This window comes from Chiloscyllium plagiosum, unplaced genomic scaffold (genome assembly GCF_037043375.1).
Source record: "Chiloscyllium plagiosum isolate Xiang-an unplaced genomic scaffold, Cpla_swu_hap1 HiC_scaffold_2, whole genome shotgun sequence".
NCBI lineage: Eukaryota > Metazoa > Chordata > Chondrichthyes > Orectolobiformes > Hemiscylliidae > Chiloscyllium > Chiloscyllium plagiosum.
This window is the reverse complement of record NW_028270140.1, coordinates 159,148,937-159,221,025: the sequence shown is the minus strand read 5'-3', so window position 1 is coordinate 159,221,025 and position 72,089 is coordinate 159,148,937. Positions and strand designations below refer to the sequence as shown.

The following is a 72,089-nucleotide window of genomic DNA, read 5'->3' as shown; positions in this document are numbered from 1 at the left end:
AAACACCGTATGCCTTCTTAACAACCCTATAAATCTGGATAGCAACTTTCAGGGATTGATGGACATGGACACCAAGATCCCTCTGCTCATCTACAATACCAAGAATCTTATCATTCGCCCAGTGCTCTGAATTCCTCATGCTCCTTCCAAAGTGAATCACCTCACACTTTTCCACATTAAACTCCATTTTCCACCCGTCAGCCCAGTTCTGCAGCTTATCTATGTCCCTCTGTAACCTACAACATCCTTGTGCACTATTCACAACTCCACCAGCCTTAGTGTCATCCCGACATTTACTAACCCATTCTTCTATGCTCTCATCCAGGTCATTTATAAAAATGACAAACAGCAGTGGACCCAAAACGAATCCTTGTGTTACACCACTAGTAACTGAATTCCAGGATGAATATTTCCCATCAACCACCACCCTCTGTCTTGTTTCAGTGGGCAAATTTCTGATCCAAACCACTAAATCACTCTCAATCCCATGCCTCCGTATTTTATGCAATAGCCTATATTCAAAGTTTGTGCGAAGATTTGTAGCTCGGGTGCTCGTTGTTGTGGTTCTGTTCGCCGAGCTGGAAGTTTTTGTTGCAAACGTTTCGTCCCCTGGCTAGGCGACATCATCAGTGCCTGGGAGCCTCCTGCGAAGCGCTTCTTTGATGTTTCCTCCGGTGTTTATAGTGGTGACCACTATAAACACCGGAGGAAACATCAAAGAAGCGCTTCGCAGGAGGCTCCCAAGCACTGATGATGTCGCCTAGCCAGGGGATGAAACGTTTGCAACAAAAACTTCCAGCTCGGCGAACAGAACCACAACATAGCCTATATGTGGGGAACCTTATCAAAAGGTAAGGCACTGCTTTCTGAATTGGCAGACAAATGAAATTGCCTGTGCTAGTGAGGAAAGGAGAGAAATTGCAGCAATGGCTCAGCATTTATAATTGTCAGAAATTCAAGTGGAATAACTGGAAATGGATAAAATTCAATTGCAAATGAAGCAGCTTAAATTTGAGGCAAAAGCAAAAGAGAAAGAGATAATTGGAGCAGAACAAGCAGCAAAATAATTAAAACAGCTTGAATATGAGAAAGGAATGAAACAGTTTGAGTTACAATCGAAAGCAGTAGCAAAAAGAAAAAGAAAGAATAGCCCAAGGAGAAGAAAGGGATAAAGAGAGAAGAAAGGGAGAAAGAGAGAACATTTGAACTTCAGAAGTTGAGACTGAAAAGTAAATGCCGACTTAAAATGGAGGAAATAAAGGTAAAAGGTGGGGGTGGTGAAGAGGACAGTGATGAAGACCAAACCCATTGTAGCCAAAGGCCTGGTGAAGATCTGGTATGATCCATAACACTAGTAAAGGATTCTCTCGGGGTTAACATGAAGGACCAGTAGGAAGGCCAAGGGCAATGTTAGCATTTATTTAAACTCAGCTGAAATCCAAGAGATAATGAAGCTGCATTAGGCTCTGGTCAGACTGCATTTGGAATACTGTCAGCAGTTTTTGGCCCCATATCTAAGGAAGTATGTGCTAGCATTGGAGAGGACGTTTCCAAGAATGATCCCAGGGAAGAAAGGCTTGTTATATGAGGTGCAGTTGAGGACTCTAACCTTACAGTTATCGAGTTGTACACCATGGAAACAAACGCTTCAGTTCAAATCGTCTATGCCGACCAGGTATCTTAAAGTAATCTACTCTAATTTGCGAGCATTTGGTTCATCTCCCTCTTAATCCTTCCTATTCACGTACCAATCCAGATGCCTTTTAAATGATGTAATTGTATCGAACTCCATGACTTCCTCTGGCATCTTATTCCATATACGCACCACCCTCTGTTTGAAAACGTTGTCCCTTAGGTCCCTTTTATATCTTCTCCACTCACCTTAAACTTATGCCTGCTAGTTTTCGACTCCCCTACCCTGGGAAAAAGACCCTAACTGTTCATTTATAATCATCTACAATGGAATAAGTTGATTAGTGATAGTCAATATGGTTTTGTGAAGGGTAGGTGAGATTAAGTTCTTTGAGAAAGTAACCATACAGGTGGATGAGGGTAAAGCAGTAACTTGGGATAGTTTAATTGAACATAGAACATTTCAGTAAGGTATTTGTTAAGGTTCCCCATGATAGACTATTGCACTAAATACCGAGACATGGGATTGAGGGTGATTTTGTGGTTTGGATCAGAAATTGGCTAGCTGAACGAAAACAGAGGATGGTGATTGATGGGAGATATTCATCCTGGAATTCAGGTATTCGTGGTGTGCCACAAGGATCTGTTTTGGGGCCATTGCTGTTGTCATTTTTAGAAATGACCTGGATGAGGGTGTATAAGTTTGGGTTAGTAAATTTGGGGATAACACTAAGGTCACTACAGCTGTGGATAGTGCCAAAGAATGTTGCAGGTAACAGAGGGACACAGATAAACTGCAGTGCTAGCCTGAGAAGTGGAAAATGAAGTTTAGTGTAGAAAAGTGTGAGGTGATTCACTTTTAAAGAGGAATAAAGAGTACTGGGCTAATGGTAAAATTCTTGGATGTGCAGATGAGCAGAGAGATCTTGGTGTCCATGTGCATCGATCCCTGAAAGTTGCAACCCAGGTTGATAGGATTGTTAAGAAGGCAGACATTGTGATAGCTTTTATTGGTAGAGAGATTGACTTTCGGAATCATGAGGTCATGCTGCAGTTGTACAAAACTGGTGTGGCCACACTTTGGAATATTGCATACAGTTCGGGTCACCACATTACAGGAAGGATGTGGAAGCATTGGAAAGGGTTCAGAGGAGATTTACTAGGATGTTGCCTAGTATGGAGAAAAGGTCTTGTGAGGAAAGGCTGAGGGAACTGAGTCTGTTTTCGTTAGAGAAAGTTGAGAGGTGACTTACTTGAGACATATAAGATAATCAGAGGGTTAGATAGATTGTACAGTGAGAGCCTCTTTCCTCAGATGGTGATGACTAGCATGAGGAGACATAGCTTTAAAATGAGGGGTGATAGATATAGGACAGATGTCAGAGGTAGTTTCCTTACTCAGAGAGTAGTAGGTACATGGAACATCCTGCCTACAACAATAGTAGACTCGCAAACTTTAAGGGCATTTGAATGGTCATTGGATAAACATATGGATGAAAATGGTATAGTGTAGGTTACATGGGCTTCAAATTACTTCCACATGTCAGCGCAACATTGAGGACCAAAGAGACTGTACTGCGCTATAATGTTCTATGTTTTATCCTATCTATATCATTATTTTTTAAACCTCAATAAGGTCATGAGTCAGCTAACTCCGCTCCTGGGAAAATAGTCCCAGCCTATTCAGCCTCTCCATATAGCTCAAACTCTCCAAACCCAGTAACATTCCTGTAAATCTTTTCTGATTCCTTTCAAGATATCAACATCTTTCCTATAGCAGGGAGACCAGAATTGAACACAGACTTCCAAAACCACATAACCAATGTCTTGTACAGCTGCAACATGACATTACAGCTCCTATACTCAATGAACTGACCAATAAAGGCTAGCCTTCTCCACTATCCCATCTATCTATGACTCCACTTTCAAGTAACAATGAGCCTGCACTCCAAGGTATCTTTGTTCCCTACCATGAGGTGTATAAGTCCTGTCATGATTTACCTTACCAAGATGCAAAACCTACAATTATCTAAATTAAACTTCATCTGTCATTCCTCGGCCCATGTGCCCATCTGATCAAGGCCCTATTGTACTCTGAGACAACCTTCTTCACTGTCCACTACAACACTGATTTTAGTATCATCTGTTCACCTACTAACCATACCTGGTATATTCACATCCGAATCATTGACATGAATGACTCAGCACCAATCGTTGCATCACACCACAGGTCACAGGCCTCCAGTCCAAAAAACAACCCTTCACCACTACCGTCTGCCTGCTACCTTCAAGCCAATTTTGTATACAATTGGCTAGCTCACCCTGGATTCCATATGATCTAACCTTGTTAACCAGTCTACCATGCAGGACACTGTCACATGTCTTGTTGAAATCCATAAGGACAACGTCCACCACTCTGTTTTCATCAATCTTCTTTGTCATTTCATATAAGACACGATTTCCCATGCAAAAAGCCACGTTCATTATTCTTAATCAGTCATTGCTTTTCAAAATACATGTAAATCCTGTTCCTTAGAAACCCCTCCAACAAATTACCCACTATTGCTGTACACGATAGAGTTTAGAAGGATGTGGAGAATCTCACTGAAACTTACAGAATACTGAGAGGATGGGACAGAGTGAACATGGAGATCATGTTTTTCCTACTAGGAAAGACCAGAACCTGAGGCACAGCCTCAGAGTGAAGGAATGACTTTTTAAAACTGAGATGAAGGGAATTTCCTCAGCCAAAGGGTGATGGATCTGAAAAACTCAGAAGGCTGTGGTGGCCAAGTCATTGAGTGCATTTGAGGCAGGGATGGATATGTTCCGTTTTAATAAGGGGATCAAAGTTGCAGGGAGAAGTGGGAGAAAGTGAGGACTGCAAATGCTGGAGATCAGAATTGAAAAATGTGTTGCTGGAAAAGTGCAGCAAGTCAGGCAGCATCCAAGGAGTAGGAGAATTGACGTTCCGGGCATAAGCCCTTCTTCAGGAATCAGCAGGAGAACCGACGTTTTGGGTATAAGCCCTTCTTCAGGAATGTGAAGGGCCTATGCCCGAAACGTCGATTCTCCTGCGGATTCCTGAAGAAGGGCTTATGCCCGAAACGTCGATTCTCCTGCTCCTGGGAGAAGGTGGGAGAATGGGGTTGAGAAACAAAGCAGGTTTGATTGAATGGCAGAGCATACCCAATGGGCCAAGTGGCCTAATTCTACTTCTATATGGTCTTACATTCTTAGTTTCTCATTCTCAAACTGAATGTTAAATTCTATCATGTTATAATCACTACTTCCTAAGGATTCATTTATTTTCAGGTAATTTGTTAAATCTATCTGATTATCTGCTACCAGATCCAAGATAGCCTGTTTTGCGATTTGTTCCATGAACATTACCATCTTTTCCAACTTGATTGGGGGTGGCTAAGTGGTTAGCACTTGTTCCTCACAGTTCCAGTGACACATGTTCAAATCCACCCCCAGGTGACTGTCAATGTGGAGTTTGCAAATTTTCCCTGTGTTTGTGTGGGTTTCCTCCAAGTGCTCTTGTTTCCTCCCACAGTCCAAAGATGTTCAGGTTAGATGGAACGGCCATACTGAATTGCTCATCCTGTCCAAGGATGTGTAGGTTAGATAGATTAGCCATAGGAAATACAGATATTGGGTGGGATGCTCAGAGGGTTGATGGGCCAAATCCTGTTCCTTAGAATCCCCTCCTGCTTCCACATTGTCGGGATTCTATGATTAATCCAACTAAAATTATCCATAATTATTCCTCTAATCATTCTACATGCTCCAATTATTTGTTGTAATTTCATCTTTTATTAACAGTACAAGCCTACTACCTTTTCCTTCCCTTCTGTCTTTCTGAAAGGGCAAATATTCCTGAATAAGTTCCCAGTTCCGATCTCCTTGCAACATACATCTTCATCCATAAATCACCAAAGGCTATCAATTTGAGCAGATCATCGAGGGGGAACCAGAATATTGGCCTTTATTTCAAAGAGAACGGGCTATACAAATATGAAGTGAAGGTGCCAGCTTTAGACTAGGATGGACAAGGTCAGAAGGCACATGACACCAGGTTATAGTCCAACAGGTTTATTTGAAATTACAAGTGTTATGAAATCGAAAGAATGTATGCTGCTAGAACAGAACAGCTAAGAAACGGACTATCCAAAATAGATACAGATAGCAAATGGCTGTTAAATGGATAACTGAGTTTTAGTTGCCGCTTGCAGGAAAAACAAAAGACCCAGTGAGAAGACAGCAGAATCAGAAGACCAGCATGAAGACAACATACAGACTATGTGGACATGAGATTAAGTTAATGCAATGTTTAATAACTGTGTTATTGGAATTATCACAGCATTGGGGTCAGATAATTAGTTAAGTGTTGTGAAGATGTGGGTGTACTGTCCCCTTAAGAGAGTTAGAAGCCTGCAGAACTATCGGACACAGCACCAAGTGTTCTCAATAAGGTGAAAATGTAACACTTGGTCGACCAACTCGATTAGCCGGTTGCCTGGAGACAAAAACAAATTCAAATTCGGCCAATCAGTTTAAAGTAGACCCCAAAATACCAACCTCCAATCTAGTTTGAATTGAGTATATTGACAATCTTAAAAGCCAATGACACAACCAATGCTTTGGGGGTATAAGACCAGGGAAAATTGAACAGCTAGGAGGAGAACTGCCAAGGCAGCATCTGCAAACTGCCCAGAGAATAGCTCTCTTAAAGGCACCTTCATCCATCAGTAACCATTAAAGCAGAATCCCCAAGAAGAAGACAGGAATACAGAGAAGAACCGAAAGCTGTCTGGTTTTGAGATAAGAAGTTTTGTTTTGTATATGTTAATTGGGAGTTTTATCAGACTATTATTATAGAAGGGAAGGTAAAAGATAGGTTTGAGAAAGGAGTTGTAAATAGTTGTAAGTTAATTATTCTCTGTTATACTTTAAGAAATAAAGTTGTTAATTTTTACTTTTAATAATTCTTAATTTTCACAGAATACGGCACTGAATAAATCTTTTCTGTGTTGCGGGTTTTAAGTTAGCAGAGGGGTTTACCCCATATCGTAACAGTTTGGGGGCTCATCCGTAACATAAGAAACTTGTTAACAGTTTTTGCTTAGTGTTCACTATTAGAGTTCGGAAAATAAATTGTTATTTTTCTTTAAATAATGGAAATTAAGAGTTGTCTTTCACTTTGAAGGGTGTTTCGTTTTAATTAGCAGAGGGGTTCAACCTACACGTCCTAACACAAGCTTTTGCAGCACTGGTCAGGTGATGAAGGAGCAGTGCTACGAAATTGTGACTTCAAATAAACCTGTTAGACTATAACCTGGTGCCATGTGACTTCTGAGCTTTTGAAAATATGGATGACTTGCTAAAACTATATAAGGGACTAGTTAGACCACATCTGGAACTGTGAACAATTCTAACCCCTTATATAAGGAGAGATATATACGATTGAGATGTATGGAATTATGATTTGCATAGATAGGGTAGACAGGATGAAACTTTTCCTCTTGATGGAGGGATCAATGACCAGGCAGCTTATATTTAAGGTAAGGACAGAAGTTTTAGAGAAGATGTGAGAAAAAACATTTTCACCCAGAGGGTGGTGGGAATCTTGAACTCATCGCACATAAAGGCGAAAGAGGCATAAACCCTCATAACAATTAATAAGTATTTAGTCATGCATTTGCAATGCCATGTGATTAGCAATGGCATGGTGGCCCAGTGGTTAGCAATGCTGCCTCACAGCACCAGGGACCTGGGTTCAATTTCAACCTAAGATGACTATCTGCGTGGAATTTGCACATTCTCCCTGTGTCTGCGTGGATTTCCTCCAGATGCTCCAGGTTCCTCCCACAGTCCAGAAACAAGTTTCTGGTAGTAATTCAGGAGTCACAGCAGAGATTTATTCTGAGGAAAAAGAAGCATGGTACAGGGATAATGACCAGGGAAGTCAGGGATAGCATAAAGGTAAAAGAGAAAGCGTACAAAGCAGTGAAGGACAGTGGGAAATCAGAGGATTGGGAAGCTTACAAAGACCAATCGAGGGCAACAAAAAAAAGGAGGAAGATTAAATATGAGATTAAGTTAGCCAGTAACAAAAAGGAAGGCTGTGAGAGTACCTCGGGAAATACAAAGGGCAAAAGTGGACATTGAGCCGCTGGAAAATGACACAGATGAGATAGTAGTGGGAAACAAAGAAATGGCTGAGGAACTGAATAATTACTTTGCATGTCTTCACAGTGGAAGACATGAGTAATATCCCAAAATTTAAGGGAGAGGGGGACAGAACTGAGTATGGTGGCCATCACCAAGGAGAAGGTGCTAGAAAAACTGAATGAGATATAGATGCTTCAGGTGAGATAGAGAGGGAGGTAAAAGAGGTCGAGGAGATGTATTAGTGGTCAGAGAGGACATCACAACTGCACTGAAGGAGGGCACAATAGAGGACTCGAGCAGTGAGGCAATATGGGCAGAGCTCAGAAAGAGGAACAATGTCGGTGCTGTCCTACAGGCCTCCCAAAAGTGAGCGTGAGATAGAGGTATAAATATGTAAACAGATTATGTAAAGGTGTAGGAGCAACAGGGTGGTGCTAATAGGAGATTTAATTTTCCAAACATTGATTGGGATTCACTTAGTGTTAGAGGTTGAGATGGAGCAGAATTTTTAAGGAGCATCCAGGAAGGTTTTAGAGAGCAATATGTAAATACTCGGGGAGGGGTTATACTGGACCTGGTATTGGGGAATGAGACCGGCCAGGTGGTTGAAGTTTCAATAGGGGACTACTTGGGAATAGTGATCACAATTCCGTAAGTTTTAGAATACTCATGGACAAAGATAAGAGTGTCCTAAAGGAAGAATGCTACACTGGGGGAAAGGCCAACCATACCAAAATTCAGCAGGGGAGCTGGGGAATGTAGATTGGGAGAAACAGTTTGAAGGTAAATCCACATTTGAAATGTGGGAGGCTTTTAAGGAAAGATTGATTAGGGTGCAGGACAGACATGTTCCTATGAAAATGAGGGATAGAAATGGCAAGATTAGGGAACCATGGATGACAGGTGAAATTGTACGACTCGCTAAGAGGAAAAAGGAAGCGTACTTAAGGTCTAGGCCACTGAAAACAGATGAATCTTGAAAAGAATGTACAACCTCTGGAGAACAAGATGAATGAACTCAGATCATGGCTCAGCTTCCAGCATGAACTGCAGGACTGCTGTGCACTCTGCTTCACGAAAACCTGGCTCAACCTATCCATCCCCAACTGCGCACTTTAGGCTGATCATTGTTCTATCCATTGTATGGACCCTGCACAGCATCCTCGGCTAAGACAAAGGGTGGAGGGGTTTGCTTTTTAATCAACAACTTGTGGTGCATGACATTGTAATCATGTTCAGTTACTGCTCCCCAAAGCTTGAATTCCTCACCATCAAATGCCACCCCTTCTATCTACCACAGGAATTTACTGCTGCTAAACTAACTGCTGTATACAGACTGCCACACGCACCAACTGGTTTTGATACAGTTTCTACCCTACTGTTGTTAGAATACTGAATGGACTCAAAGCTCTTAGCATTCGCCTGTACCTATGTTTTTTTGTTTTTGCCGCTGTTTACCTATTATTTAGTATCTATGCTACTTAACAATGTGATCTGCCTGTATTGCTTGCATGACAAAGCTTTTCACTGTGCCTCGGTACATATGACAATAAATTCAATTCAATTCAATTCAAGAATATCAGGAAAGTAGGACCAATCTGAAGTAAGGAGTGAAGAGGGCTAAAAGGGGTTATGAAATAACTTTAACAAACAGGATAAAGAAAAATCCCAAAGCCTTTTATTCGTATATAAGGAGCAAGAGGGTAGACAAAGGGTTGGCCCACTCAAGGGCAAAGGAGGAAAGTTATGTATGGCCTCAGAGAAAATGGGTGAGATTCTTCATGAGTACTTTTGCATTGGTATTCACCAAGGAGAGGGACATGACAGATGTTGAGGTTAGGGATAGATATTTGATTATGCAAAAGTGAAGACTGCAGATGCTGGAAACCAGAGTCTAGATTAGAGTGGTGCTGGAAAAGACAGCAGGTCAGGCAGCATCTGAGGAGCAGGAAAAATGTTTGATTACTCTAGGTCAAGTCATCATAAGGAGGGAGAAAGTGTTGGGTATTCTAAAAGGCATTAAGGTGGACAAATACCCACGTTTGGATGGATCTATTACTGAGGGAAGCAAGAGTGGAATAGCTGGGCCCTTAACAGATATCTTTGCAGCATCCTTGAACATGGGTGAGGTCCCAGAGGACTGGAGAATTGCTAACGCTGTCCCCTTGGGTAACAGGAATAATCCATAATTATAGACTAGTGAGCCTGACGTCAGTGGTAGGGAAGCTGCTGGAGAGGATACTGAGGGATAGGATCTATTCCCATTTGGAACAAAATGAGCTTATTAGTGATAGGCAACATGATTTTGTGCAGACAAGGTCATGTCTTACAAACTTAATAGAATTCTTTGAGGAAGTGACAAAGTTGATTTAAGGGAATTGCTGTAGATGTTGTATACATGGACTTCAGTGTAAGGCATTTGATAAGCTTCTCCATGGTGTCAGAAGGAGAAAGTGAAGTTGCATGGGGGTCCAGGATATACTAGCTAGATGGATAGAGAACTGGCTGTGCTACAGGAGAGAGAGAGTAGTAGTGGAAGGGAGTTTCTCAAAATGAAGAATTGTGACCGGTGGTGTTCTACAGGGATCTGTGTTGGGACACTGTTGATATACATAAATGATCTGGAGGAAGGTATAGGTGGTCTGATTAGTAAGTTTGCAGATGACAGTAAGACTGGTGGAATAGCAGATAGTGAAGGACACTATCAGGGAATGCAGCAGATAGATAGACTGGACAGTTGGGCAGAGAAATGGCAGATGGAATTCAATCCAGGCAAATGCGAGGTAATGCATTCTGGAAGATCCAATTAAAGAACAACCTCTATGGTAAATGGGAAATTCTTGGGGAAAATTGATGTACAGAGAGATTTGGATGTTTGGATCCATTGTACCCTGAAGGTGGCAACGCAGGTCAATGGAGTGGTCAAGAAGGCATATGGCATGTTTTCCTTCATCGGACAGGGTATTGAGTACGAGAGTTGTCAGGTCACCTGACAGTTGTATTGAACTCTCGTTCGGCCACATTTGGAATATTGCATACCGTTCTGGTCATCGCATTACCAAAAGTATGTGGATGTTTTGGAGAGGGTGCAGAGGAGGTTTACCAGGATATTGCCTGTTATGGAAGGCACTAGCTATGAAGAGAGGTTGAGTAGATTAGGAGTATTTTCATTAGAAAGACGCAGATTGAGGGGGGGACTTGATTAAGGTCTACAAAATTATGAGAGGTATACACAGGGTGGATAGAAGAAGCTTTTTCCCCAGAGTGGGGGACTCAGTTACTAGGGGTCACAAGTTCAAGGTGAGAAGGGAAACGTTTAAGGGAGATATGCATGGAAAGTTCTTTACACAGTGGGTGGTGGGTGCCTGGAATGTGTTGCCAGCGGAGGTGTTAGAAGCGGGCACAATAGGATCATTTAAGATGTCTCTAGACAGATACATGAATGGGCAGAGAGCAGAGGGATACAGATCCTTAGAAAATAGGCAACAGGTTTAGATAGAGGATCTGGTTTGGCGCAGGCTTGGACGGCCGAAAGGCCTGTTCCCGTGCTGTAATTTTCTTTGTTTTTTTGTTCTTTGTCCTATTCTATTAATTTCAAGACATTATCTCCAAATCCCATGTGCTTTAATTTACATGCAAACCTTTGGAGTTTAAGTTTGTCAAAAGACTTCTGAGGATCCAAATCAATAACATCGACTGACTCCCCTCACTAATTCTACGAGTTACATCTTCAAAGATATTATTAAACTGGAGAGCATTCAGAAAAGATTTATCAGGATGTTGCCAGGAATGGAGGGTTTGAGATATAAAAATAGATTGAAAAGACTGGGATCTTTTCCACTAGAGCTTAGGAAGTTGAGGGTTAACCTTATTGGATTTTATGAAATCATAATTAACACAAATACGGTGAATGACAAAGGTCTTTTCCCTCAGGTGCGGCAGTTCAAAACTGGGGGCCATATTTTTTAAGATGAGAAGGGAACGTTGTAAAAAAAGTTAAAGATATGCCAGTATGTAGCTAATACATCTCACTTTTATTCAGATATAATGGCACAATTAAAATTATTAACTTTTTAACAACATTAACTATAGTGAACAAAGTGCAATATGTACCGATAGACTTATTACCGGTCTGAATTAATTAATTAATCAAAATGTGCTGTAGTAAACCAAGTGCAAAGAGTTAAGAGTCATGAATGAATGAATAGAGATGTGATATAGTAAAAAAAGAACGATGAATAAAGTTATCGGTATGAATGAACACGATTTAATGCGATATAGTAGGGTTGACTTATACACAAGATATATGGATAATACAAAATTTTTGGCAAAAATAAGGGGTCGATGTATACATGAGATTGACCTATACATGAGTATATATGGTATTTGGATTTTCAGAAGGCTTTTGATATGGTTCCAGACATTAGGCTACTTAGTAAGAGTCGGTGGTATTCAAGGTAGTATATTAGCAGGGATAGAGAATTAGTTAATGAATAGAAAATAGAGAATTAGGGTCAGGGGATATTTTCAGAATGGCAACTTGTGGTGAAATTCACATTGATGCCATGGGATTGGAGGGTTCCAAGGCAGAAGGTGAGGCATTCTTCCTCCAGGCGCCAGTGGTAAGGGGGTGGCAATGGAGGAGACTCAGGACCTGCATGTCCTCAGCAGAGTGGGAGGGGGAGTTAAAGTGTTCCATCATGGAGCAGTGGGGTTGATTGGTATGGGTGTCCTGGAGATGTTCTCTGAAGCACTCTGCGAGTAGGCGTCCTGTCTCCCCAATGTAGAGAAGACCGCATCAGGAGCAACGGGTACAATAAATAATGGAGGTGCAGGTGAAACTTTGATGGATGTGGAAGGCTCCTCTGGGGCCTTGGGCAGCTGATTTTCCTGGTCTCTCATTTGAATATTTGATTCTCTGGGCTCAGAGTACAGGAAAAAAGGTAGAAATGTCACAAGACTAGCAATCTACAGCTTCAGGCCATTGCTCTGAGAGATATTGGTCCATCTGGGTTACTAATATCTTTTAGGGAAGGAAATTTGTCATCCTTACCCAGTCTGGCCTACATGTGAGTCCAGACCCACTGGCATTTTGCTTAACTTTTAACTGCCCTCTGAAATTATTGAGCAATGCACTCAGTTCAAGGGCAATAAGGGGTGGGCAACAAATGCTGGACTTTCGAGCGATACCACATCCTGTGAAACTATAAAGAATAAAATCATGAATACAATCATATAGATTTAAGAGATCAACTCGAATTTCCCATTCACAAAATTAGAAAACAGAAAATTCAATAGGCTCTTTTGTCAATGTGTTCCTTTCTAAATCCAAATTATCCAAAACACAAGTACTGCTTCATTTAATTGGCAAACACAAATATTATTAACACTTTATGGTGGTTTCCAATCATCACTCAAATATGGTCTACATTTAACTGCAGGAAAGCATACTTGGTAGGTTTTCCAAACCTGAAGGTATCATAGAATCAAAATCGTTAATTTTTTATTAGCATCTTAATCAGATCATGTCTTAAATTTATTACTTTCTAAGGTAATGGATCTGAAAGAGTTAATGCTAAGGATTACATTAAGCTGCACCCAACCTGATGAAGCTATAAAGATTTTAATGAAAAAAGGCACAACAGCTCTGGATCTCAAGGGAGACAGACCAAGCAACAAGTTCTCCTTATGTAATAATGTCTTGTACATGATTGTTACCTTACTATAAACTACAGTGTGTTCAAGATAACAGCCTAGCCTTTTTACTGCCATTTGTTTTACCACACTAGACCAAGCAAGTCCTGAAGGTTCCAAAGATAAATGGTGGCAACAAATCTACATATGGTGATCAAGAGTCCAAATAGGTCACACAATATGATGCTGGTGGTGATCGTCTGCAGGTTAAACTTAGCCATGCTATTCCAACACTTGTCATCATCATAGATCATAAACCAAATGTACTCAGACTTTTAGCATAAGTCAACCCTTAATCCAGGTGTCATTCTAATAATATCAAACATTTCATGAACCATTCCTTACCGCCAGAATGACTGCAAAGTCCAGTGACATCAATTGGCTTCTTCATAGAAACAATAACTGTTCCTTTCCCATTCCAGAGGACCGTCAATCCTTTATTTATTTTGATAAACAATTCTTGCTGAGTGCCATAGATGTACATTCCATTGTAGATCATGGGCAAAGACTCCCTGTCGATAACAATTCATTTATGAGTGAACTTTTTTTTTGCCCCCAGCTTCTACCAAATCTCCCTCACAACTTTTAATTAGGCCACAATTGGTATTAATCATCTTAACGTATTTTGTTTAAACAGTCATTATGCAGGAAGATACTTTTTATTTGTTTATTTCACACCCAATCCTAATTTCCCTTGTAAATGTGGTCTTGAACTGCCATCTTGAACTGCTGCTGCACTTGTAATGTAGAGAAACCCACATCACTGGGAAGGGAGTTCCTCTTTGGGAAAGGTAAAATGCCTCATAAGAGAAGTCAGGCCTATTTTTAACATTTCCAAAAGACACATTAATGTGTGTACAAATGTATTAAGCACAACTATGTGCTGTAAAATCGTTTAAATCCCTAATTCAAAAAGTTTTGAAAAATAAAGCTCTATAATTGGAAGAAAATCAGTGCATCAATTTCATGGCATGCTGTTTAATGTAAGCCTCAGAATATCAATACTTGCTTGACTGATTCCACACTATCACAGTACCACCATCACCCTGGTACTAAAGAAAGCACATGCAACATGTCTTAATAATTACCACCGTGTGGCTCTGACCTCCACAATCATGAACTGCTTCAGCAGGCTGATCATGGCTCACATCAGCTTGACCCTTCCTGCCTGCCTCAATCCCCGATAATTTGTTTACCGATGTAACAGGTCCACAGCAGATGCCATGTCCCCAGACCTGCACTAGTCTCTAGAACATCCGGACAACAAGGACACCTATATCAGATCCCTAAACATCCACTACAGCTCTGCCTTCAACACCATAATCCCCTCCAGGCTGATCTCAAAGCTCCAAGACCTAGGTCGCAGCTCCGAACCCCGCCCCCCCCCCCCCCCCCCCCAGCAACTGGATCCTCAATTTCCTGACCCATAGACTGTAATCAGTGAATGTAGACGACTGCACTACTTCCAAGATAACCCTCAATACGGGAGGCAGCAAGAATGTGTTCTCAGCCCCCTACTGTATTCCCTGTATACTCATAACTGTGTAGCCAAATTCCGAACAAATGCCATCTACAAGTTACCATAACTCAGAGGAACCTGACACTGTCAACCCTCTCAACCTCTGCTCTGTTGATGTAGACAGGTGTGTGTAGTCCTCTTTTCATTCTGAAGTCAATAATCAAGTCTTTTGTTTTGCTGACATGTTACAGATGTTTCAGTAAGATTAGGGAGGGTGGTAAAAAGGAGGGGGGTGGCGTTGCTAATTAGAAATGGTATAACAGCTGCAGAAAAGCAGTTCGAGGGGGATCTCCCTTTGGAGGTAGTATGGGCTGAAGTCAGAAATAGGAAAGGTGCAGTCACCTTGTTGGGTGTTTACTATAGGCCCCCCAGTAGCAGCAGAGATGTGGCGAAACAGATTGGGAAACAGATTTTGGAAAGGTGCAGAAGCCACAGGGTAGTAGTCATGGGCAATTTCAACTTCCCAAATATTGATTGGAAGCTCTTTAGATCAAGTAGATTGGATGGGCCGGTGTTTGTGCAGTGTGTCCAGGAAGCTTTTCTAACTCAGTATGTAGACTGTCCGACCAGAGGGGAGGCCATATTGGATTTGGTACTTGGTAACGAAACAGGACAAGTGATGGGCTTGTTAGTGGGTGAACATTTTGGTGATGGTGACCACAATTCTGTGACTTTCACCTTGGTTATGGAGAGAGATAGGTGCATGCAACAGGGTAGGTTTTACAATTGGGGGAAGGGTAAATACAATGCTGTAAGACAGGATCTAAGTAGCATAAGTTGGGAGCATAGGCTGTCAGGGAAGGATGTCATGGAAATGTGGAACTTTTTCAAGGAACAGATACGACGTGTCCTTGATATGTATGTAACTGTCAGGCAGGAAAGAAATGGTCGTGTGAGGGAATCTTGGTTGACGTGGGAGGTTGAATGTCTTGTAAAGAGGAAGAAGGAGGCTTACATAAGGTTGAGGAAACAAGGTTCAGACAGAGCTTTGGAGGGATACAGGATAGCCAGGAGGGAGCTGAAGAAAGGGATTAGGAGGGCTAAGAGAGGGCATGAAAAATCTTTGGCGGATAGGATCAAGGATAACCCCAAGGCATTTTATGCGTATGTGAGAAACATGAGAATGACAAGAACAAGGGTTGGTCCGATCAAGGACAGTAGTGGGAGACTGTGTATTGAGTCGGAAGAGATAGGAGAGGTCTTGAATGAGTACTTTTCTTCAGTATTTACAAACGAGAGGGACCGTATTGTTGAAGAGGAGAGTGTGAAACGGACTGGTAAGCTAGAAGAGATACTTGTTAGGAAGGAAGATGTGTTGGGCATTTTGAACAACTTGAGGATAGACAAGTCCCCCAGGCCTGACGGGTATATCCTAGGATTATGTGGGAAGCAAGAGAGGAAATTGCAGAGCCGTTGGCAATGATCTTTTCGTCTTCACTGTCTTCACAAATAAGAATGCGGAATACAGTGACCACAACTGCCTCACATTCTACATAGCTATGGAGAAGGAGAGGATTAGGCAAAATGGGAGGATATTTAATTGGGGAAGAGGAAACTATGATGCGATTAGACATGAATTAGGAAACATGGATTGGGAGCAATTGTTCCATGGTAAAGGCACTATAGACATATGGAGACTGTTTAAGGAACAGTTGTTGCAAGTGATGAATAAATATGTCCCTCTGAGACAGGCAAGAAGTGGTAAGATAAAGGAACCTTGGATGACCAGAGCGGTGGAGCTTCTCGTCAAAAGGAAGAAAGTAGCTTACATAAGGTGGAGGAAGCTCGGGTCAAGCTCAGTTCTACAGGATTACAGGCAGGCGAGGAAGGAGCTTAAAAATGGTCTGAGGAGAGCCACGAGGGGGCACGAGAAAGGCTTGGCAGAACGGATTAGGGAGAACACAAAGGCATTTTACACTTAAATGAGGAATAAGAGAATGGTCAAAGAAAGTGTAGGCCCGATCAGGGATAGCATAGGGAACTAGTGTGTGGAGTCTGAGGAGGTAGGGGAAGCCCTAAATGAGTATTTTGCTTCGGTCTTGACAAAAGAAATAAACTTTGTAGTGAATAAAACCTTTGAAGAGCAGGTGTGCATGCTAAAATGGATAGAGATAGAGGAAGCTGATGTGCTGAAAATTTTGTCAAACATTAAGATTGACAAGTCGCCAGGCCCGGACCAGATTTGTCCTCGGCTGCTTTGAGAAACGAGAAATGCGATTGCTTCGCCACTTGAGAAGATCTTTGCATCCTCGCTCTCCACTGGAGTTGTACCTGAGGACTGGAGAGAGGCAAATGTAATTCCTCTCTTCAAGAAAGGAAATAGGGAAATCCCCGGCAATTACAGACTATTAAGTCTCACGTCTGTTGTCTGCAAGATGTTAGAAAGGATTCTGAGGGATAGGATTTATGACCATCTGGAAGAGCATGGCTTGATTAAATGCAGTCAACACGGCTTTGTGAGGGGCAGGTCATGCCTCATAAACCTTATCAAGTTCTTTGAGGATGTGACTAGAAAGGTTGATGACTGTCGAGCTGTGGATGTGGTGTATATGGACTTCAGCAAGGCATTTGATAAGGTTCCCCATGGTAGGCTCATTCAGAAGGTCAGGAGAAATGGGATTCAGGGGAACATAGCTGTCTGGATACAGAATTGGCTGGCCAACAGAAGACAGCGAGTGGTAGTAGAAGGAAAATATTCTGCCTGGAAGTCTGTGGTGAGTGTGTTCCACAGGGCTCTGTCCTTGGGCCTCTATTGTTTGTAATTTTTATTAATGACTTGGATGAGGGGATTGAAGGATGGGTCAGCAAGTTTGCAGATGACACAAAGGTTGGAGGTGTCGTTGACAGTATAGAGGGCTGTTGTAGGCTGCAGCAGGACATTGACAGGATGCAGAGATGGGCTGAGAGGTGGCAGATGGAGTTCAACCTGGATAAATGCGAGGTGATGCATTTTGGAAGGTCGAATTTGAAAGCTGAGTACAGGATTAAGGATAGGATTCTTGGCAGTGTGGAGGAACAGAGGGATCTTGGTGTGCAGGTACATGGATCCCTTAAAATGGCCACCCAAGTGGACAGGATTGTTAAGAAAGCATATGGTGTTTTGGCTTTCATTAACAGGGGGATTGAGTTTAAGAGTCGTGAGATCTTGTTGCAGCTCTATAAAACTTTGGTTAGACCGCACTTGGAATACTGCGTCCAGTTCTGGTCGCCCTATTATAAGAAAGATGTGAATGCTTTGGAGCGGGTTCAGAGGAGGTTTACCAGGATGCTGCCTGGACTGGAGGGCTTATCTTATGAGGAGAGATTGATTGAGCTCGGACTATTTTCATTGGAGAAAAGGAGGCAAAGAGGGGACCTAATTGAGGTATACAAGATAATGAGAGGCATAGATAGAGTTGATAGCCAGAGACTATTTCCCAGGGCAGAAATGACTAACACGAGGGGTCATAGTTTTAAGCTGGTTGGAGGAAAGTATAGAGGGGATGTCAGAGGCGGGTTCTTTACACAGAGAGTTGTGAGAGCATGGAATGCGTTGCCAGCAGCAGTTGTGGAGGCAGGGTCATTGGGGACATTTAAGAGACTCCTGGATATGCATATGGTCACAGAAATTTGAGGGTGCATACATGAGGATCAGTGGTCGGCACAACATCGTGGGCTGAAGGGCCTGTTCTGTGCTGTACTGTTCTATGTTCTATGTTCTAAATGTACTTAGGTACATGTGACCACAATAAATCAAACAAATCAAATCAAAACAAAACAAATCAAAGTTGGGGGTGACTGGGGGGAGGTTTTAAGTTTATAATTTGATCAAAAGCTACACATCTCTGTGCTAGATATAACTGCAAACAGAGAGTTCACCCCAAATTCCCACTGACTTCAATTTTGCTAGAGTTTCTTGTGGTCAAACACAGCCTGAATGGTACAGGAAGTCACAGTCTCCTCACCTCTGAAGTTCTGCTCTTGTTAATATTTGTATCAAGACTGTAATAAGATCGTGAGCTGTGTACACCAAACTGTGAGCCACCAACAGACAATCACAAATTGGTTGTCTACATAGTTCTTCACATCCTCATGAGTAAGTATCGTGAAATTGCAGAATCACATCTCATGTTGAACATTGTGTTGTGCTGTGAAGCAATTTAAGATTGCCAGTCAGACTCCGAATATGACATTCTCACTTGTATTGAAACCTTGATGTATTAATATTCAAGGCCTTATTCTTTGCAGACAGAAAGAACATGTTCACTTGCATCTGTTTCAGTGGAACAAAATAGGTGATAGCCAGTTTCTGATTCATTTCTCATGGCAATGCCACGCCGAATCAAAGTCAATCTGCTTTGTTTCAAGTTAACTGTCTGTTATTATTAGTGTATTCTGTATGTCAACACTTTCACCAAAGCCAACATGCGAACAAACTGGTACTTTCCTCTCATACAGTTTTGACGGATTTTTCACTTTATTTTGGCATTTCTTACATATTGTCCTAACAAAAGCAAGACAAAATGTACCTTTTGTCAATGTATTTTCTTAGAATACAGCAATTTTGAAGTTATGTAGCAGCTAATGTAGCCCTAGTTAGACCCAGCTGGAGCAGTGTGTTTATTTCTGATGCATCACACTTTACAAAGATTATATTGGCTTAGGAGGAATTGTTTGCTCGCCAGCATTTATTGCAGATCTCGAATTGCCCTTGCTGGGTATGGAAGGTTTGAATTATAAAGAAAGGCAGGGTAGGCTGGGACATTTTTCACTGGAATGTAGGAAGTTGAGAGGTGATCTGAAAGATAGAGTTAATAGTAGTTGTTTTTTTCCCTAGGATGGGAGATTTCAAGACTACAATATTTTTAAGGTGAGAGGAGAGAGATTTTGAAAAGACATGAAGGACAGGTTTTGATTTGCATGTGGAATGAGCCTCCTGAAGGAGTGGTGGATGTGTGTACAATTACAACTTAAAAGATCTTTGGATAATTACATGAATAGGAAAAGTTTGGAGGGATCTGGGCCAGGAACAGGCAAGTGGAACTAACTTATTTTGAGATTATGTTCGGCAAACAGTCCAACCCATGCTATATGTCTTTATAGGAGAAAGTGAGGTCTGCAGATGCTGGAGATCAGAACTGAAAATTCCTGAAGAAGGGCTTATGCCTGAAACATCGATTCTCCTGTTCCCTGGATGCTGCCTGACCTGCTGCGCTTTTCCAGCAACACATTTTCAGCTGTATATGTCTTTATAACTGTATAAGATACATAGAATCACAGAATCACTACAGTGTGGAAGCAGGCAATTTGGCCCACTGAGTCCATACCAACCCTCTGCGAGCATCCCACCCACATCCACCTCCCACCCCTATATCCCTGCGTTTCCCATGGCTGATTCACCGAGCCTGCACATCCTGGATATTATGGGCAATTGAACATGGCCTATCCACCTAAACTGTACATCTTTGGAATGTAGGAATAAACCAAAGCACCCAGAGGAAACTCACAGAGACACAAAGAGAATGTGCAAACTCCACACAGTCACCAGAGGCTGGAGCAGAATTAGACCATTTGGCCCATCAAATCTGCTCTGTCATTTATCATGGTTAATATCTTTCCCAACCCCATTCTGCTACCTTCCTTTTCTATCCTTTAATCCCCTTAATAAGACTATAAAGTGACCAAAAGGTCACCTGTCATGAACTGATTTCAATAGGAGGGATTTCCAGGATTTTAACAGTCCTTTTTTTAAACAGTGAAGGAATATCTATATAATTCAAGTCAAGATGGTGTGAGTGGAGCAATTGTGGTGTTCCTGTGTACGTTCTGCCTTTTCCTTCTTGGTGGTGCAGGTCATGGGTTTGATATGTTTCCAAGGATTACAGTTCAAGGTTGACTGTGCAAAAGAGAGTCATTGTTAGTAATTTACATTTTTAGAAGATAATCTTCTCAAAAGTCCTATTGCAGTTGATATAGGGTTAAAGTTTTCTCTATTACACATGATCTCAATGAATAGTAAAATCAACTTGAGGTATTAAATGGCTAACTCCTATTCCTATGTCCCTACTATCTCTCTGCTTCTTACCCGAATTTTTGAAAGAAGTCTGCAATGGTCAGTAGTTCTAGAACCGGAATATTGCCTTTGTTGAATATGATCTTGCGCATACATTTCCCTTTGAGACAATCCTTTTCTTGATCCAACTGTAATCAGATGATAACAGACAATGAGTGGCATGAAACAAATGCAGTATTAGATCAATATGTCAGCAGGCCATGATTTACTCTTTTAATCTAGTTGACACCAAAACTGCACAGTTACATCTATCAAAAATATACATGCTAGGTATTATATCTTTATTTTTATAAAAACCAGGTTGAGATCTAACTAAGTTAAGGACAATGTTAATTACCAACAGTCTATCCAACACTTCTGTCCTACTAATTTTGAACACTCCCAGGTACTGAGTTCCTTATGTCACCATTGCCTGGGTATTATTTCTTCCGCTTTGGTAAGCACAAATTCAAAGTTCTCATTTAACACTTCAGCCGTGGCCTCAGCCCAAGATGTAAATCCCACTTTTGGTGCCTAATCAGTCCTACTCCTCCTTCCACCATCCTTTTACTAATTTATTTTGGTCATAAAGGACTTTGAGACATCTCTTTATATTGACTGTCAGTCCAATCGCATAATTCCTCTTTACAGTACAGCAGAAAATAACGTCAATTTATTGTTTCACTCTGAAAGTGAACATTAAACAACTCTAAGCCCTCCTTTCTCTTAACTGCTTATTAACTGCCTCCAAGCTATAACAATACACTGTTCTAACAATACACTTAATAAAATTACATCAACTTAATTTCAAAACCACACAGCCATTGTCGTCTTCTGGGTCGTTCTTATTCCAGCTGAAGGTCTCCCTGGGTCGTCTTCTTTCATTTAACTGTGAATATGTTTCATATGAAAAGGTACCGTTTTGATACAGAGTGTTTCCAAATTTTTTGGAGAGCAAGCTGTTAGATCTCCAGGTATTTCTGTCTTGATGATTGTTGTACTGTCTGACCAATTTTCAAATGGTCCACATTTTATATCCCCTCAACATCTGATTGTCTCATTGGTTCAATGTTGGCAAAACAATAAATTAAAACCCAATTGAATTTCAGTATCCTGGAGCAAAATTTAAACTGATAGGTTAAATTTGAATTGCTGTCAAAACAGCAACCAACTCAGTTATCCATTTCACAGCCAAATGTTACATTTTTTCAATCTTCCAGTACATTCTAGGACTGCCATCTAGTCATATATACAGGTGCTGTAATCTCTCAGTTCAGAACAGCATTCTCTCTCTCTTAGAAGTTAATTATACACCTTCAACTTCTTAACAATGCTAACCCCATTTCCTTGCACTTGGCCCATATCTTTCTGAACCTTCCCTCTCCATGTAATTTTCAAAATGCCTTTTAAGAAATGTTGTTAATGTAATCACCTCAACCACTTCTACCAGCAACTCATTCCAAATGCATACCATTCTCTATGTAAAAACATTGTCCCTAAGGTTCCCTTTTATTCTTTCCCCTCTAACCTTCAGCTAATGCCCTCTAGTCCTTGATTCCCCAACCCTGGGGAAAAGACTAAGTGCATTCATCTTAGTGCAATCATGCCTCGGATGATTTTATACACTTATACAAAATCCTCCTCAGTGTCCTATGCTCAAAAAAGAAAAAACAAAATCGTGGCTTGTCCAACCTATTCCTATAACTCAGAACATTGAGTCCAGGCAACATCCTTGTACATTTCTTCTATACTCTTTCCAGTTTAATAACATCCTTCCTCGAACAAGGTGACCAAAACTTAACACAATACTCCAAGTGTGGCCTCACCAACGTCCTGTATAAATGCAACATAACTTCCCAATTCTATACTCAATGCCTTGACTGATGAAGGCCAGTGTGCCAAAAGCCTTCTTCACTGCCAGTTTACATATGACTCCACTTTCAGAGAATCGTGCACCTGAACTCCAAGGTCCCTCTATTCCACTACACTCTTTAAGGCCCTACTATTCACCATGAAACTACGACCTTGATTTGACTTTCCAAAATGCAAGACCTCACACTTATCTATCTTAAACTCCATTTGCCCTTTCTTGGCCCACTTCCCCAGCTGCTGCAATTTCTGATAACCGTCCTCACTGTCCATGATACTTCCTATTCTAGTGTCATCTGCAAACTTACTTACCAAACCTTGTACATTCTCATCCAAATCATAGATAACAAATAGCACTGGGCCCAGCAACAATCACTGAGGGACTCAACTAGTCACAGGCCTCCAGTCCGACAAGCATCAATGGACTTGAAACAGTAATTCTGCTTTCTTTCCACAGATGCGGCCTGACCTGCTGAGTTTAGACAGCAATTGCTTTATTTCAGATTTTCAGCATTCACGGTTCTTTGTTTTATTTCAGAATCTGAGGAGTCACAAATGGTGCATTGTACAGTCATTAGCAAACATCTTACTTCTGATGGGATCATGGAGAAAAGGTCATTACTGAAGCAGCTGAAGATGGTTGGGCCTTGGACACTACCCTGAGTAACTCCTGCAGCCTTGGAGCCAAGGTTACGAACCTCCAACAACCACAAGTACTTTCCTATGTCCCAGGTATGATTCCAAACAGCAGAGGTTTCTACCTGATTCCCACTAACTCCAGTTTTACCTCTGGCTATCAGTTAATTGATGCTGATACTTTTTGACTTTCTCGGGCCTGTTTGACATGCGGGAAGTGTTTTTTTTAAAAGAATATAATAAAATAACTTGCAGAGCAACGTTTAATGGCACAGTTGCGAGCTGATAGCTGTGGATAAATTCATAAGGCTACAAAACTTATTAAAATTATGCACGGGACCATTTGTTCTCAGAGCCAAATTCTCCGTACGATAGGCAAGGAACAACAGTGATAATACTCCCATTTTCACAAAGAGGTGTTTGTTCACTGAAACTCTGAGCCTTAGAAGAACTCATTAAAACAGCAAGATAATCTGACAAAGGAGGATGACTGATATACACAAGTCAAGCAAAAACATAAACATAAGGACAACTCTACACAAGTCCAACTACTTTGAGTGGGCATCCACAATGACTAAGATTGTTGATCTCATGAAAGGGCCAGCGCATTCGACGTGTAAACGAGACAAGGTTAACCGGGCCAATCCCATAAATGTGGAGGAGCTGCTGGTAATTTATGTCCTTGTTGGCAATCTGGACAATGTCTCATAAACTCAGCAATGTCTGCATCCAATCTTGGCCACCAGACATCACTTGTCGCCCACATCTTCACTTTGGACACTGCTGGATGACCCTGTTGGAGTTCTGCCAGTATCCAGTAGCAACTTTTGCTTGGGACATTCATTCTTGCTCCCCATAATAAAATGCCATCCTCTATGGTGATCCAGTCTTGCCAGGTGCAGAATGCTTTCAATTCTGGCTGTGATGGCCCTTTTGTTTCCCGCCATAATTTCCATCAGTTTTAGTTTTATTTTATTCATTCATGGGACAAGGGCTTCACTGGCTCTACAGCATTTATTGCCCATCCCTTATTGTCCAGAGGGCAGTTAAGAGTCAACCACATTGCTTTGGGTCTGCAGTTACATGAAGGTCTAACCAGACGAGGATGGCAGTTTCCTTCCCTATAAGACATCGGTGGACCAGATGATAAATCATTTTGATTTTTAAAATTCAATTCAAATCCAAATTCAATCCTGGGTTCCCACAACATTACCAGTCCAGCAATAATACCACTAGGCTGTTACCGCCCAAGTTTTGCCAGACCAGATCTTTTGGCATCCACAGTCTGACACTGTTAGCAGTGACCGGAAGGGTGTCCAGAAAGTTTAAAACCAGAATGGTCTCTTCCCATGGCGGCAACACCCATGATGTGTCTGGCAGCAGGATGTGGCTCAAGGCATTGCATTTGCTACTTAACAAAGAGCCCACCACTGAATCCGGTATGAAGCTATAGGAGGTTTGGCCTTGTCCTCTTTGAGTAGCCCTAGCAGGAGCTTGTAGTCTGGAACTATAACAAATTTACATCTGTAAAGGTATTAATGGAACTTTCTCACATCAAAGATGATGCCAAACCATCCATCTCTATCTGAGCAGATGTGGTCTGTGCATCGGCTGAAGTCTGGAGAGCATATGCTATTGGGTATTCCTCTCCATTGTGAGGACTGTAGATGCTGGAGATTAGTGTCAAAAGGTGTGGTGCTGGAAAAGCACAGCCGGTCAGGCAGTATCCTGGGGCGGAACAGTGGTTAGCATTTATGCCTCACAGCACCAGGGCCTCGGGTTCGATTCCAACCTCGGGTGTGAATTTGCACCTTTTCCCCATGTCTGCATAGGTTTCCTCTCACACATCCAAAGATGTGCAGGTTAGGTGAATTGGCCAAAGCTAAATTGCCCATAGTGTTAGGTGCTTTAGTCAGAGGGAAATGAGTCTGGATGGGTTACTCTTCGGAGGGTCAGTGTGGACTTGTTAGGCCCATACTGTAGGAAATCTAATCTAATCTAATCCGAGGAGCAGGAGAGTCGGCGTTTCAAGCATAAGCTCTTCATCAGGAAGCTGGGGGGAGGTGCGAAGGGGGCTGAGAGATAAATGGGAGGGGGTGGGCTGGGTGGGGAGAAGTAGCTAGGAAGGCACTAGGTTGCTGAAGGTGGGGGTTGATAGGTTGGAGTGGATAGGTGGGAAGGAAGACGGACAAGTAGGACAGTTCAAGAGGGTGGTACAGAATTGGAGGCTTGGATCTGGCGTGAGAGGAAGGGAGATGAGGAAACTGGTGAAATCGACATTGATCCTGTGTGGTTGGAGGGTCCCAAGACGGAAGATGAGGCATTCTTCCTCTCAGTGTCGAGTGGCTTGGATTTGGCGGTGGAGGAGGCCCAGGACTTGCGTGCCTTTGGCAGAGAGGGAGGAGGAGTTAAAGTGGTCGGCGACAAGACAATGGGGTGGCTTAGTGCGTGTCACTGCGATGTTCTCTGAAAAGTTCTACACGTTGGCATCCTGTCTTTGCAATGTAGAAGAGACCACATCGAGAGCAACGGACACAATAGTTGAGGTGTTTGGATGTGGAGGAAATTCTCTGCTGGATGTGGAAGGATCCTTTGGGGTCTTGGATAGATGTAAAGTGGGGAGATGTGGGAGTAGGGTTGACACTTCTTGCGGTGGCAAGGGAAGGTGCCAGGAGCGGACGGTAGATTGGTGGGAGGGATGAACCTAACGAGGGAGTCACAGAGGGAACTGTCTCAACAGAATGCTGAAAGGGGTGGGGAGGAAAATATATCTCTGGTGATGGGGTCTGATTGCAGTTGATGGAAATGGCGGAGGTTAATGCACTGTGTCCAGAGATTAGTGGGGTGGAAGGTGAGATCCTTGTTGCGGTTGGAGGGGGTGGGGTTCAAGGGTAGAGGTGGAGAAGATATGCTGGAGGGCATTATTGATCACTTGGATGGGGAAATTGTGGTCCTTGAAACAGGAGGCCATCTAGGATGTCCTACAGTGAAATTGCTGCTCCTGGAGTAGATGCAGTGGAGGTGGAGGAACTGGGAGTAAGGGATCACATTTTTACAGGAGGGTGGGTAGGAGGAGGTGACGTCCAGGTATCTTTGGGAATCAGTGGGTCTGAAATTGATATCCATGTTGAGTCGATCACCGGAAATGGACATGGAGAGGTCCAGGAAGGGAAGGGAGATGTCCGAGATGGTCCAGGTGAACTTCAGGTCAGGGTAGAATGTGTAAGTGAAGTTGATGAACTGTTCAACCTCCTCAAGGGAGCAGGAGGTGGCACCAATACAGTCATCAATGTAGCGGAGGAAAAAGTAGGGGATGGTGTCAGTGTAACTGGGGAAAATGGACTGCTCCACATAGCCGACAAAGAGGTAGGCAAAGCTGGGGCCCATGCTGATGCCCATGGCTACTCCTGTGGTCTGAAGGAAGTCGGAGGATCCAAAATAGAAGCTGTTGAGGGTGAAGACCAGATCTGCCAATCAAATGAGTGTGTTGGGGGAGGGGTACGGTTAGGTCAGTGCGAGAGGAAGAAACGGAGAGTTTGGAGGCATTCGCCATGGTGGATGGACGTGTATCGGGACTGGATGTCCACTATGAAGATGGGGCATTGGGGACCAGGGAAACAAAAGTCATGGAGGAGGTGAAAAGCATGTGTGGTGCCCCGAATGTACATGGATAGTTCCTGTACCCAAAGGGGTACAGGATGGTGTCGAGATGTGAGGAGATACTTCATCATAGAGTCATAGAATCCCTACAGTGTGGAAACAGGCCTTTCAGCCCAACATGTCCACACCAACCCTGCGAAGAGTTGCCCACCCAGACCCATTCTCCGAACCTATTACTCTACATTTACCCTGAACTGGCACATCTCTGAACACTATGGGCAATTTAGCATGGCCAATTCACCTAACCTGCACATCTTTGGATTGTGGGAGGAAACCGGAGCCCCCGGTGGAAACCGACGCAGAAACGGGGAGAATGTGCAAACTCCACACAGACAGTTGCTCGAGGCTGGATTCAAACCGAAGTCCCTGGCACTGTGAAGCAGCACTGCTCACCACTGAGCCACCACGCCACCCAACTTCAGTGGGGCAGGAGCAGGTGGAGATGAAAGGTCGACTGGGGCAGTCAGGTTTGGGTAAGAGGTAGTACTGGGTGGTGCAGGGGTCCAGGACTATGAGATTGGAAGTTGTGGATGGGAGATCTCCTGAGCTGATGAGGTTTTGGATGGTCTGGGAGATAATGGTTTGGTGATGGGAGGTCAGGTTGTGGTCAAGAGGGCAGTAGGAGGAGGTATCCCTGAGTTGGTGCCTGGCTTCAGCTATATAGAGGTTGTTGTGCCAAACTACCACTGTGCCCCCACCCCACCTCCCACCTTGTCCACTGCTTTAATGATGAGATTGGGGTTGGAGTGGAGGAAGTAGAAGGCTGCGCTTTGCGAAGGTGAGAATGTGAAGGGCAGTGGCTGAGAGCGGTGGACAGGTTGAGGTGGTCAATGTCACGGAAGCAGTTGGAGATAAAGAGGTCGAGGGGGGATAACAGAGCAGCATGGGGTGTCCAGTGGATGGAGTATGTTAGAGGTGGAAGAAGGGCGGGAGTCACGACTGAAAAAGTAAGCATGGAGGCAGAGGTAGTGAAAAGAAAGGTTTGATATCACAACACCTATGGGACCCATTGATCCGGGAGTGTAATCGGATGAAGGTGAGACCTTTACTAAGGAGTGATCGCTCATTCTTAGTGAGGAGAAGTTCTCAGGGGATGGTAAAAATCCAGCTGGGCTGGGGACTGGGGCCTGGTGTAGAGCTGGAGTTTGCAGTGGGGGTGTACACCGTCTCTGGAGTGGGGGTGTCATGTGATCAGGGTGTGGTCATGGGTGACATCACCAGAGGAATTGACATAAACTGCGGCAGACGTTCCATGTGGCATTCGTGTTCATGGTGTCTTTGGTAGTGGTGTTCTTGGCTGCAGCTGCGGAGGTGACATGGTTGGCAGAGCTACAGTGAGTGATGTCAACAGAGGTAGAAGTGTCTCATGCAGTGGCAACCATGGGAGCAGAAGCGGTGCTTTTCGCAGCGTGTGCAGGGGCAGTATGGTAATTGGCGGTGTTTTGGTGAGTGATGTCAGTGAGGATGGAAATGACATAGTCCGCACCTTTTGTGGAAGTGTCAGTATCAGATATTACTGCAGCATTCTCGGAGGTGGTAGTTCTATGGTAATTGTGGTGGTGATCGTGGAGGTGTATGCTCGGTGGTGACCGTGGTCCATGGAGCTGCGGGGCAGAAGTGATGTCATCATTTGCAATGGTAATGGTGGCTGTAGCAGCCTCATAGATAATAGCATTCAACCGGTTCTGGAAGTCGGGTGAAGGGTCTGGAGTTGTCGAGGAATCCCAGGTTTGGAGATAAGTACGTGACAGTTTGGTTTACTTACATACCTTGATGTCTGATACGATAGAGGAAAATCATTTGTTGAGTGTGTGGATCCATCTCAGGATGAAGAACAGCTGAGGTCTTTTCCAGGTCTGGGAGAGTGTGGCCCTAACTGGGGCAAGGCTGACTACCCTTTAATCACCAACGGTCATTTGAGTGGGAGCAGCGGCCGAGTAAAGGCGAACCCGGGAGACTACAGCTAAGGTAAGACAGTTTGTTTCAAAATTACTTACCTGTAGCGGGCAGCGGTGTTTTTTTTTCTCTCTTCACAAAAAGAGCGGGAGCAGCAGAGGAAGTGACGGCAAACAGAGGGGCAGCCGGGAAGGAGAACTGTGAGTATAAATACTCACCCTTTAATCACCAACGGTCATTTGAGTGGGAGCAGCGGAAGTGAGGTTGGAGCGCATAGCTGGGCGGGAAGGTAAGTGATTAGTATTTGAGTGGGTGTGTTCTAGAACTCAATGTTATTGACTCAGTGTTCTTGTTTTTGGAGAAAGTGTACAGTCATGGCAGCGCAGGCAGTGGAATGTTCCTCCTGCAGGATGTTTGAGGTAGGGGTGACCAACGATACTCCTGCCGACTTCGTCTGCAGGAAATGCAGTCAGATCCTGATCCTCACCGAACGAGTTAGGGAACTGGAACTGGAGTTGGATGAACTGAGGATTATTCGAGAGGCTGAGAGGGTGATTGATAGAAGCTACAGGGACATAGTTACGCCGGAGAACAGAGGTAGCTGGGTAACAGTTAGAGGTGGGAAGGGGAAGAAGCAGGCAGTGCAGGGTTCCCCTGTGGTCGTTCCCCTAAAAAATAAGTATACAGCTTTGGAAACTGTTGGGGGGGACAGCGTTGCAGGTGTAAGCTGCAGTGAAGGGGTCTGTGGCTCTGAGACTCAGAAGGGAAAGGGGGAGAGGAAGAGAGCACTAGTTATAGGGGACTCTCTAGTTAGAGGGACGGACAGGCGGTTCTGTGGACATGGGCGAGACTCACGGATGGTTTGTTGCCTCCCGGGTGCTAGGGTCCGAGACGTCTCAGACCGTGTCTTCAGAATCCTTAAGGGGGAGGGTGTGCAGCCAGAAGTCGTGGTACACATTGGCACCAACGACATAGGTAGGAAGAGGGGTGGGGAGGTCATTCAAGAGCTCAAGGAGTTAGGCTGGAAGCTAAAAGCTAGGACAGACAGAGTCGTCATCTCTGGGTTGTTGCCGGTGCCACGTGACAGTGAGGCAAAGAATAGGGAGAGAGTGCAGTTGAACACGTGGCTGCAAGGCTGGTGTAGGAGGGAGGGCTTCAGATATTTGGACAATTGGACTGCATTCTGGAGAAGGTGGGACCTCTACAAACAGGACGGGTTGCACCTGAACCAGAAGGGCACCAATATCCTGGGGGGTAGGTTTGCTAGCACTCTTCGGGGGGGTTTAAACTAATTTGGCAGGGGGATGGGATCCGGACTTGTAGTCCAGCAAGTAAGCTAGCTGTGTGTCAGGATGCCCAAGACTGTAGGGAGGCTGTGGAGAAGGTAGCACTGACAGGGACTACTTGCGGACACAGAGATGAGCTCAAGTGCGTATACTTCAACGCAAGGAGTATCAGAAATAAGGTGGGTGAACTTAAGGCGTGGATCGGTACCTGGGACTACGATGTTGTGGCCATCACGGAAACGTGGATAGATGAGGGACAGGAATGGCTGTTGGAGGTTTCTGGTTACAGGTGTTTCAGTAAGATTAGGGAGGGTGGGAAAAAAGGAGGGGGGGGGGGTGGCATTGCTAATTAGAAATGGTATAACGGCTGCAGAAAGGAAGTTTGAGGGGGATCTGCCTCTGGAGGTAGTATGGGCTGAAGTCAGAAATAGGAAAGGTGCAGTCACCTTGTTGGGTGTTTACTATAGGCCCCCCAATAGCAGCAGAGATGTGGAGAAACAGATTGGGAAACAGATTTTGGAAAGGTGCAGAAGCCACAGGGTCGTAGTCATGGGCGACTTCAACTTCCCAAATATTGATTGGAAGCTCTTTAGATCAAGTAGATTGGATGGGGCGGTGTTTGTGCAGTGTGTCCAGGAAGCTTTTCTAACGCAGTATGTAGATTGTCCAACCAGAGGGGAGGCCATATTGGATTTGGTACTCGGTAATGAACCGGGACAAGTGGTGGGCTTGTTAGTGGGTGAACATTTTGGTGATGGTGACCACAATTCTGTGACTTTCACCTTGGTTATGGAGAGAGATAGGTGCGCACAACAAGGTAGATTTTATAATTGGGGGAAGGGAAAATACAATGCTGTAAGGCAGGATTTGAGGAGCATACATTGGGAGCATAGGCTGTCAGGGAAGGATGTGGTGGAAAGGTGGAACTTTTTCAAAGAGCAGATACGACGTGTCCATGATATGTATGTACCTATCAGGCAGAAAAGAAATGGTCGTGTGAGGGAGCCTTGGTTGACGAGAGAGGTTGAATGTCTGGTAAAGAGGAAGAAGGAGGCTTACATAAGGTTGAGGAAACAGGATTCAGACAGAGCAGTGGAGGGATACAGGATAGCCAGAAGGGACCTGAAGAAAGGGATTAGGAGAGCTAAGAGAGGGCATGAAAAATCGTTGGCGGATAGGATCAAGGATAACCCCAAGGCATTTTATGCGTATGTGAGAAACCTGAGAATGACGAGAACGAGGGTAGGTCCAATCAAGGACAGTAGTGGGAGACTGTGTATTGAGTCGGAAGAGATAGGAGAGGTCTTGAACAAGTACTTCTCTTCAGTATTTACGAACGAGAGGGACCGTATTGTAGAAGAGGAGAGTGTGAAATGGACTGGTAAGCTAGAAGAGATACCTGTTAGGAAGGAAGATGTGTTGGACATTTTGAACAACTTGAGGATAGACAAGTCCCCCGGGCCTGACGGGATATATCCTAGGATTATGTGGGAAGCAAGAGAGGAAATTGCAGTACCGTTGGCAATGATCTTCTCGTCTTCACTGGCAACGGGGGTGGTACCAGGGGACTGGAGAGTAGCGAATGTTGTGCCCCTGTTCAAAAAAGGGAATAGGGATAACCCCGGGAATTACAGGCCTGTTAGTCTTACTTCTGTGGTAGGCAAAGTAATGGAAAGGGTACTGAGGGATAGGATTTATGAGTATCTGGAAAGACACTGCTTGATTAGGGACAGCCAGCACGGATTTGTGAAGGGTAGGTCTTGCCTTACAAGTCTTATTGAATTCTTCGAGGAGGTGACCAAGCATGTGGATGAGGGTAGAGCAGTGGATGTAGTGTACATGGATTTTAGTAAGGCATTTGATAAGGTTCCCCATGGTAGGCTTATGCGGAAAGTCAGGAGGCATGGGATAGAGGGAAATTTAGCCAATTGGATAGAAAACTGGCTAACCGGTCGAAGGCAGAGAGTGGTGGTAGATGGTAAATATTCAGCCTGGAGCCCAGTTACAAGTGGAGTTCCGCAGGGATCAGTTCTGGGTCCTCTGCTGTTTGTAATTTTTATTAATGACTTAGATGAGGGAGTCGAAGGGTGGGTCAGTAAATTTGCAGATGATACGAAGATAGGTGGAGTTGTGGACAGTGAGGAGGGCTGTTGTCGGCTGCAGAGGGACTTAGATATGATGCAGAGCTGGGCTGAGGAGTGGCAGATGGAGTTCAACCCTGCCAAGTGTGAGGTTGGAAGAACAAATAAGAATGCGGAATACAGGGTTAATGGTAGGGTTCTTAGTCAGGTGGAGGAACAGAGGGATCTTGGGGTCTATGTACATAGATCTTTGAAGGTTGCCACTCAGGTGGATAGAGTTTGTAAGAAGGCCTATGGAGTATTATCGTTCATTAGCAGAGGGATTGAATTCAAGAGTCGTGAAGTGATGTTGCAGCTGTACAGGACTTTGGTTAGGCCACAGTTGGAGTACTGTGTGCAGTTCTGGTCGCCTCACTTTAGGAAAGATGTGGAAGCTTTGGAGAGGGTGCAGAGAAGATTTACCAGGATGTTGCCTGGAATGGAGAGGAAGTCGTACGAGGATAGGTCGAGAGTTCTCGGCCTTTTCTCGTTGGAACGGCGAAGGATGAGGGGTGACTTGATAGAGGTTTATAAGATGATCAGAGGAATAGATAGAGTAGACAGTCAGAAACTTTTTCCCCGGGTACAACAGAGTGTTACAAGGGGACATAAATTTAAGTGAAGGGTGGAAGGTATAGGGGAGATGTCAGGGGTGGGTTCTTTACCCAGAGAGTGGTGGGGGCATGGAATGCGCTGCCTGTGGGAGTGGTAGAGTCGGAATCATTGGCGACCTTTAAGTGGCATTTGGATAGGTACATGGATGGGTACTTAATCTAGGTTAGAAGTTCGGCACAACATCGTGGGCCGAAGGGCCTGTTCTGCGCTGTATTGTTCTATGTTCTATGTTCTACAGAGAGTGTAGGTGGTGGCGCATGGTTGCGAGCGTGGAGCGGAGGATCCAGAGGAAGATCCGTTTTTGGAGACTTTGGATTTGCTGTAGGTAGTGGTTGTCCCAGTCAGGTCCAAATTGTAATGGTCTGAATATAGTCTGGAGTCCACGGGGGATAAGTCAGTTGCATAGACAGGTACTTAGGAAGAGACATGGCTGTAGTAGTGGGTCTGTTTCAGGACATGGTTGAAGGGGTGCAGTGCAAAAGGAGATGACCTGGGTTGGGGGGTGGGTGGGGGAGTGGGGTAATAGAAGCGAGAGAGGGACTCATTGTGATCCTTGTGGAGGGAGGAGGAGAACTTCTTCAAGGTCCACACCTCTCCCCTCACCTCTATCCAAGGCCCCAGAGGATCTTTTCACATCCAACAGAGATTTTCCTACATATCCAAACACCTCATTTACTGTATACATTGCGCTCGACGTGGTCTCCTCTACACTGGGGAGGCAGGACGCCAACTCGCAGAATGTTTCAGGGAACATCCTTGTGACACATGCACCAAACAACCCCACCACCCTGTGGCCGACCACTTCAACTCCCCCTCCCACATGCAAGTCCTGGGCCTCCTCCACCACCAAATCCAAGCTACTCAGCGACTGGAGAAAAAACAGCTCAACTTCCATCTTGGGACCCCTGAACAACATAGAAGTAATGTTGACTTCCTAATCTGCCCTCCCCTCACCTCATCCCAGAACTAACCCTCCAACTCGGCACTGCACTCTTGACCTGTCCCACCTGTCCGCTCAACCCTCCCCTCTGACTTATCACTATCACCCCCACCTGCATCTACCTATCTTCCCCCGCCCTCCCTCACACTCTCCCAAATTCCTGATGAAGGGCTCATGCCAGAAACATCGACTCTCCTGCTCCTTGGATGCTGTCTGACCTGCTGTGCTTTTCTAGCACCACAATTTTCGACTCTGACCTCCAGCATCTGCAGTCCTCACTTACTCTGAGAAAGTACAATGGCCAAATTTGGTCAGAGGAATGGAAATGCAACTTATTATCGAAATGGAGAGAAACTTTAGAGTGCTTTGGCGCAGAGGGATCTGGATATCCTTGTGCATTAATTCCAGAAAACAGGCATGCAGGTATAACAGTGATACATTTTGGCTTTATTACTAAAGAAATAGATGCACAAGTAGAGAAGTGTTACTGAATCTCTACAAGACATTCGTGAGACCATACCCGGAGTACTCACCACCCTGCCCCCACCCCCTGCTCCCCCTACACCCACCCCCAGTCCTGAAAAAGGGTTACACCCGAAAACCAACTTTTCCACCTCCTGATTCTGCCCGAGTTTCTGTGTTTTTCCAGCCTCCTGCCTGTCTACTCCAGACATGAAGGGTTTGTCTTCTGAAGAGACATTGAGCAATTTACACTTATATTCTCTGGAGTTTAGAAGAATCAGAGGAAATCTAATTAAAGTATACAAGATGTAAAGGGGATTGACAAAGTAGACATAAAAAGGATGTTTCCTCATCGGAGACAATCTAGAATGAGAGGTCATAGTTTTAGGACAGTTTTAGCAGATTGAAAACAGAGATGAGGAGAAAGGTTTGTGAACGTGTGGTGATGGATATCAGGACATTGAATAAATTTGGGGGGATAGACTGGTTTTTAATTAGTTATGGATTGAACGGCTATGAAGAGTGGGTAGGAAAGTGGAGTTGAGGCTGAGATTAGATCAGCCATAATCATATTAAATGGAGCAAGCTCAAGGGGTGAAATGGCCCTTTCCTGATCCTAGTTCATATGTTTCCACGCACCAAATGATTGCAGTGGGCAGTTGAATGTTCCTCCTTCAGAATGTGTGAGGTAAGGGTCACCACTAGTGTTCCTGTTGACTACATCTGCGGGAAGTGCACCCAAAACCAGCTCCTCGAAAACCCCGTTAGGGAACTGGAGCTACAGCTGGATGAACTTTGGATTATTTGGGAGGCAGAAGGGGTTATTGAGAAGAGTTACAGGGAGGTAGTCACTCCTAAGGTACAAGAAAAAGGCAGATGGGTTACAGTCAAGGGACGGAAAGGGAACCGGCAGGCAGTGCAGGGATCTCCTGTGGCCATTCCCCTCAACAATAAGTATACCGTTTTGGATATTGTTGCGGGGGGGGGACCTACAAGGGGAAAGCAGTGGGGTACATAATTAGGACTCCATAATTAGGGGGACAGATAGGAGGTTCTGTGGGGACGAGAAAGACTCAAGGTTGGTGTATTACCTCCCAGGTGCCAGGGTTCGTGATGTCTCTGATCATGTTTTTGGGATCCTTAAGGGGGAGAGGGAGCAGCCCCAAGTCGTGGTCCACATAGGCACCAACGACATAGGTAGGAAGAGAGATGGGGATTTAAGGCAGAAATTCAGGGAGCTAGGATGGAAGCTTAGAGCTAGGACAAACAGAGTTGTTGTCTCTAGTTTGTTGCCCGTGCCACGTGCTAGTGAGGCATGGAATAGGGAGAGAGAGGAGTTGAACATGTGACTATAGAGATGGTGCAGGAGGGAGGGTTGTGGATTCTTGGATAATTGGGGCTCTTTCTGGGGTAGGTGGGACCTCTACAAGCAGGATGGTCTTCATCTAAACCACAGGGATACCAATATCCTGGGGGGGATATTCGCTAAGGCTATTGGGGTGGGTTTAAACTAATCCAGCAGGGAGATGGGAACAAAAATTGTAGTTCGAGTATAGAAGAGATTGAGAGTAGGGAGGTCCGAAATCAAGTTTCAGGGACGCAAGATGACACCGGCAAGCAAGAAGTTGGTTTGAAGTGTGCCTACTTCAACGCCATCCGGAATAAGGTTGGTGAACTTGCAGCATGGGTTGGTACCTGGGACTTCGATGTTGTGGCCATTTCGGAGACATGGATAGAGCAGGAACAGGAATGGTTGCAGGTTCCAGGATTTAGATGTTTCAGTAAGAACAGAGAAGATGGTAAAAGAGGGGGAGGTGTGGCATTGTTGGTCAAGGACAGTATTACAGTTGCAGAAAGGATGTTTGGTGACTCGTCAACTGAGGTAGAATGGGCTGAGGTTAGAAACAGGAAAGGAGAGGTCACCCTGTTGGGAGTTTTCTATAGGCCTCCAAATAGTTCCAGAGATGTAGAGGAAAGGATAGCAAAGATGATTTTGGATAGGAGTGAGAGAGACAGGGTAGTTGTCATGGGGGACTTCAACTTTCCAAATATTGACTGGGAACACTATAATACGAGTACTATAGATGGGTCAGTTTTTGTCCAGTGTGTGCAGGAGGGCTTCCTGACACAGTATGTAGACAGGCCAACAAGGGGCGAAGCCACATTAGCTTTGGTACTGGGTAATGAGCCCGGCCAGGTGTTAGACTTGGAAGTAGGTGAGCACTTTGGAGATAGCGATCACAATTCTGTTATGTTTACTTTAGTGATAGAAAGGGATAGGTGTGTACCACTGGGCAAGAGTTACAGCTGGGGGAAAGGCAATTACGATGCGATTAGGCAAGATTTAGGAAGCATAGGATGGGGAAGGAAACTGCAGGGATGGGCACACTAGAAATGTGGAGCTTATTTAAGGAAAAGCTCCTGATAAGTAAGTACCTGTCAGGCAGGGAGGAAGCTGTAGAGCGTGGGAGCCATGGTTTACGAAGGATGTGGAATCTCTGGTCAAGTGGAAAAAGAAGGCTTATGTTTGGATGAGATGTGAAGGCTTAGTTAGGACGCTTGAGGGTTACAAGGTAGCCAGGAAAGACCTAAAGAGAGAGCTCAGAAGAGCCAGGAGGAGACATGAGAAGTTGTTGGCGGATAGGAAACCACGACAAGCAGACAAAACACAGCCAGAAACCCTAACCACCTTACCATATATCAAAGAAGTTTCAGAAATGACAGCCAGACTACTGAGACCCCTCGGAATCCTAGTAGCACACAAACCCACCAACACTCTCAAACAAAAACTAACAAACTTAAAAGACCCAGTACAACCCATGGACAAAACCAACGTCATCTACAAAATTCCATGCAAGGACTGCCACAAACACTATGTAGGACAAACAGGAAGAAAGTTAGCCACCAGGATACGTGAACACCAGCTAGCCACAAAAAGACACGACCCCCTCTCCCTCATAGCCCTACACACGGATGAAAAAAAACACCATTTCGACTGGGACAACACATCTATCCTGGAACAGGCTAGGCAAAGACATGCCAGAGAATTCCTAGAGGCCTGGCACTCCAACCACAACGCCATAAACAAGCACATAGATCTAGATGCCATCTATCAACCCCTCAGAAAACAAACAGGAAATGACATCACCACAAACCCCATCCAGGAGAAAGATATAAATAGAAAGTAGGAGACAACAGCTTCTCTTCACTTGGAGGTCACCACTGATGATGTTACCTAGCCAGGTAATGAAACATTTGTGTGTGGAGTCAGAGGAGATAGGGGAAGTACTAAATGAATATTTTTCGATAGTATTCACTCTAGAAAATGACAATGTTGTCGAGGAGAATACTGAGATACAGGCTACTAGACTAGGTGGGATTGAGGTTCACAAGGAAGAGGTATTAGAAATCCTGCAGAGAGTGAAAATAGATAAGTCCCCTGGGCCGGATGGGATTTATCCCAGGATCCTCTGGGAAGCCAGGGAGGAGATTACCGAGCCTTTGGCATTGATCTTTAAATCGTCATTGTCTACAGGAATAGTGCCAGAAGACTGGACGATAGCAAATGTGGTTCCCCTGTTCAAGAAGGGGAGTAGAGACAACTCTGGTAATTATAGAACAGTGAGCCTCACTTCAGTTGTTGGTAAAGTGTTGGAAAAGGTTATAAGAGATAGGATTTATAATCATCTAGAAAAGAATAATTTGATTAGGGATAGTCAGCACGGTTTTGTGAAGGGTAGGTTGTGCCTCACAAACCTTATTGAGTTCTTTGAGAAGGTGACCAAACAGGTAGATGAGAATAAACCAGGTTGATGTGGTATATATGGATTTCAGCAAGGCGTTCGATAAGGTTCCCCACAGTAGGCTATTGTACAAAATGCGGAGGAATCGAATTGTGGGAGATATAGCAGTTTGGATCAGTAATTGGCTTGCTGAAAGAAGACAGGTGGTGGTTGATGGGAAATGTTCATCCTGGAGTCCATTTACTAGTGGTGTACCGCAAGGGTCAGTGTTGGGTCCACTGCTGTTCGTCATTTTTATAAATGACCTGGATGAGGGCGTGGAAGGGTGGGGTAGTAAATTTGCAGACGACACTAAGGTCGGTGGAGTTGTGGATAGTGACGAAGGATGTTGTAGGTTACAGAGAGACATAGATAAGCTGCAGAGCTGTGCTGAGAGGTGGCAAATGCAGTTTAATGTGGACAAGTGTGAGGTGATTCACTTTGGTTGGAATAATCGGAATGCAAAGTACTAAGCTAATGGTAAGATTCTTGGTAGCGTAGATGAGCAGAGAGATCTCGATGTCCATGTACACAGATCCTTGAAAGTTGCCACCTAGGTTGACAGGGTTGTTCAGAAGGCATACAGTGTTTTAGCTTTTATTAATAGAGGGATCAAGTTCTGGAACCATGAGGTTATGCTGCAGCTGTACAAAACTCTGGTGTGGCCGCACTTGGAGTATTGTGTACACTTTTGGTCAACGCATTATAAGAAGGATGTGGAAGCTTTGGAAAGGTGCAGAGGAGATTTACTGGGATGTTGCCTGGTATGGAGGGAAGGTCTTCCGAGGAAAGGCTGAGGAACTTGAGGCTGTTTTTGTTAGAGAGAAGAAGGTTGAGAGGTGACTTAATAGAGACATATAAGATAATCAGAGGGTTAGATAGGGTGGACAGGGACAGCCTTTTTCCAAGTATGGTGACAGAGAGCACAATGGGGCATAGCTTTAAATTGAGGGGTGATAGATATAGGTCAGAGGTAGTTTCTTTACTCAGAGAGTAGTAAGGGTATGGAATGCTTTGCCTGCAACCGTAGTAGATTCGCCAACTTTAAGTACATTTAACTCGTCATTAGGCAAGCATATGGACATACATGGAATAGTGTAGGTTTGATGGGCTTCAGATTGGTATGACAGGTCAGCGTAACATTGAGGGCCAAAGGGCCTGTACTGCGCTGTAATGTTCTGTGCTCTATGTTCTAAGAAGGCAGCTCACCAGCACTCTCTCCTGGGCAATTAAGGATGGGTATAATAAATACTGGCCTTGCCAGTTATGTTCACATCTGATGAAAACAATATTGAAGTTTGTGTGAAATATGCATAATAGATTTATGAGAATGATTCCAGGAATGAGAAACTTTAACTTCAATTATGTGGAAAAATTGGAGAGGCTAGGTTGCTTTTCTTAGAGGAAATTAGGTTGAGATGAGATGTGATACAGCTATTCAAAATCTTGAGACGTACAGGCAGAGAAAAAATGTTTTTGTGTAAAAACAAAAAGAATAAGGTTTCAGAGAGAGGCATGAAAAGCACGTTATTTTACACAGCAAGCAGATAGGATCTGGAATGTACAGCCTCGGAACATAGTGGAGAAAGTTTAAATTGTCTTTCAAGAGGAAATTAGATGAGCACCAGCACACAAAGGGTTGCATGTGAAAGACAGGGGATGGGACTAGTCAAATCTCTTGCAGAGAGCTGAAGTTGACTCAACATCTGAGAGAGCACTTTCAGTGACGTAATACTTCTCTGATTCTATTCAATGTTTTTGACATTAAAACATTCGTTATCAACACAGTTCAATTCCAAAAAAACATAAAACAATCGTTTTTACTTCACTTACCAAAATACTGAAGCCATGAGGGTCACTATTATCCCTGAGTAGAACATATGAGCAGTGTCCACGAAACTCAAACTGGCTTTCACTGAATGTGGAGATATAGGTATTTCCAAAGCCAGTTGCTAAACATTGAACTACATTTTCACCTGTGGGAATAGAGGATAGTCAAATTGAACATCACTGTATCTTATTAGCTTATCCTCAGATTTACCCAATTTTATCTATGGACCGTAGAATCCCTAAAGTGTGGCAACAGGCCCTACGGCCCAACAACCAACACCAACACTCTGAACAGTATCCCACCCAAACCCATTCCTTTGTCCCATTACTCTACATTTACCCCTAACTAACACATCAGGCAATTTAGCATGGCCAATTTACCTAACCTGCACATCTTCGGATAATGGGAGGAAACTTATGCAGACATGGGAAGAATGCACAAATTCCACACAGAGAGTTACCCAAGGCTAAAATCGAACCCAGGTCCCTAGCACTGTGATACAGCAGTGCTAATCACTGAGCCAGCGTGCTGCCCAGACAATAAATTGTATCAGTTTGAAACTCTGCATCAATACTGAATGTACAGTTGGTTCTCATAAAATGATAATTCCGTTCTCATGCTATCTTGCATTATAAGACAATTGCTCAAGAGCCACACCATTTCAACTAATGGGGTCAGAGTCGCATTATAGCCAATACAGGTAAGGAAAGTTCACAGCGTACAAATCACAGTCTAAATTCTTCAATTGTGTTAAAGCCAATTCGCATTGAAGAAATACGGCATAACAGAACCGACTATAGTTAAAATGTGTGACAACAAAGGGCATTCTTCTTAACTGTATAATGATTGTTGTAGGTTTTTGTGTACAAGCATATGAAATAGAAGTAAATGTAAACTATTCAGTCCCTCAAGACTCCTTGGCCATTCAACTCAACTGTAACTGATCTTCTACCTTTACCATACTTTAACACTACTTCCTACATATATTTGATTCCTAAGAGCTAAAAATATCTGTCGAACTCAATCTTGACTACATTCAACAATGCAGTTTCAGCAACATTCTGGGGTAGACAGTTCGATAGATTTTCAACTGTAAAAGAGAAGAAACTTCTCATCCGAACCAGTAGTGTAGATGAAATGGAACCAGTAGATGTAATATAGATTGGGGAGGGTGGCTGTTTGAGGTTGAATTCACATCCGGCATGTGGGAATCTTTTAAAGGCAATGGTTCTCTGAACACAAAGGATAAGGATAACAAGATTCAGGAATCTTGGATAACAAGAGTAATTGACAGCTTAGTCAAAAAGAAAAAGGAGACATACATAAGGTTGAGAAACTGAAAACAGACAAAGTACATAGAACATTCACTTTGAGTGCGAGCAGCAGCTAAGGTAAGACAGTTTGTTTTAAAATTACTTACCGGTAGCGGGCAGCGGTGTTTTTTTCTCTCTTCACAGAAAGAGCAGGAGCAGCAGGGGGAAGTGACGAAGACCAGAGGGGCAGCCGGATAGGTTTTTGTTTCCCTTTAAAAGCGCGCAGGAGAAGAACCCGAGGCACTACAGAGGTAGTGCCTCCCACCCGCCCTCCTCCTCTAACCTAAATAATAAGACCCGTTGTGGTAAGTAGGTAAGTGCTGCATTTTGCTTGTTGTATTTTTTAGAAAAGGTTACTTTCAGAGGGATGGCAGTGAAGGCAGTGCAATGTTCCTCTTGCAACATGTTTGAGGTGAGGGATGCCATGGACGTCCCTGCTGATTACACTTGCAGGAAGTGCACCCATCTCCAGCTCCTCCAAGACCGTGTTAGGGAACTGGAGCTGGAGTTGGATGAACTTAGGATCATTTGGGAGGCAAAGGGGGTCATAGATCGGAGCTTTAGGGAAGTAGTAACTCCAAAGATGGCAGATAGATGGGTGACAGTGAGGGGGACTGGGAGGAAGCAGCCAGTGCAGGGACCCCCTGCGGCCGTTCCCCTCAAGAACAAGTATACCGTTTTGGATACTTGTGGGGGGGGGGACTTACCAGGGGTAAGTAACGGGGCTCAGGCCTCTGGCACGGAGCCTGTCCCCGTTACTCAGAAGGGAAGGGTGGAGAAGAGCAGAGCAATAGTAATTGGGGACTCGATAGTTCGGGGCACAGATAGGCGGTTTTGTGGGAACGAGAGAGACTCACGTTTGGTATGTTGCTTCCCAGGTGCAAGGGTACGTGATGTCTCTGATCGTATTTTCCGGGTCCTTAAGGGGGAGGGGGAGCTGCCCGAAGTCGTGGTCCACATTGGCACCAATGACATAGGTAGGAGGAGCGCTGAGGATGTTAGGCAGGCTTTCAGAGAGCTAGGTTGGAAGCTCAAAGTTAGAACGAACAGAGTTGTTGTCTCTGGTTTGTTACCCGTGCCACGTGATAGAGAGTCGAGGAATAGGGAGAGAGAACAGTTAAATGCGTGGCTACAGGGATGGTGCAGGAGGGAGGGATTCCGGTATTTGGATAACTGGGGTTCTTTCTGGGGAAGGTGGGACCTCTATAAACAGGATGGTCTGCACCTGAACCTGATGGGCACCAGTATCCTTGGTGGGAGGTTTGCTAGTGCTCTTGGGGGTGGTTTAAACTAACTCTGCAGAGGCATGGGAACCCAGACTGTAGCTTTAGGGTGCAGGACCTGGAGTGTAGGGAGGTTAGGAACATGGCATCAATTTCAAAGGAGGGTGCCTCTAAACAGGAAAGTGGCTTGAAGTGTGTATACTTCAATGCAAGAAGTATACGAAATGCAAGAAGCAGCGTGGGTTGGTACCTGGGACTTCGATGTGGTGGCTATTACGGAGACATGGGTAGAACAGGGACAGGATTGGTTGTTGCAGGTTCCAGGGTTTAAATGTTTTAGTAGGGTCAGAGGTGGGGGTAAAAGAGGGGGAGGTGTGGCATTGCTTGTCAAAGATAGTATTACAGCTGTGGAAAGGATGATGGATGAAGACTCGCCATCTGAGGTAGTTTGGGCTGAGGTTAGGAATAGGAAAGGTGAGGTCACCCTGTTAGGAGTTTTTTACAGGCCTCCTAATAGTCCTAGAAACATAGAAGAAAGGATTGCGAGGATGATTCAAGAGAAGAGTGAAAGTAATAGGGTGGTTGTTATGGGGGACTTTAACTTTCCTGATATTGATTGGGAAAGCAAAAGCTCAAGTTCGTTAGATGGGTCAGTGTTTGTCCAATGTGTGCAGGAGGGTTTCCTGACACAATATGTAGATAGGCCAACAAGAGGTGAGGCCATACTGGATTTGGTTCTGGGTAATGAACCAGGCCAGGTGTTAGAATTAGAGGTAGGCGAGCACTTTGGGGACAGTGACCACAATTCGGTGACTTTTACTCTAGTGATGGAGAGCGATAAGTGTGCACTACAGGGCAAGAGTTATAGCTGGGGGCAGGGAAATTATGATGCGGTGAGGCATGACTTAGGATGTGTGGCTTGGAAAAGTAAGCTTCAAGGCAAGGGCGTAATTGATACGAGGAGCTTGTTCAAGGAGCAACTATTGAGTGTCCTTGATAAGTATGTACCTGTCAGGCAGGGAGGAAAGGGTCGTGTGAGGGTGCCGTGGTTTAATAAGGAATTGGAATCCCTTGTTAAAGGGAAGAGGGCGGCCGATGTAAAGATGAGGCGTGAAGGTTCAATTGGGGCGATTGAGAGTTATAAGGTAGCCAGGAAGGACCTGAAGAGAGAGCTAAGAGCAGCAAGGAGGGGACATGAAAGGTCCTTAGTTGGTAGGATTAGGGAAAACCCTAAGGCTTTCTATAGGTATGTCAGGAATAAAAGAATGACTAGGGTAGGAATAGGTCCAGTCAAGGATAGTAGTGGGAAGTTGCGTGTGGAGGCTGAAGAGATTGGGGAGACACTGAATGAATACTTTTTGTCAGTATTCAATCAGGAAATGGACATTGTTGTCAATGTGAGTACTGAGTCACAATTAAGTAGAATGGATGGCTTTGAGGTATGTAGAGAAGAGATGTTGGAAATTCTGGAAAGGGTGAAAATAGATAAGTCCCCTGGGCCTGATGGCATTTATCCTAGGATTCTCTGGGAAGCAAGGGAGGAGATTGCAGAGCCATTGGCCTTGATTTTTATGTCCTCGTTCTCTACAGGAGTAGTGCCAGAAGATTGGAGGCTAGCAAATGTGGTTCCCTTGTTCAAGAAGGGGAGTAGGGATAACTCTAGTAACTATAGGTCGGTGAGTCTCACTTCTGTTGTGGGCAAAATATTAGAGAGAATTGTAAGGGATAGGATTTATGAACATCTGGATAGGAATAATGTGATCAAGGATAGTCAGCATGGTTTTGTGAAGGGCAGGTCGTGCCTCACAAACCTTATTGAATTCTTTGAGAAGGTGACTAAGGAGGTGGACGAGGGGAAAGCAGTAGATGTGGTGTATATGGATTTTAGTAAGGCTTTTGATAAGGTCCTGAAGAAGGGCATGTGCCCGAAACGTCGAATCTTCTGTTCCCTAGATGCTGCCTGACCTGCTGTGCTGTTCCAGCAATAAAGTTTCAGTTTTGATAAGGTTCCCCATGGTAACTACTGCAAAAAATACGGAGGTATGGCATTGAGGGTGAGTTGGAGGTTTGGATTAGGAGTTGGCTGGCTGGAAGAAGACAGAGGGTAGTAGTTGATGGCAAAGGTTCATCTTGGAGTGCCGTCACTAGCGGTGTTCCGCAAGGATCTGTTTTGGGACCATTGCTGTTTGTCATTTTTATAAATGACCTGGAGGAGGGGTTAGAAGGTTGGGTGAGCAAGTTTGCGGATGATACGAAAGTCGGAGAAGTTGTAGACAGTGAGGAAGGATATGGCAGGTTACAGCGGGATATAGATAAGCTACAGAACTGGGCAGAAAGGTGGCAAATGGAGTTCAATGTAGCTAAGTGTGAGGTGATTCACTTTGGTAAGAGTAATAAAAAGATGGGGTACTGGGCTAATGGTCGGATACTTGATAGTGTGGATGAGCAGAGGGATCTTGGTGTCCATATACACAGATCTTTGAAAGTTGCTACCCAGGTCAATAGTGCGGTGAAGAAGGCATATGGCGTACTGGCTTTTATTGGTAGAGGAATTGAGTTCCGGAGTACTGAGGTCATGTTGCAGTTGTATAAGACTCTGGTGCGGCCGCATCTGGAGTATTGTGTGCAGTTTTGGTCGCCATATTATAGGAAGGATGTTGAGGCACTGGATCGGGTGCAGAGGAGGTTTACCAGGATGTTGCCTGGTATGGTAGAAAGATCGTATGAGGAAAGGCTGAGACACTTGGGGCTGTTTTCATTGGAGAAAAGAAGGTTTAGGGGTGACTTGATAGAGGTTTACAAGATGATTAGGGGTTTAGATAGGGTCGACAGTGAGAATCTTTTTCCACGTATGGAGTCAGCTATTACAAGGGGGCATAGCTTTAAATTAAGGGGGGGTAGGTATAGGACAGATGTTAGGGGTAGGTTCTTTACTCAGCGAGTCATGAGTTCATGGAATGCCCTGCCAGTAGCAGTGGTGGACTCTCCCTCATTATGGGCATTTAAGCGGGCATTGGATAGGCATATGGAGGATAGTGGGCTAGTGTAGGTTAGGTGGGCTTGGATCGGCGCAACATCGAGGGCCGAAGGGCCTGTACTGCGCTGTATTCTTCTATGTTCTATGTTCTATTACAGCACAGTACAGGCCCTTTGGCCCTCGATGTTGCACCAACCTGTGAAACCAATCTGGAGCCCATCTAATCTACACTACTCCATTTTAATCTAACTACCATTTAAGTGCCCTTAAAGTTGGTGAGTTTACTACCGTAGTAGTAGAAGCAACAGAAAAGCACTTGAAAAATACAAAGATAGCAGAAAGAACTCAACAAGGAGTTAGGAGGGCTGAAAGGAACTATGAAGTGTCTTTAGCAAACAGGATTAAGGAAACTCCCATGGTATTTTTTTACATATGTAAGGAGCAAGATGCTAAATAGGGAAAGGGTAGATCCATTATTGACAGGATGCAGAACTGGGCTGATAAGTGGCAGATGGAATTCAACCTGGAAAAGTGTGAAGTGATTCGTTTTGGAAGGTCGATTTGAACGCAGTTTACTGGGATTAAGGCAGAATTCTTGGCAGTGTGGAAAAACTGAGGGATCTTGGGGTCCAAGTCCATAGATCCCTCAAAGTTGCCACCCAAGTTGATAGGGTTGTTAAGAAAGCGTGCTGGCTTTCATTAGCAGGGGGATTGAGTTTAAGAGCCGCGAGGTTATGCTGCAGCTCTATGGACCTGTGGTTAGACCACACTTGGAATATTATGCTCACTAGGAAGGATGTGGAAGCATTTGAGAGGTTGCAGAGGAGATTGGGGCATGTCTTATGAACACAGGTACAGGTGAATGCTAAGAGTTTGTCAGTCCATTCAGTACTCGAACAACAGTGGGTTAGAAACTGGTTCAAAACCGGCTGGTGCTTGTGTTCAGGCTTCTGTACCTTCTCCCTGACGGTAGAGGTTGTAGAAAAACATTGCCAGGGTGGGATGGATCTTTGAGAATATTGGCGGCCTTTCCTTTACAGCGGACCTGGTAGATGGATTCTATAGACGGGAGGTTGGTCTTTGTGATTGTCCGGGCCCAGTTCACTACTCTCTGTAACCGTCTCCGATCTTGAATGGTACAGTGCCATACCAGGTAGTGATACATCCAGACAGAATGCTCTCAATGGTGCACCTATAAAAGTTGGCAAGGGTATTGACTGTCGTGCCAAATTTCCTCAGCTGCCTGAGGAAGAAGAGATGTTATTGGGCCTTTGTAACCAGTGCATCCACATGAAGAGTCCAAGAAAGCTTGTGTGGATGACTACTCCCAGGAGCTTGACACACTGTTCCACCTCTGTACTGTTAATGTGCAGGGGGGCATGAGTAACATCCCGCTGAAAGTCAATGAGTTCCTCGGTTTTGCCGGCATTGAGAGCTAGGTTGTTCTCAGTGCACCATTTTTCCAGATCTTCCACCTCCCGTCTGTAGTCTGTTTCGTTGCCATCTGAGATTCGACCGACTCTTGTGGTGTCATCAGCAAACTTGTAAATAACATTGGTCTGGCATTTGGCAACGCCGTCATGGGTATACAGTGAGTACAGTAGGGGACTGAGTATGCACCCCTGTGGGACTCCAGTATTGAGGGTTAGTGAGGATGAAATATTGTCCCCAATATTCACTGATTGTGGCCTGTGGGTCAGGAAACTGAGGATCCAGTTGCAGAGAGTGGGGATCACTAATTTTAGTAATCAGTCTCGAGGGGATAATAGTGTTGAAGGCTGAACTGTAGTCAATGAGTAGGATTCTTATGTAGCTGCTCTTGGTGTTGAGATGTTCTAGGCAGGAGTGAAGGGCAAGTGATATGGCATCTGATGTGGATCTCTTGGTCCAAAAGGCAAATTGAAGTGGGCCAACAGTAGTGGGGAGGCTGGAGTTGATTAATGCCATGACCAGCCTTTCAAAGCACTTCATGACCACCGAAGTTAGGGCCACTGGGCAGCAATCATTGAGACATGCTGCATGAGCTTTCTTAGGCACAGGGATGATGGTGGCCCTCTTGAAACAGGCAGGGACAGTGGCCAGCTGCAGGGAGAGCTGAAGATGTCCGAGAAGACCTCTGCAAGTTGATCTGCACATGCTCTGAGTGCACAACCTGGTATTCTGTCTGGTCCCATCGCTTTCCTTGGATTCACATGAAGGAAAACTGATCTGACCTCTGATGCAGTGACTGTTGGGATAGGTTCGTCGGGACTTGTCGGAGTAGGTGTTACCTCTCCGCTGAAATTCTGCTCAAAGGTTTGAGACGATCTGGGAGAGATGTGTCATCGTCTGATATCTTGCACTGGGTTGAGGGAAACTAGGACTAGAAAGGTTGACAGAGCTACGACTTTTCACACTGGAGCGAAGAAGGGTGAAGGGAGACTTGAAAAAGGTATACATGATGAGAAGCACAGATAGAGTGGATAACCAGAGACCTTCCTCCCAGGGCAGAAATGGCTATCACAAAGGGCATAATTTTGTGAGGAAGATACAGGGGAGATGTCAGAGGTTGGTTATTTACACAGAAAGTGGTGGGTACTTGGAATGCACTGCCAGCAGTGGAAGTAAGTCAGACACATTAGGGACATTTAAGTGACTCTTAAATAGGCACATGAGTGACAGTAAATTGAAGGGTGTGTTGGTTAGTTTGATCTTAGAGTAGGATTAAAGGCCAGCACAACATCAAGGGCTGAAGGGCCTGTACTGTGCTGTACTGTTCTATGCTCTATGTTCTATGTTCACTCAAGGATAAAGGAAGGAACTTACGCATGGAGTTGGAAGATGTGGCTGAGATCCTTAATGAATACCTTACATTAGTGTTCACAAAGGAGAATGACATGCACTTAATGTATACTGATTCATTATTGGCAGTGTGGCTTTGTGCAGGGAAGGTCATGTCTCAAAACCTTATTTGAGTTTTTTGAGGAAGTGACAAAGGTGATTGATGAGGGCAAAACAATCAATGTTGTCTTAATGGACTTTAGCAAGGCCTTTGACAATGTCGCTCATGGCAGGCTGATACAAAAGGTGAAGTCACAAGGGATATTTATGTTACAAGGGAGCTTGTAAGATAAATATGGAACTATCTTAGTCATAGAAGACAGAGAGTAGTGGTGGAAGGGTGTTTTTCTGACTAGTGATCTATGACCAGTGGTGTTCTTCAGGGGTCAGTGCTGGGATCCGTGTTATTTGCAATATATATAAATGATTTTGTGGCAGAATTTAAGTGGCCTTATTAGTATGTTTGCAGATGATCAAAAGATTGGAGGAGCTTCAGGTAATGTGGAGGATTCCCAGAGGATACAACAGGATATAGACAGAGTAGAGACTTGTGCACAGAAATCGCAGATCGAGTTTAATGCCGACAAATGCATTTTGGAAGATCTAATGCAGGATAAAGTATACAGGATACAGTAAATGTCATAACCCTTAGCATCAGTATACAGAAGGATCTCGGCATCCACAGTTCACTGGAAGTGGCCACATGAGTGGATAAGGTGGTCACGAAGGCGTGTGGCATGGTTGTCTTCGTGGTCAGGGTATAGAGTATAAAAATGGGCAAGTCATGTTGCAATTGTACAGAAGCAAAAACAAAACCAGAAATCGTTGCAAATTTCTGTTTTTGTTTCTGATTTCCAGCATCTGCAGTTATTTTGGGTTTTTTTTGCAGCTGAATCGAACTTTATTTCATTTACATTTGGAATACTGTGTACAGTTCTGACTGCAGCACTACGAGAATGATGTAGAGACTCCGGAGAGGTACAGAAAGAGGATGTTGCTGAGTTTGGAAGGTAGTAGCTATGAGGAGAGATTGGACAAACTTGGTTTGTTTTCATTTGAACATCAAAAGGATGAGGGGAGACCTGATAGAAATTTACAATATTATGACAGGTATGAATAGATTAGATAGTTGGAGTCTTTTCTCAGGGTAGAATTATTGATTACTAGCGGATTAGGTTTAAGAGAAAAGGGGCTAGGTTTAAAGAAGATGTGAGAGGCAGGTTTTTCAATTCAATGGTACCAGAGGTGGTGATGAAGATGGATACAATAACAATGTTTAAAAGACATTTTGACAGATATATGAATAGTCAAGGAATATGAACTGCATAAAGGCAAAAGGTTTTTAGCTTAGAAAGGCATCACATCTCTCTGCAGGCTTGGTGAGCCAGAGACCTGTTCCTGAGCTGTACTACTCTTTGTTCTTGGTAATATAGTCAAGTGATTTGAGTGCTGTGACCCTTCATCTGACCTTCTCTGCAGATGCTGAAAGACCTGCCTTGCCTGCCCAGCCTGTCCAGAAGTTTGTTTCAGATTTATATGGCTAGTACAGTTCAGGATTTATCTGGCACTTGTATGGTGTGAATGTTTTTTGCCACTTGGTAGCCTACACCTGGATATTGTCTAGATCTTGCTGCATTTGGACATGGACTGCCTCAGTATCTGATGAGTTACAAATGGAGCTGAATATTGTCCAGCACAGATTCATGGAGTCAGTGGCAGAGGCAAGTTTGGACCCAGTATGAGATCCTATGGCATCAGTACCAGCTGCAGTGGTGAGGTGGGCCCATGGCCATGGTGGAGTCAAGTGGTGGGCAGAGCAATACCTGCACAGCATCGGTGGCGTTTGCATTCGTGAGGTCCAGTAAGGAATTGTAGTGGCGAGGGCATTGGTGGAGGTGAGAAGGTGCGAAAGAGTGGATGACTTTCATTTCAGCAATGGCAGCGTAGCGAAAAGGATTCATGTCTGGCCACCAGGCCCATGGTGGTGCACTTAACAACAAGGACTGTAAAGTTGAACACTTTTTCTGTATTTTGTTACTTTTCTGCCTTTACATTCCATGTTTTGGTTTAACTTTTCTGTGTTTTAAGATGGTGCCAGGGAGTGGCAACACTATGCAATACTTTACACTGTATTTTGTAACAAAATACATGTGACAATAAATGAATTAGATCAAATCAAATCAAACAACAGTTTAAAGTTTTGCAAAAGAAACAAATGTGGGCTGAATAATTAGGAAATGCACTGCCTGTAAACGTGGTGGTTGTAAATTTCAATTGAGACATGGAACAGCACATTTGATGATTATTTAAATCAAAATAATGTGCAGGATTATGAACAAAGGAGAGATTGGCAAATAATTAAAATTCTCCTGTAACTATTTTAGACACAATGAGTCCAAATGTCGCATTTCAAGTTTGTGATTCTGTGATATCTATAAATCTTCCCATTTTTATCTGCTCCTTTTCTATCAACCCCTTCTCTGTTCAACCCTTCCTGACAGCCCCAGATAGCTTTCCAGCTTGAACCAGTCTGGCAGGCTGGTTGTCCCAGACAGATTGTATTCCTCATGCGACCATTTTATGACCATGGAAAGGTCTTGTCAGACTCATTCTTAAGGACTAGTAAAGAGGGATTTTCTTATGCATGAAGGTTAAACAGTTTGGGACTCTATTCATTTAATAAAGAAGAAGAGGTGATCTCACTGAAGCATTTGAAATCTTGAGGGGCTTGAAAGGGTAAATGCTGAGATGTTTCCCCTCATGGCATAGTGCAGGACTAGAGGGCATAATCTCAGAACAAAGGGGCAACAATTTAAGACTGAGATGTGATTTAGGACAGTTGTGATACTTTGGAACTCCTTGCCACAGAGTGCTGCGGAGGCAGATTCCTTGTGTTTACTTAAGGTCAAGGGCAGGAAAGTGGAAACGAGAAATGTTGGATCAGCCATGACCCTGTATGATCCCCAGACCTGAGGGGTCAAATGGCCTGCTCTTGTTTCTATTTCTTATTGTCTTATGGAAGAAGTCTCAGTAAGAATCACAAAAAACTACTTAGAAAATATAATATACAGAAGAAATCTATTCACCAGGTACAAGCCAGATACATAAAGTCTAGTATGTGAAGGCACACTTTTCCCACCTTTCAATGAACAAGATTGTGACTGTGAATACAAAACAGCAGCCCTAACATCACCCTCAGAAAATTTCCTTTAAACCTAATTCCAAAACCTTAAACCAATTTTGGGAATCTGAATTTTGGGCTCCTGCCTAGGTTCATCTTCCCTTTTTACCCAATTCAAGCCAGTATGGAAACTTCTGCCCAAAATTTCTAACCCATGCTGTATCTGTCCAGGAAGTGTTCAGTGTGGGAGTATTTCATGCAGAACATAGCAGGATCTGTAGTCAGTACTGAACTCCTTTAATCTACTTGCAGAAAATGCCTTTGTGCTGTTAGCAGAAAAAAACAGGTTGCATGAAAGTCTGAACCATAACACACTTCTTTCAATTTGTGTTCTGACCTTCTCTTAAACAAACCTTGCATTCCTTCACCCTTTTTCACATCTCCACTGAGCTCATTTCCTTCATTCATTCGACCTGTTTTATGTACATCCTATGAAAAAAAACATAATATTATCAATAGAGAAATATTGTTTTATTTTCCCTTTTCACTTTTGTTCTTTTTGGATGTTTCCATATCATGTACCAACTCCAGCTCAGCTACTTAGTGCTCACTTGTTCCTAGTATTCACAATCGCTCCTATGAAAATTGCGATATCAGCATCTACGCTATGAATGTTTGTTGGAATAACATTTTGTTGCATTTAATGCGCAAATATCATATGCCTTATACCCTACACAATCTGTTCAGAAATATTTTCTTTACATATAACTTATCAAACCTTTGTCTTCTTTTGTCTCTGGAAAGGTCTTGCAGCCTAATCAGTCTTTTTAATCATTATGAATTCTCATTTCTGGTATGATTGTTGCATATTATTTTTCTATCTTCAAAGAAACCTCCATATTATTTTCTTAAATGATATAGATCTGAAGCATTCCGTAATCAGTGCAATATATTTGACTACTGCTGAAAAACAACACAACTTTTCAATTCACAAGAAGAGCAATGTAAAGGGAAAAACATTTTATGCTGTATCAGGAGACAGTTCTTGGTTGGCAGGTGTACTCTGATTAATACAAGTGTTGTCATGGAGAATGCACCAGTTAACTACTAAGCTTTATTGAAATTTAAACAGTTAGATTGGCTGATTGGTCAAGGCAGTATCCTGAGGAATGGATCAGAGAATGGTTTTCAATCATTCTTTTAAGCTGAAACGGTAAAATGTGAGTTCATGATTTTATCTGTCTACAAAGAGAACAACCCTAATATATATATATATTAATGCATGAACATACTAAAACTGTTTCCTGCACACAGATGCACACCACATTGTGTACTGAACTATTAATTTTCAAATTGGTTATAAGTGTAATTTGAAGCACACTCAAGATTATTTTACAATTGTTGCTCAATCATATAATCACATCTAATACCGAACACTATGCTTTCAGTTTTGTAATCACAAGCTGGTTGGGTACAGTCAGGAGTTTAAGGAACAGAATATATCTGCATTTGGAAAGGCATGGACTGATTACAGACAGACAACATGGCTTTGTGCAAGGGAAACCACGTCTCACAAACTTGATTGAGTTTTTTGGAGAGATGACCAAGAAGACGGATGAAGGCAGAGCAGAAGACATTATTTGCATGGCATTATCAAGGCTTTCAACAAGATGCTGTACGGTAAACTGGCTAATAAGGTTGGATGACATAGGATCCAGGGAGAGTTAACCAATTCGATACAAAATTGATTTGATGGTAGAAGACATAGGATGGTGATAGAGGGTTATCATTCAGACGACAGGCCTGTGATCAGCAGTATGCTGCAAAGATCAGTGTTGGGTCCACTACTGTATGTCATTTGTAATACCACCTTGGATGGAATTGGCAAATGGTTAATAACTTTGAGGATGACACTAAAATTGGTGGCAAGATTACAGTGTTACTGGAAAAGCACAGCAGGTCAGGCAGCATCCAAGAAGCAGGAAAATTGACGTTTTGGGCAGGAGCCCTTCATCAGGAATGAGCTGCCCGAAACGTTGATTTACCTTCTCTTTGGATGCTGCCTGACCTGCTGTGCTTTTCCAGCATCACTCTAATCTTGACTCTGATCTCCAGATCTGCAGTCCTCACTTTTGGCTACTAAAATTGGTTATCTTAAGAGTACAATGAGATCTTGATCATTGGGATACCTTCTGGGGAAGGTGGGACCTGTATAAGGAAGATGGGTTGCACCTGAACTGGAGGGATACCAATATTCTGTGCAGGAGATTTGCTAGAGTTCTTTGGGAGAGTTTAAACTAGCTTGGCAGGGGGATGGAGCTACGGACCAGGGGATGGGTTAGCTGGTGAACAGGCAGATGCAGCGTGCAAAGAGACTGTGAGAAACGATAGCCTATTGATAGAGCAAAGTTTCAGTCAGCATGATGGGTTGAAGTGTGTCTATTTTAATGCAAGAAGTGTCAGGAATCAGTGTGCTGAACTTAGAGCTACGATGTTGTGGTCATAACGGAGACTTGGACATCACAGGGGCAGGAATGGTTGTTTGATGTTCTGGGGTTTAAATGTTTCAAAAGGACTAGGGAGGGAAGTAAAAGAGGTGGGAGAGTGGTATTGCTAATCAGCGTTAGTATCACAGCTGCAGAAAGGGAGGCCATCGAGGAGGGTTTGTCTACAGACTCATTATGGGTGGAAGTCAGAAACAGAAAACGAGCAGTCACTTTATTAGGAGTTTTCTATAGATGCCCCAGCAGCAACAGAGACACGGAGGAGCCAGTTAGGAGGCAGATGTTGGAAAGGTGCAGAAGTAGCAGGGTTGTTGTCATGGGTGACTTCAACTTCCCTAATATTGATTGAAACCTCCTTAGTGCAAATAGTATGGATAGAGCAGTTTTTGTCAGGTGTGTCCAGGAAGGATTCCTGACACAATATGTAGATAGGCCGATGAGAGGGGAGACCATATTAGATTTGGTGATTGGCAATGAACAAGTCAGGTGTCAGATCTCTCAGTGGGAGTGCATTTCAGTGATAGTGATCACAACTCCCCGACTTTTACAATACTCATGGAGAAGGATAGGAGCAGACAGTATGGGAAAGTATTTTATTGGGGAAGGGGGGATTACAATGTCATTAGGAAGGAACTGTGGACCATAAATTGGGAACAGATATTCTCAGAGAAATGCACAACATAAATGTGGAGTTTATTTAGGGAGCACTTGTTGCAAGTGCTGGATAGGTTTGCCCCATTGAGGCAAGGAAGGGATAGTAAGATGAAGAAACTTTGGATGACAAGAGATGTGTAACATCTACTCAAGAGGAAGAAGAAAGCTTACTTAATGTTGAGGAGCAAGGATCAGACAGAGCTCTAAAAGGTTACAAGGTAACCAGGAAGGAACTGAAGAATGGACTTCGGAGAGTTTGAAGGGGGCATGTAAAAGCCTTGGCGGGTAGGATTAAGGAAAACTGCAAAGCATTCTACACTTACGTGAGGAACAAGAAGATGGCCAGAGTGAGGGTAGGGACGATCAGGAACAGTGGAGGGTACTTGTGCTTGGAGTAGGAGGAGGTAGGCAAGGTCCTTAATGAATACTTTGCTTCAGTATTCACTGGTGACAGGGACCTTGCGTTTGTGAGGACAGCGTGAAGCAGGCTGATACGCTCAAAAAGGTTGATGTTAAGAAGGAGGATATGCTGGACATTTTGAAAAACATGAGGATAAATAAGTCCCCTAGGCCAGAGAGGATATACCCAAGCAAGGGAAGAGATTGCTGTGCCTTTGGCAATGATCTTTGCATCCTCAGTGTCCACTAGAGTAGTACCAGATGATTGGAGGGTGGCAAATGTTGTTCCCTTATTTAAGGAAGGGAATTCCCAGGGTTATTATAGACCAGTCAGTGTTACATTTGTGGTGGGCAAATGTTTGGAGAGGATTCTGATGGATAGGCTTGATGATTATTTAGAAAAGCATAGCTTGATTACAGATAGTCAACATGGCTTTGTGAGGGGCAGGTGCGAGTGCGAGCAGCAGCAGAGTTTAAAGGAACCCGGAAGGCTACAGCTAAGGTGAGACAGTTTGTTTTAAAATTACTTACCGGTAGCGGGCAGTGGTGTTTTTTTTCTCTTCACAGAAAGAGCGGGAGCAGAAGGGGGAAGTGACGAAGACCAGAGGGGCAGCCGGGACCCGGAAGCAGGTATAGCATAAGCTTACCTGGGTAGGTTTTTTTCCCTATAAAAGCACGCAGCAAAAGCCCTTCATCAGGAATAAAGGCAGAGAGCCTGAAGCGTGGAGAGATAAGCTAGAGGAGGGTGGGGGTGGGGAGAAAGTAGCATAGAGTCTTCAGGGAATCTCTCTCTCACTGCAACTCCCAGGTCATTTCCTTAGCCCTGAAGACTCTATGCTACTTTCTCCCCACCCCCACCCTCCTCTAGCTTATCTCTCCACGCTTCAGGCTCTCTGCCTTTATTCCTGATGAAGGGCTTTTGCCCGAAACGTCGATTTTGCCTGTCCTCGGATGCTGCCTGAACTGCTGTGCTCTTCCAGCACCACTGATCCAGAATCTGGTTTCCAGCATCTGCAGTCTTTGTTTTTACCTCGTTGATTTTAACCCTACTGCGAATCCTCTTGCAAGGATGCCTGCCTTGAAGAAGTTTTCCTCCTCTCTCTACAAGAATCTCAGGGAGTCTCTCTCTCACTGCAACTCCCAGGTGATTTCCTCAGCCCTGAAGACTCTATGCTACTTTCTCCCCACCCCCACCCTCCTCTAGCTTATCTCTCCACGCTTCAGGCTCTCTGCCTTTATTCCTGATGAAGGGCTTTTGCCCGAAACGTCGATTTTGCCTGTCCTCGGATGCTGCCTGAACTGCTGTGCTCTTCCAGCACCACTGATCCAGAATATGGAGGATAGTGGGCTAGTGTAGGTTAGGTGGGCTTGGATCGGCGCAACATCGAGGGCCAAAGGGCCTGTACTGCGCTGTATTCTTCTATGTTCTATGGTCATGCTTCACAAACTTTGTTCAATGATGAAGGGAGAGCAGTGGATGGGGTGTTTATGGACTTCAGCAAGGCATTTGAGAAGGTTCGTCATGGTAGGCTCATTAAGAAAGTAAGGAGGCATGGGATACTGGGAAATTTGGCTGTCTGGATACAGAATTGGCTGGCCCATAGAAAACAGAGGGTGGTAGTAGACTTAAATTATTCAGCCTGGAGGTTGGTGACAAGTGCTTTTCTGCAGGGATCTGTTCTGGGACCTCTGCTCTTTGGGATTTTTATAAATGACTTGCATAAGAAAGTGGGCGGGTTAGTAAGTTTGCTGATTACATGAAGGTTGTTGGAGTTGTGGATGGTGTGGAGGGCTGTTGTATGTTGCAACTGGACATTGACAAGATGCAGAGCTGGGCTGAGAAGTGGCAGATGAAGTTCAACCTAGAAAAGTGTGAACTGGTTCACTTTGGAAGATTGAATTTGAATTTAGATTACAGTGTTAAAGGCAGGATTCTTGGCAGTGTGGAGGAACAGAGGGATCTTGAGGTCCATGTCCATAGATCCCTCAAAGTTGCCACCCAAATTGATAGGGGTGTTAAGAAGGTGTATGGTATGTTAGTTTTTTTTAACAGGGGGATTGAGTTTAAGAGCCGCAAAGTTATGCTGCAGCTCCACTGAGCCCTGGTTAGATCACACTTGGAATATTGTGTTCAGTTCGGGTCACCTCATTATAGGAAGGATGTGGAAGCTTTAGAGAGGGTGCAGAGGTGATTAACCAAGATGCTGCCTGGCTGGAGGGCATGACTAATGAAGAAAGGTTGTGAGAGCGAGGACTTTTCTCACTGGAGCAAAGAAGGATGAGAGGTAGACATTGGGAACGGTTCCGGGGAAGGTGGGACTATTACAAATTGGACGGTCTACATCTGAACCAGACTGGAACTAATGTCCTTGGGGGAGCTTTTGCTACTGCTGTTGGGGAGTTTAAACTAATGTGGCAGGTGGCTGGGAACCAGAAGAGAAGACAACTAGACAGCGAGGTGGAAACTGGAGACTGGTTAAAGGAAGGGCATGATTGGCAACTAAGTATTCCAGGATATAGACGCTTCAGACAGGACATGGAGAAATAAAAGAGTTGCATTGCTGGTCAGGGATGATATCATGGCTGTGTTAAAGGAGGACACTATGGAGGGATTGAGTATGAGGCATTATGGGTAGAGCTGAGAAATAAGAAGAGTGCAGTTAAATTGTTGGGGCTGTATTACAGGCCTATCAACAGTCAGCCGTGAGGTAGAAGAACAAATAGGTAAACAGATTATGGAAAGATGTAAAGGCAACAGGGTGGTGGTGATGGGAGATTTTAATGTTCCCAACATTGACTGGGATACATTTAGTGTCAGAGGTCTGGATGGGGCAAAATTTGTAAGAAGCGTCCAGGAACGTTTTCTAGAGCAGTATGTCAATAGTCCGTCGAGGGAAGGGCCATATTGGACCTGGTGTTGGAGAATGAGCCAGGCCATGTGGTAGAAGTTGTGATGGGGGATTTCTTTGTGAACAGTGACCATAATTCTGTAAGTTTTAAAATACTCTTAGACAAAGATGAGAGTGGTCCTCCGGGAAGAGTACTAAACTGGGCCAAAGCCAATTATATCAAAATTAGGAAGGAGCTGGGAAATGTGGATTGGACACAGCTATTTGAAGGGAAGTCCACATTTGATATGTGGGAGGTTTTCAAAGATAGGTTAAAGATAGTGCAGGATAGGCATGTCCTATTGAAAGCAAAGGATAGGAAAATCGTACAACTAGCCAAGAGGAAAAGGGAAGTGTACATAAGGTCCAGGCAGCTAAGAACAAAACGGGCCCTGGAGGAACATCGGAAGAGCAGGACCAGTCTTAAACGAGGAATCAAGTGGGCTAAAAGGGGTCATGAAATAGCTTTAGCAAGCAGAATTAAGGAGAATCCCAAAGCCTTTTATTATGTAAGAAGCAAGTGGTTAACTAGTGGGCGGCACGGTGGCACAGTGGTTAGCACTGCTGCCTCATAGCGCCTGAGACCCGGGTTCAATTCCCGCCTCAGGCGACTGACTGTGTGGAGTTTGCACGTTCTCCCCGTGTCTGCGTGGGTTTCCTCCGGGTGCTCCGGTTTCCTCCCACAGTCCAAAGATGTGCAGGGTCAGGTGAATTGGCCATGCTAAATTGCCCATAGTGTTAGGTAAGGGGTAAATGTAGGGGTATGGGTGGGTTTCGCTTCGGCGGGTCGGTGTGGACTTGTTGGGCCCAAGGGCCTGTTTCCACACTGTAATGTAATCTAATCTAGAGAAAGGATTGGCCCACTAAAGGATACTGAAGGAAGGCTGTGTGTCAAACCTGAGAAAATGGGTGAGATTCTGAATGATTACTTTGCATCATTGTTTACTGAGGAGAGGAACATGATGAATGTTGAGATTAGAGATAGAAGTTTGATTACTCTGGATCACGTTGACATAAGTAGGGAAGATGTGTTGGGTAGACTAGAGGTTATTAAGGTGGATAAATATCCAGGACCAGATGGAATCTATCCCAGGTTGCTGAGGGAGGCGAGGGAGGAAATAGCTGGGGCCCTGACAGATATCTTAGTAGAATCCTTAAACACAGGTGAGGTGCCAGAGGACTGGAGGGTTGCTCATGTGGTCCCCCTGTATGAGAAGGGTAGTTGGGATATTTCGGGTAACCACAGACCAGTGAGCCTGTCGTCAGTGGTGGGAAAGTTGCTGGAGAAGGTGCTGAGGGATAAAACCTATTTATATTTAGAAAAGAATGGGCTTATCAGTGATAGGCAACATGGTTTTGTGCAGGGAGAGATCGTGCCTTACCAACTTAATAGAGTTCTTTGTGGAAGTGACCAAGCTGATATATGAAGGAAGGGCTGTACACGGACTTTAGTAAGGAGTTTGCTAAGGTTCCCCATGGTAAACTAATAGAGATAATGAAGTTACATGGTGTGCAGGGTGTTCTAGCTAGGTGGATAAATAACTGATTGAGCAACAGGAGACAGCGATTAGTAGCTGAAGGGAGTTTCTCGAAATGAGAAAGGTGACCAGTGGTGTTCCACGGGGATCAGTGCTGTGGCCATTATTGTTTGTGATATACATAAATGATCTGGAAGAGGGCACTGTTGGTATGATCAGCAAGTTTGCAGATGACACAGAGATTGGTGGAGTAGCAGAAAACATAGGGGACTGTCAAAGAATACAGGAGGATATAGATAGACTGGAGAGTTGGGCGGAGAAGTGGCAGATGGCTTTCAATCCAGACAAATGTGAGGTGATGCATATTGGGAAGTCTAATTCGAGAGCGAATTATAAACAGAAGAGCCTTGGGAAAAGTTGATGAGCAGAGAGATCTGGGAGTTCAAGTCTATTCTATCCACCTGCCCAGGTTGCTGCACAGGTGGACAGAACGGTCAAGAAGGCATATAGAATGCATGCCTTCATCGGACAGGGTATTGTGTATAAAAACTGGCAGGTCATGTTAAAATTATACACGACATTTAGAATACAGTGTACAGTTCTGGTCGCCATGACATGGCGGCTCAGTGGTTAGCACTGCAGCCTCACAGCACCAGTGTCCCAGGTTTGATTCCAGCCTCAGGCGACTGTCTGTGTGGAGTTTGCACATTCTCCTCGTGTCTGCTTGAGTTTCCTCCTGGTGCTCCGGTTTCCTCCCACAGTCCAAAGACGTGCAGGTCAGGTGAATTGGCCATGCTAAATTGCCCATAGTGTTGGGTGCATTAGTCAGTGGGAAATGGGTCTAGGTGGGTTACTCTTCAGAGGATCGGTGTGGACTGGTTGGGCCGAAAGGCCTGTTTCCACACTGTAGGGAATCTAATCACTACCAAAAGAATGTGGATGCTTTGGAAAGGGTGCGGAGAAGGTTTACCAGGATGTTGCCTGATATGGAAGGTGCTAGCTATGAAGAGAGGTTGAGTAGGTTAGGTTTGTTTTCATCAGAAAAAAGGAGATTGAAGGGGGACCTGACTAAGGTCTATACAATCATGAAAGGTATAGACAGGGTGGACAGAGATAAGCGTTGCCAGCAGAGATAGTAAAGGCAGGCATGGTAGAATCATTTAAGATGCGTCTGGTCAGATGCATGAGTAGGAGGCAAGCAGAGGGATACAGATGCTTATGAAATGGGCGACAGGTTTAGACAGTAGATTTGGATTGGCTCAGGCTTGGAGGGTCGAAGGGCCTGTTCCTGGGCTGTAAATTTTCTTTGTTCTTTGTTCTCTTTGTACGTAGGTTAGTTTGACCTTAAAGTAGGATAGAAGATTGGCACAATCTTTTTTTTTTGAGTGGGAGCAGCGGCCGAGTAAAGGCGAACCCGGGAGACTACAGCTAAGGTAAGACAGTTTGTTTCAAAATTACTTACCTGTAGCGGGCAGCGGTGTTTTTTTTCTCTCTCTTCACAAAAAGAGCGGGAGCAGCAGAGGAAGTGACGGCAAACAGAGGGGCAGCCGGGAAGGAGAACTGTGAGTATAAATACTCACCCTTTAATCACCAACGGTCATTTGAGTGGGAGCAGCGGAAGTGAGGTTGGAGCGCATAGCTGGGCGGGAAGGTAAGTGATTAGTATTTGAGTGGGTGTGTTCTAGAACTCAATGTTATTGACTCAGTGTTCTTGTTTTTGGAGAAAGTGTACAGTCATGGCAGCGCAGGCAGTGGAATGTTCCTCCTGCAGGATGTTTGAGGTAGGGGTGACCAACGATACTCCTGCCGACTTCGTCTGCAGGAAATGCAGTCAGATCCTGATCCTCACCGAACGAGTTAGGGAACTGGAACTGGAGTTGGATGAACTGAGGATTATTCGAGAGGCTGAGAGGGTGATTGATAGAAGCTACAGGGACATAGTTACGCCGGAGAACAGAGGTAGCTGGGTAACAGTTAGAGGTGGGAAGGGGAAGAAGCAGGCAGTGCAGGGTTCCCCTGTGGTCGTTCCCCTAAAAAATAAGTATACAGCTTTGGAAACTGTTGGGGGGGACAGCGTTGCAGGTGTAAGCTGCAGTGAAGGGGTCTGTGGCTCTGAGACTCAGAAGGGAAAGGGGGAGAGGAAGAGAGCACTAGTTATAGGGGACTCTCTAGTTAGAGGGACGGACAGGCGGTTCTGTGGACATGGGCGAGACTCACGGATGGTTTGTTGCCTCCCGGGTGCTAGGGTCCGAGACGTCTCAGACCGTGTCTTCAGAATCCTTAAGGGGGAGGGTGTGCAGCCAGAAGTCGTGGTACACATTGGCACCAACGACATAGGTAGGAAGAGGGGTGGGGAGGTCATTCAAGAGCTCAAGGAGTTAGGCTGGAAGCTAAAAGCTAGGACAGACAGAGTCGTCATCTCTGGGTTGTTGCCGGTGCCACGTGACAGTGAGGCAAAGAATAGGGAGAGAGTGCAGTTGAACACGTGGCTGCAAGGCTGGTGTAGGAGGGAGGGCTTCAGATATTTGGACAATTGGACTGCATTCTGGAGAAGGTGGGACCTCTACAAACAGGACGGGTTGCACCTGAACCAGAAGGGCACCAATATCCTGGGGGGTAGGTTTGCTAGCACTCTTCGGGGGGGTTTAAACTAATTTGGCAGGGGGATGGGATCCGGACTTGTAGTCCAGCAAGTAAGCTAGCTGTGTGTCAGGATGCCCAAGACTGTAGGGAGGCTGTGGAGAAGGTAGCACTGACAGGGACTACTTGCGGACACAGAGATGAGCTCAAGTGCGTATACTTCAACGCAAGGAGTATCAGAAATAAGGTGGGTGAACTTAAGGCGTGGATCGGTACCTGGGACTACGATGTTGTGGCCATCACGGAAACGTGGATAGATGAGGGACAGGAATGGCTGTTGGAGGTTTCTGGTTACAGGTGTTTCAGTAAGATTAGGGAGGGTGGGAAAAAAGGAGGGGGGGGGGGTGGCATTGCTAATTAGAAATGGTATAACGGCTGCAGAAAGGAAGTTTGAGGGGGATCTGCCTCTGGAGGTAGTATGGGCTGAAGTCAGAAATAGGAAAGGTGCAGTCACCTTGTTGGGTGTTTACTATAGGCCCCCCAATAGCAGCAGAGATGTGGAGAAACAGATTGGGAAACAGATTTTGGAAAGGTGCAGAAGCCACAGGGTCGTAGTCATGGGCGACTTCAACTTCCCAAATATTGATTGGAAGCTCTTTAGATCAAGTAGATTGGATGGGGCGGTGTTTGTGCAGTGTGTCCAGGAAGCTTTTCTAACGCAGTATGTAGATTGTCCGACCAGAGGGGAGGCCATATTGGATTTGGTACTCGGTAATGAACCGGGACAAGTGGTGGGCTTGTTAGTGGGTGAACATTTTGGAGATGGTGACCACAATTCTGTGACTTTCACCTTGGTTATGGAGAGAGATAGGTGCGCACAACAAGGTAGATTTTATAATTGGGGGAAGGGAAATTACGATGCTGTAAGGCAGGATTTGAGGAGCATACGTTGGGAGCATAGGCTGTCAGGGAAGGATGTGGTGGAAAGGTGGAACTTTTTCAAAGAGCAGATACGACGTGTCCATGATATGTATGTACCTATCAGGCAGGAAAGAAATGGTCGTGTGAGGGAGCCTTGGTTGACGAGAGAGGTTGAATGTCTGGTAAAGAGGAAGAAGGAGGCTTACATAAGGTTGAGGAAACAGGATTCAGACAGAGCAGTGGAGGGATACAGGATAGCCAGAAGGGACCTGAAGAAAGGGATTAGGAGAGCTAAGAGAGGGCATGAAAAATCGTTGGCGGATAGGATCAAGGATAACCCCAAGGCATTTTATGCGTATGTGAGAAACCTGAGAATGACGAGAACGAGGGTAGGTCCGATCAAGGACAGTAGTGGGAGACTGTGTATTGAGTCGGAAGAGATAGGAGAGGTCTTGAACAAGTACTTCTCTTCAGTATTTACGAACGAGAGGGACCGTATTGTAGAAGAGGAGAGTGTGAAATGGACTGGTAAGCTAGAAGAGATACCTGTTAGGAAGGAAGATGTGTTGGACATTTTGAACAACTTGAGGATAGACAAGTCCCCCGGGCCTGACGGGATACATCCTAGGATTATGTGGGAAGCAAGAGAGGAAATTGCAGTACCGTTGGCAATGATCTTCTCGTCTTCACTGGCAACGGGGGTGGTACCAGGGGACTGGAGAGTAGCGAATGTTGTGCCCCTGTTCAAAAAAGGGAATAGGGATAACCCCGGGAATTACAGGCCTGTTAGTCTTACTTCTGTGGTAGGCAAAGTAATGGAAAGGGTACTGAGGGATAGGATTTATGAGTATCTGGAAAGACACTGCTTGATTAGGGACAGCCAGCACGGATTTGTGAAGGGTAGGTCTTGCCTTACAAGTCTTATTGAATTCTTCGAGGAGGTGACCAAGCATGTGGATGAGGGTAGAGCAGTGGATGTAGTGTACATGGATTTTAGTAAGGCATTTGATAAGGTTCCCCATGGTAGGCTTATGCGGAAAGTCAGGAGGCATGGGATAGAGGGAAATTTGGCCAATTGGATAGAAAACTGGCTAACCGGTCGAAGGCAGAGAGTGGTGGTAGATGGTAAATATTCAGCCTGGAGCCCAGTTACAAGTGGAGTTCCGCAGGGATCAGTTCTGGGTCCTCTGCTGTTTGTAATTTTTATTAATGACTTAGATGAGGGAGTCGAAGGGTGGGTCAGTAAATTTGCAGATGATACGAAGATAGGTGGAGTTGTGGACAGTGAGGAGGGCTGTTGTCGGCTGCAGAGGGACTTAGATATGATGCAGAGCTGGGCTGAGGAGTGGCAGATGGAGTTCAACCCTGCCAAGTGTGAGGTTGGAAGAACAAATAAGAATGCGGAATACAGGGTTAATGGTAGGGTTCTTAGTCAGGTGGAGGAACAGAGGGATCTTGGGGTCTATGTACATAGATCTTTGAAGGTTGCCACTCAGGTGGATAGAGTTTGTAAGAAGGCCTATGGAGTATTATCGTTCATTAGCAGAGGGATTGAATTCAAGAGTCATGAAGTGATGTTGCAGCTGTACAGGACTTTGGTTAGGCCACAGTTGGAGTACTGTGTGCAGTTCTGGTCGCCTCACTTTAGGAAAGATGTGGAAGCTTTGGAGAGGGTGCAGAGAAGATTTACCAGGATGTTGCCTGAAATGGAGAGGAAGTCGTACGAGGATAGGTCGAGAGTTCTCGGCCTTTTCTCGTTGGAACGGCGAAGGATGAGGGGTGACTTGATAGAGGTTTATAAGATGATCAGAGGAATAGATAGAGTAGACAGTCAGAAACTTTTTCCCCGGGTACAACAGAGTGTTACAAGGGGACATAAATTTAAGGTGAAGGGTGGAAGGTATAGGGGAGATGTCAGGGGTGGGTTCTTTACCCAGAGAGTGGTGGGGGCATGGAATGCGCTGCCTGTGGGAGTGGTAGAGTCGGAATCATTGGCGACCTTTAAGCGGCATTTGGATAGGTACATGGATGGGTACTTAATCTAGGTTAGAAGTTCGGCACAACATCGTGGGCCGAAGGGCCTGTTCTGTGCTGTATTGTTCTATGTTCTATGTTCTAATATCAAGGGCCGAAGCGTAGCATTCTTTGTTCTAAGTTTAACTGGGCCAGTGGGCCAAGGAATGGCAGATGGAGTTTAATTTAAATAAATGTGAAGTGTTGTATTTTGGAAAGACAAACCAAAGCAGGATTTATGCAGTTAATGGTACGGCTATGGGGAGTGTTGTTGAACAAAGAGACCCAGGGATGCAGTTCATAGTTCCTTGAAAGTGGCATCACAGGGAGACAGGTTGGTGAAGCAAGTATTTGGCACATTTGCCTTCATCAATCAGACCACTGAGTACAGGATTTAGGACACCATGTTACAGCTGTACAAGACCAATGTAAGACCACGTTTGGAGTACAGCAGACAATTACGGTCACCCTGCTACAGGAAGAATGTTATTAAATTAGAAAGCATGCAAAAAACATTTACAAGGATGTTACCGAGATTGAAGTGTTTGAGTTATAAGGAGGTGCTGAATAGGCTGGGACTCTTTTCCTTGCAGCTTAGAAGGCTGAGGGATGACTTTATCAAGGTTTATAAAATTATTAGGAGCACAGAAAAGGTGAAATGCCAATGTCTTCACCCAAGGTAGGGGAATCCAAAACTAGAGGGCATAGGTTTAAGACGAGAATGGAAATATTTAAAAGGGACTCGAGGAACAAATTTTCAAGCAGAGGATGGTGCATAAATGGAACAAGCTGTACGACTCTATGACTCTATCATTCTCAATCCATTCAGTGCTCAATACTCATTCAGTATAAAATGCCGCTCCCTTTATAGTAGTATTCTTGTCAGTTCTGATGAATGCATGATGAAACGCTTTGACAAAATGTGTCTTTTTTTCAGCAGGATTCAAATTCTGCAGTTTGTGTTATTTTCAGACAAGTAGCCTTATTACTCTTTAAAAAGTGCATCACCATACATTTATCAAAATGGAAATCAATTTGCTGCTTATATGTTCATTCTTGAAGTTTTTTAATGTCTTCCTATATCATATCAGAGCTAGTTAACTGTCATTCGTTCAAAACTAAACCAACCGAAAATATCATCTAGCTCTTACTTCTACTGAGGGTTTGCAATATCACCTTCAGCTCCCTGCCCCAACATTGAGATAGCTGTATTGCTTATGTTCCTGTATGTCTATCCCTATCTATTTTATTTCAAAGCCATCCATGTCTGTCTACTGCATGCTCTACTGTTTCATCAGAAGACTTCTAACAACCCTTTCTCTTCTTTCAACTTTGCCCTTTGACCCCTCTTCACATCCCATTCAATTGGATATTTCTAGAATTTTATGTTTTTATTTCAAATTTCTAGCATCGGCATCACTTTGCTTTTCAATTACTGAAAATCTCAAATTCACTGAAGACATCAAACCATGATACATAAAGTACAGGGTGCTTTCAACATGATGTAGGTATTTATGTTTCCAAACAGGGCATGTACTGCCAGATGAATGAAATATGGATGCAATCGGTATCAACAACGGGGCAAGGACACATCCAGCCAGGCATTGGCAAAGGCAATTGAAAGATAAAAAGAAATCCAAATTAAGATCTATGCATTTTAGAAGTGACAGTAGAATTAAGGACTGCTCTGGAATATTCTCTGCAAAGGGATTAAGTTGAACAAAATCAAAAACTAGCATTAATGTAAAGAATGTAACAAAATAGCATTACTGAAAGAAGTGCAATCAAGAAAGGAGATAAAACACTGAGTTTTTTTTAGAATTACAAATGATGGTTTCCACATTCTCTGGAAGATTAAACAAATATGGTCTTGGATGAGGTGGATAGCTGCAAAACTACAACAATGAAGACATGAAAGTTACCGATGAAAAAACACATTGTGAAAGCTTTAAAATCTATCAGGTGAGGTAAGTATGCAGTTTTTTTACATGCTTTCACATGATATGGGCTTGTTCTCGCCAATCTTAAATTCCCCTGGTGAAGGTGGCTGTGATCTGCCTTAGAGCCAGAGAGCATAGAAACAGGTCTGTTGGCCCATATTGCTTACGCTGACCAGCAAACACCAAGCTACACTAATCCCAGTTACCAGTACTTGATCAATAGATTGCCATTTACAGGACAGCAATCACAGAATGTTTCAGGGAACATCTCTGGGACACATGCACCAAACAACCCCACTGTCCTATGGCCGACCACTTCAAGTTCAACTCCCCCTCCCACTCTGCTAGGAACATACAAGTCTTGGGCCTCCACCACCACCAAGTCCAAGCCAACCGATGCCTGGAGGAAGAACGCCTCATCTTCCACCTTGGGAGCCCCAACCACATGGCATCAATGTCGACTTCACCAGTATTCTCATCTCCCCTTCCCCATCTCATCCCAGATCCAACCCTCCAACTCGGCACTACCCTCTTGAACCGTCCTACCTGTCCATCTTCCTCCCCACCTATCTGCTCCAACCTATCAGCATCACCCCCCCACCTGCATCTGCCTATCGCCTTCCCAGCTATGTTCTCTTCATCCCCAGCCCCACCTCAGCTCCACCCTCCTATTTATCTCTCAGCTTTGACAAAGGGTAAGTTAGACTCGAAACGTCAGCTCTTTTCTGTCCTTACAGATGCTGCCAGACCTGCTGAGATTGTCCAGCATTTCTCTTTTGGTTTCAGATTCCAGCATCTGCAGTAATTTGCTTTTATCCAACAGGACGAAAGTTATCTACAACATACTATGAAAAGACTATGAAAAACATTATATAGAACAAACAAGACAAAAACTGACCATACAAGTGCATAAACATCAGCTCACCACCGCCAGACACAACTAGCACTCCCTCAATTCTAACCACACAGACAACAAAGGACACAAAGTCAACTAGGAAGATGTAAACATCCTAGCACAAACCAAACAGAGAGAGGCTAGAGGATTCGTTGAAGCCTGACAGTTCAACCAGAGCTCAATTAATAGACACATTGAACAAACCATTCAGATACAGAACTGGAAGTACCAACAGAGATATATAAATTGGAGAAAGTGAAGTCTGCAGATGCTGGAGATCAGAGTCAAGAAGTGTGGCACTGGAAAAGCAAGTTTGGATGGTGCTGTTGAAGAAGTTTGATGAGCTGAGTTGGTGTGGTTGAGTAATATTAGAGAAATAAGTACGTGAACTTGCAAAATTGAAATTTGCAGCTTAGTTCAGTGTCAAATACCCCAGCAGCAAAAAGAGCAATAATAACTATTCCTGAATTACAAATGATATGGTGCAACTCAACAGGAGCTTTATCATAAAACCAAAGATTTCCAGATGCTGAAAATCTAAGAACAAAAATCGGGTATCTTGTAGATAATGTTCGCCCTGTTGGATGTGGGTGATGGGTCTTTAATTTTTGTGAGGAGCTGGTGAAAGGTGTTTACTGGCTTGTGGGCCACAAGGATTCTAAAACTCAGGAGATCTGGCAGCCTCTGAGGAGAAAAGGTAGAATTAAAGTTTTGGGTCGAGTGATTCTTCTTCAGAATTGATTGTAGCTCATTGTGCTTCTGAAGAAGGGTCACTAGACCCAAAACATTAAATCTGCTGTGTTTTTCCAGTCATCTTATCAAGTTCACCCAAGGCTATTTGTCAAAATGGGATCCTGCAGCATGTTAAGTCATGAATCAAGTATGGAAGTAAAGTTAGATTGTTGTATGTTCTAAAGCTGACATAGATGTTGGTATGAATGGATGTTGGTATATGCTAATGATAACAGTGCAGACCCAAGAGAAGAAACCATATGAAGCTTTGCATGCCTTGTAGCATCCAAAGATGGAACCAGAAAAATGAAAATACCTCAGAGTACCAAGTTATATGGTCAACCATTTGAAAATAGCAAGGTAATGAGGAAGACAAAGGATGTACAATGATCACTATCACACAAAATAGTGACTTTAGTCTCAATGACATCAGGAAGAAATGAAAACAGATCCTTTAAGTATTTCTCAAGAAAATCAAAGGGTTTTGAATTTACCTCTGCTGCTTGCTTTTTCAAATCAGGCTTATCCCTGGAAAACATAAAGAATCATTAAATACGATAATGTATTGGGTACAAGATTGAATTAGCAATCCAAATGAGACCAATTTACACCATGGCAGATTAATGAAATTTAATTCACTTTCAAAAAATAATTGTTTTGCCAGTAAATGTGATAATGAATGGAATGTCATAAAAGCACAGTTGGTTCAATATCTTTCAGAAAGAAACCCTCCTTTTTGTTTTACCAAGTCTGACCTATGAATTATTTAAATCAACCTGCTCAGAAATATTATGACACATATCTATGGCAGGTCCGATTTAAATTCCAACTTTGTGGCCCAGAAATAGGGACATTTCCATCTTAAGGTTTCCCAAATCATTCTTTGCCACAATGTTTTCCTTATCTAATTTCTTCATCTATTATGGAAAAATTGAAAAGATTTCTTGTCAGATTATTCAACGGCCCAATTACTATATCAAGCAGCTACTGGAAGATAAATGGCAGACCAAATGGAACCTGATTTTTAATCACCCATCAATTTTGTTAGATAGATCAAGAAGGTAAGTGCACACCCTATTTGTAAGGAATTTCCTTATCACTTGCTTTGTCAGATTATTTTATGGGTTAAATCTTGCTTCAGTTTATAGCTTTCTTATGGAAATTGAGCTTTGGCATTGGATATTGGAAAAAAACAAGAGATCTGTCAGAGCTCAAATCATGAAAATGAGTTAGCATATTTTAAATGTAGGAGTACAGTTTGAAAATAGTATATACAATTTGACATTTCTAATCTATACTTTGGTCTACATGGCTTGTATTCTTGTTGTTGAACAGTATGACAGTTATAGCTTATACTGCAAACACTATTGAATAGGATCTGTGTTAATACATAGAGGAACAACATTTCCTTACCTAATGTTCAAGTCTGTTTCCAGGACATCAGCCAGCATTTTTTCTAACCCTTTAAGGATAAACAATTTTATGAAAAAGTTATTTCTATACAATTTATGAGAAGTCTAAGCATATAACAAACAATCAGTTAATTGCTTCTCCCTGTTATAACGATATGCCATTCTCATAATCTTACAGTAAAATACACATTTTTTGTCTTGCTTAATAAACACAACTATCTGTACCTTGGTTAGGTACAGATAGTTCAATCTTTCATATATTGCAGTGATTGGAACCAGGTGGATCTCATTGACTATGAGATCTTTGAGTACGGTTGTTAACCAGGTCTAATCAGGAGCCCTGAGCAATAGATAGAAACAGGAGATTTCCCCCCAACTCTATCTTGATTTAGTCCCTACCCTCCCCTTCACTGTTTTTGATCACACAGCACTGCCCTTTGATGTGAAGGGCAGTGTTTGTCACTGGCCACCCAGGTGTTTTCCTATCTTCCTGGTGGTGGAAATTGAATAAAGATTCGTGCACTTTCTGTCTTTCACTGTGTCTCACACCTGCACACACTCACACCATGGGTGCTGAGGAAAAAATAAGCACTACCGCACTTAGGTGGTAGTGTAAGGGGAAAAGAAAAAAAAAACAGGTGAGCTTCCACGGTTACGTTAGAGCCCGGGAAAAAAAAAGAGAAAAATATAACCAGGAGATCACACAGCACTGCCCTCTGATGTGAAGGACAGTGTTTGTCACTGGCCACTCGGGTGTTTTCCTATCTTCCTGGTGGTGGAATTTGAATAAAGATTCGTGCACTTTGTGTCTTTCACTGTGTCTCACATGTATACACACACACACAAAAAAAGAAAAAGAAAAAATAAATAAACAGGAGATTCAGAAACTCCTCACTTGAAGGACTAACTCTGAGCTGGTTGGCCACAGCCAGTGTACAGCGCACATGCAACTAAAGGTTGACTTGCTGACATGATACCAGCCTCTATGCAGTTATGTCACATATTTATTGAATACATTGTAACTAATGAGATACACAAATTAATTAAGTTTGTTCTTTCACATAACCTACTAAACACTGCAGTGTAAGTCTTCTTTTTCATTATTCATTCATGGTACGTGTGTGTCACTGGCTGGCCAGCATTCATTTCCTGTCCCTAGTTCCCCTTGAGAACATGGTGGTGAGCTATCTTCTCGAATCACTGTAGTCCACCTGCTGTGGGTTAATCTATAATGCTGTTCGGGAGGAATTTCCAGGACTTTGACCAAGCAACACTGAAAGATAGTAAGTCACTTCAAGGGGAACTTGAAGGTGGTGGTGTTCCAATGTACACACTGCCCTTGCCCTTCTAGATGGATTTGGAAGGTGCTATTGAAGGATCTTTGGTGAATATCTTGTGGATAATACACACCGCTGCAACTGAGTGTCAGTGATGGAGGGAATGGATGCTTTTGGACATGGTGCTTCTTTGGACATAGTGCTGCTCAAGAGGGCTGTTTTGTCCTGGAAAGTGTCAAGCTTCTTGAGTGTTGTCAGGACTGCATCCTACCAGGCAAGTAAAGAGTATTCTATCAGACTTGTACACTGTAGATAATGGACAGACTTTGGGGAGTCAGTCCTAGCCTCTGACCTGCTCTTGAAGCCACTGTGTTTAAGTGGTGAGTCCAGTTAAGTTTCTGGGGGATTCAGTGATGGTAATACCATTGAAGGTCAAGGGGTGGTGGTAAGATAGTCTCTTACTGGAGATGGTCATTGCCTGGCATTTGTGTGCTGTGAATTTTGCTTGCCACTTAACAGCCCAACCATAGATTTTGTCCTGATCTTATTGCATTTGAACATGGACCATCTGCAATCAGGGCAAAATGAAAACCAAGAATACTGGACCCAGTGCTGGCAGGTGGGACTAGATTGGGTTGGATATCTAGTCGGCATGGACGAGTTGGACCAAAGGGTCTGTTTCCGTGCTGTACATCTCTATTACTCTATAATTAAGTAACCTTCATACATCTTAACAAATAACCAAAAAGGAAAAAGAGCAAGAAAACAAACAAAAAAGCCCAAAGAACTACA

At 44.0% G+C, this 72,089-nt stretch overlaps 1 protein-coding gene across 1 annotated transcript; it reads right to left on the bottom strand.

The window, feature by feature from the left end:
* Nucleotides 1-11,935: 11,935 nt before the first annotated feature.
* Nucleotides 11,936-70,118, bottom strand: LOC122556526 (uncharacterized). The gene is made up of 7 exons (XM_087993873.1): nt 70,022-70,118; nt 69,103-69,136; nt 52,018-52,093; nt 40,153-40,295; nt 21,087-21,202; nt 13,849-14,015; nt 11,936-13,013 (listed from the first exon to the last, which is right to left on the bottom strand). The coding sequence occupies exons 1-7, from the start codon at nt 70,057-70,059 to the stop codon at nt 12,946-12,948; spliced, it is 642 nt and encodes a 213-aa protein (XP_087849999.1). The 5' UTR covers nt 70,060-70,118; the 3' UTR covers nt 11,936-12,945.
* Between the last annotated feature and the right edge of the window lie 1,971 nt (nt 70,119-72,089).

Bases quoted from the DNA above. Each gene is read 5' to 3' on its own strand.
- LOC122556526 (XM_087993873.1), bottom strand. From the start codon at position 70,059: ATGCTGGCTGATGTCCTGGAAACAGACTTGAACATTAG. The intron at 69,137-70,021 runs GTAAGGAAATGT...TATGTTTTCCAG, and splicing joins GAAACAGACTTGAACATTAG to GGATAAGCCTGATTTGAAAA. The intron at 14,016-21,086 runs GTAAGAAGCAGA...TGTTATCGACAG, and splicing joins GACTTCTTTCAAAAATTCGG to GGAGTCTTTGCCCATGATCT.